Genomic DNA, 60,948 nt, shown 5'->3' on the forward strand with positions numbered 1-60,948 from the left:
TTGAGCACGTCAGGTCAAGCTGGAGAAAGGTTTAATGCACTCGGGGAAACTCCTTAGAAGAAGGATGTTGGGCAGTGTGAGGGCTCCTCTGGGTGGAGGTGTGTGCACTGGTGTGTGTGCTCTTTGGGCCACGAGTATACTTCAGTGAATTGTCATCCTAGTATGCCACTTTCATCTTGGCCCTGGCTTATCATGCCTTCTGTGTAAAGCCATGTCTGCCTGTGGTTATTAAATAACTCATTGCCCAGTTAATCTCTCACTTCAGCTCTCCATAATTTCTCCCAGTTTTTGCACGCAAGTCAAATGTTCATCATTCCCCATCTGTGGGATAGTGGTACCAGCCAGGCCACAGCTTGGTCATTTCAGATGTACAGGCTCATCTACGTCTTTGGGATGAAGTGCTCAGGAGATGAGGCTACACTCAGCAGAAGAGGCTAAGAGGAAAATGCAGGAGATGTGCTCCATGGCAAGTGTGTAGGATACCTCCCGTTGGTCTCTCCAGATCTGCTCTCACCATCCTCACCTGCTGCCTTGCCTTCTGCCTTCTGACTGAATTCACCCAACCGGCAGTTAGGCAGGCGATCCCAGCTGAGGATAGGGCTATTTATTCCCCTGGCTGTCTACCTCCTGAGTCACTGTAGGGTGGCTGCCAGAGCCACAGCGCCTACCGGACCACCCTCTCCAAACAGCTGCCCTCTCTGTGGTACAGTAACCACCTCCTCCCATGCCCCTGCAGGCTTCCCCACGGTTCCTAGCCCCGGAGGACTGCACTAGCCCTTCTTGCTTTTCCTAAGTTTTTGGTACATAGTTTTGTAAATAATCTTTTTCCCCTTTTGATGATCAGCTTTTGAGTTTGTTTTTCTCTATTTGTAGCACATCTGATCTTAGTAGAGGGAACATATGAGTTTGAATCATTTTTTCAGATGATGCCTTAGTGCTTCTAGGGCATCTGATCAAATTTGGTGGCAGCCTTTCTGGGGCGGTGCTTCCTTTCATAAGCAGTAAAGTCCTTCTTTAGCTGATCCGATCTTCTGGCACGTGCCCACACACGTGGTCGCCCCTCTCACACTACAGACTCCATTGCCAAGGAGGCAGGTTAGTTGCTGGACAGGATGAGTGGACAAAGGAGAAGAGGAGAGGCGTGAACAAGAAGCTGAACTGCTCAGATTCCGTGAGGACATGTTAAATGAAAAATATTTTCCATATTACACAAACTTTGCTTTCCATTTAGGGGAGGGATATAATTGATCATTTAACTCACATCAGATTTTATATTTTTATCCCAAGCTATTTTCTGTCTCTGTTCTCTATGAATCTTCCTTTAGATGACTCATGTAGTCACTGTCTTTGAACTGATTGATACTCTTATTTTCAATATGAAAAGTTCAATGCCAAGACATGCACCATGTTAAAAATATATGTTACATTTTTTACACTTCCGGGTATGTACTCAAAAGAATCAAAAGCAGAGTCTCAAAGAGATATTTGCATATTCATTTCATAGCAGCATCTTTCACAATAGCCAAAACGTTGAAGCCACCCAAATGTTCACCAACAGAGGAATGGATAAGCAAAACGTGGTATATACACAGTGGAAGTATATGTATATATAAGCATGTATAGCATTTTTTATTGTAGTAAGAACATGTAACGTGAGGTCTACCCTTTTAACAAATTTTTAAGCGTATACTACAGTATTAGTAACTATAGGCATGATGTTGTACCGCAGATCTCTAGAACTTATTCATTTTGCGTAACTGAAATGATATACTTGTTGAATAGCAATCCCCATTTCCCTCTCCCCACAGCCCCTGGAAACCACAGTTCCACTCTCTGCTTCTATGAATTTGGCTATTTTAGATCCCTCGTATAAGTGAAATCATACAGCATTTGTCCTTCCGTGACTGGCTTATTTCACTTAGCATAATATCCTTCTAGTTTATCCATGTTGTCATATTTTATAGGATTTCCTTCTTTTTAATGCTGAATATATTCCATTGTATAGATATACTACATTTTGTTTATCCATTCATCTGTCAATAGACATTTAGGTTGTTTCTACATCTTGGCTGTTGTAAATAATGCTGTAATGGACAAGGGGGTGCAGATATCTTTCGAGATAGTGATTTCATTTCCTTTATAAATACCAAGAAGTAGAATTGTTGGATCAGATGGGAGTTCTAGTTTTAATTTTTTGAGGAACCATCATATTATTTTCCATAATGCCTGGACCATTTTACATTCTCACCAACAGTGTACAAGGGTTCCAATTTCTCCACATCTTCTCCAACACTTGTTGTCACTTGTTTTTTTGATAACGGCCATCCTAGCAGGTGTAAAATGATATCTCTTTGTGGTCTTGATTTGCATTTCCCTAATGATTTTAGTATACCTATTGGCCATTTGTATGTTTTCTTTGGAGAAATGTCTGTTTAAGTCCTTTGCCCATTTTTTAAATTAAGACTTTTTTTAGAGTAGTTTAAGCTTCACAGCAAAATTGAGGGGAAAGTGCAGAGATTTCTCATCTGCCTTCTGCACCCACACATGCATAGCCTCCCCCGTTATCAACATCCCCCACCAGAATGGTACATTTGTTACAATTGATGAACCTACATGGACACACCATTACCATCCAAAGTCTTTATTTACATTATAGTTCACTCTTGGTGTTGTACATTCTATGGCTTTGAACAAATATATAATGATATATATCCATCATTGCAGTATCCTACAGAGTATTTGCACCGCCCTAAAAATCCTCTGTGCTTCTCCTATTCATCCCTCCACTGTTACCACCCCTTGGCAACCACTGATCTTTTTCCTGTCTCCGTAGTTTCGCCTTTTCCAGAATGTCATATAGTTGGAATTATACAGCTGTAGCATTTTGAATTGGCTTTTTTCATTTAGTAATGTGCATTTAAGAGTCCTTCATCTCTTTTCATGGCTTGATAGAGCATTTCTTTTTAGTGCTGAATAACATTCCATTGTCTGGAGGTACCACAGTTTGTTTATCCATTCAACTACTGAAAGACATCTTGGTTGCTTCCAAATTTTGGCAGTTGTGAATAAAACTGTTATAAACATCCATGTGCAGGTTTTTGTGTACTTAAGTTTTCAACTTCTTGGGGTATATACCAAGGACTGTGCTTACTGGATCATATGGTGAGAGTATGTTTAGTTTTATAAGAAACTGTCAAACTGTCTTGCAAAGTGGCTGTACCCTTTTGCGTTCCCAACAGCAATGGAAGTTCCTGTTGTTCTACATCCTCACCAGCATTTAGTGTTGTCAGTGTTTCAGATATTGGCCATTCTAATAGGTGTGTAGTCGTATCTCATTGCTGTTTTAATTTGTACTTCCCTGATGACATATGGTGTGGACCTCTTTCCATATGCTTGTTTGCTATCTGTGTATCTTCTGTGGTGAGGTTTCTGTTAAGGCCTTTGGCCCTTTTGTTAAAATCAGGTTGTTTATTATTGTTGAGTTTCAAGATATCTTGGATAACAGTCATTTATCAGATGTGTCTCTTACAAATATTTTCTCCCAGTCTGTGGTTTGTCTGCTCATTCTCTTGACATTGTCTTTCACAGAGCAGAAGTTTTTAATTTTAGAAGTCCAGCTTACCAATTATTTCTTTCGTGGGTTGTGCATTTGGTGTTGTATCTAAAAAGTCATCACTGTACCCAGGGTCATCTAGGTTTGCTCCTATGTTATCTGCTAGCAGTTTTATGGTTTTTCATTTTACATTTAGGTCTATGATCCATTTTCAGTTAATTTTTGTGAAAGACGAAGGCTCTATTTCTGCCTTCATTTTTGTTCAGACGTGGGTGTCTAGTTGTTCCAGCACCATTGGTTGCTCTGTTGTATTGCCTTTACTCATTTGTCAAAGATCAGTTGATTATATTTCTATGAGTCTATTTCTGGGCTCTCTGTTCTGTTGCATTGGTCTATTCGTCTATTCTTTTGCTAATACCAAACTGTCTTGATTACTACAGCTTTAAAGTAAATCTTGAAGTTGGGTAGTGTCAGTGCTCCAAATTTGTTCTTCTTCAATATTATGTTGGCTATTCTGGGTCTTTTGCCCCTCCATATAAATTTTAGAATCAATTCGTCAATATCCCCAAAATAACTCACTTGTGTTTTGATTGGGGTTGCCTTGAATCTATAGACCAAGTTGGGAAGAACTGACATTTTGACAGTGAGTCTTCCATCCATGAATATGAAATTCTCTCCGTTTATTTCATTCATCAGAGTTTTGTAGTTTTCCTCATATAGATTTTGTACATATTTTGTTAGATTTACAGCTAAGTATGCAATTTTTTAGAGTGCTAATATAAATGGTATTATGTTTTTAATTTCAAATTCCACTTCTTCACTGCTTTTATATAAGAAAGCAATTGACTTTTGCATATTAACTTTATATTCTGCAACCTTGCCATAATTGCTTATTAGTCCCAGGTGTTTTTTTGTTGATTTTTTCAGATTTTCTATATTGATGATCATCTCATCTGTGAACAAAGATAGTTTTATTTCTTCCTTCCCCCTCCATATACCTTTTATTTCTTTTTTTGCCTTATAGCACTAGGAAGAACTTGCACTATGATGCTGAAAAGGAATTGTGAGAGGGAATATCCTTGCCCGGGACTTGATTTTAGGGAAAAGCTTCAAGTTTCTCACCATTAAGTATGATGTTAGCTGTAGGTTTTTTGTAGATAGTCTCTATCACGTCCTCTATTCCTAGTTTACTGAGATATTTGATTATGAATGGATGTTGGATTTTGTCAAATGCTTTTTCTGCATCTATTGATATGATTATACAATTTTTCTTTTTTAGCTTATTGATGTGATGGATTACATTAATTGATTTTTGGATGTTGAACCAGACTTGCATACCTGGAATAAAGCTCACTTAGTTGTGATATATAATTCTTTTTATCTTTGCCCATTTTTTAATCACATTATTTGGTTTTTTTTTGCTGTTGGGTTGTAGAAGTTCCTTATATATTTTGATTATTAACCCCTTATTAGTTATATGGTTTGCAAATATTTTCTCCAACTCCATAGGTTGTCTTTCACACTAGGAATAAGCTTAACTAAGGAGGTAAAAGACTTGTACGCTGAAAACTATGAAACGTTGATGAAAGAAATTAAAGAAGACACAAATAAATGGAAATATAGCCTGTATTCATGGATTGGAAGAATTAATATTATTAAAATGTCCATACAACCCAGAGAGATTTACAGATTCAGTGCAATTCCTATCAAATCTCAGTGGAATTTTTTGCAGAAATAGAAAAAACAATCCTAAAATTTATATGGAACCACAAAAGACCCTGAATAGCCAAAGCTATCTTGAGAAAGAAGATGAAAGCTGGAGCATCATACTTCCTGATTTCAAAATGTATTGCAAAGCTACAGTAATCAAAACAATATGGTACTGGCATAAAGACAAATACATATACCAATGGAACAGAACAGAGAGCCCAGAAATAAACCCTCTATTATAAAGTCAACTGATCTCCAACAAGGGTGCCAAGAATACACAAAGATGGTCCCTTTAACAAATGGTACTGGGAAGACTGAATATCCACATACAAAAGAATGAAATTGTATCCTTAGGCCATACACAAAAGTCAAGTCAAAATGGATTAAAGACTTAGACATAAGACCTGAAACTGTAAAACTTCTAAGAAGAAAACACAGGGGACAACTTAATGACATTGGTCCTGGCAGTGATTTCTTGGATATGATTCTAAAAGCATAGGCAACAAAAGCAAAAATAAACAAGTGGGACTACATAAACCTAAAAACCTTCTGCACAACAAAGGGAATCATCAACAGAGTGAAAAAGCAACCTATGGAATGGGAGAAAATATTGCAAACCATATATCTGATACAGGGTTAATATCCAAAATATAGAAGGAATTCCTACAACTCAATAGCAAAAAAAAAAGCAAAAACTCAATTTAAAAAATTGGAAAAGAACTTGAATAGATATTTATCCCCCCCAAAAATGTATTACATTTTATATTGTCCCTTCCTTGACTATTACTTTTTTGCCATGGAAACAACTGAATGATGTCACAGATGGGTTACATAAACATGGGAGTTCAGACTTCACAAAAGAGTTGGTCAAAGATGAGAAACAGCTCTGGTTTCCAAACACAAATCATTTCAATAGCCAAGAAAATAAAGTCCCTGGTAGGATGAAATACATTCTCTAAAGAACCTTCTTTGAGTGTGTTCCAGCACAAATGTCTATCTACAGTATTCATAGCAAACTCTAGCCAACCTCTGCATTTCCTTATTAGCTTGAAACTAAATGGCAGGAAACACCCAGGAGCACCAAGAACACTTCAGAATCTTGTGCCAATTTCAAATTGGGTAGACGGTACCATGGAACTAGTTTCTTAATACTTTGAAAAATTCCATTGAAGTGAGAGATAACAAACTTGAAAGGCAAGTCCTTTTTTGCATTAATAAATAAAACATTAAAGTGATTATTGGACCAAGGATCCAAAGAAGTCATGTGCAATTTTAAGCATAATAAAGCAGTGAATATGAATTCAAATGAGCAGCCTGACTGAAAAACAACAGTACTTCCTGTCTCTGAAGCAGCCTTTCTCCCGGGAACGATGTGGACGTTAACATCGCTGTATTGTGCCCAAGTGTTCACTCCTGCCTTGTTTCTGATCATTTTTCCAGACAACAGAGAGCCAATAAGTTCAGTTTCAATTCACTTGAAGAGCACCAGGATAAAAATAATTAAAAACTAATAGGAACTCTGGAAGCCCAAAGTTCTTATGACGATACATAAATTTAAGGAATTTACCTTTAGCTGACCCTTCTAATTTGTAAGAAGGCTTCAAAGTCACAGATCTTGCCCTGGAAACTGCTTTCTCCTTTTGCTGTTTCCTCTGAGCAGGCGGGGCAGAATTGCCATCGTTTTCTACAGCCCTGATGTGCCTGTGGTGCCTTATGCTCTCTGCTCTAGCGTTCCTTGACATGCAGTGGAAAGAGTATGGTTGTTGGAGCCAAAGAGATGTGCATTTGAGTTCCTACCCACCCACTGCCCACCTGCCCGCTTTGGGTAAGTCATTCAGCTTCTCTGTGCTCAGCTCCCTCACTTACATAATGAGAATCATAACCCAGTAAAACTGAAGCTTTCATAATAGACCTGTATTTCCATGTCCCGGACTAACGAACTGTCTCATTCTCTCAGGAAAATGTACTGGCTGATGCTCATGGGCTGCCTTAGTGCCCTGCTCCTCAGAGTTTGGACAGTGGACCAGCAGCTCTGCATCACCTGGGAGTTTGTTAGAAGTGCACAATCCCAGGCCCCATTCCAGACCTGCTGAGTCAGAATCTGCATTTCACTAAGACCTCTCTCTACGTGATTCGTGTGCACATTAAAGTTTGAGAGGCGTGGCTTTAGTTTACTCTCTAGTACACCCAGCATTTCTGCTGCTACCAGCTCAGTCGTATGCCCAGGAATAGTAAGTTGTTTCAATTCCCAAACTTAGTTATGCTGGCTGTTCTTTTGGTTGTAATTATATAAATAATTTCAAAGCAAAAAGAAAAATTAATAAAGTAATTGTTAAAATATTTTAAAAGAGAATTGTTGTCTCCGTGAAATACAAGTTGAATGTGTTAGACAATATGAAAAGTGAAGAAAATATTGCTTCTGAGTAAGGTTTAAGTAAGACAACTGTAAATTACTGGTTGGGGTGGACTCCTAAAGATGTAGGAGTCTGAACTCCAGTGATTTCAGTGTTTCTAAGTTTTCCCTTTTCATTAAGGAAAGCAAAACTGGAAACTGTGGGCCATGCATCAGATGTATGCAAGAAATCAGTGGGCAATGAGCAAAGAATGTCTCCGGTTCCTTATGAAAGGATTGATGAGTATGTCTATATGTTTTTAATTAAAATGAAATATTCAAGGTACATTTGGATCATCCTTTATGATATTCTCGCTTTAACTCTCTCTTGGTGTTAGCTGACCAGCTGTCGCTCCCTTGGCATGCTGGTGTATTGAACTTGCAGAATCGTTGTGAAAATTACAAATGACGAGTGTGCCTGGTTTGGGGCAGGAGCTCAAAAATGGAAGTTGTTAGAGGTACTCATGCTGCGTGTCATTGTGCATCTTGGGGCTTTGACTCCTCTCTCCTCCCTGTGAGGCATTTTACTTTAAGAACTCTTATGTGTAAGACACTGAAAGCCGCCCTGGGGGAAATACACAGAGATTAATACACTGCCTCCAGCTTCCAAGAGTTTGCAGCTGAATATTAATAAGGTAACAGAAATAATGATCATTTAAGGCAAAGTGTTATTTGTGCATTTTGATAGTGAGTACACTTCCAGAAAAATCTGACACACAGTGAGGTGTAGATGAAGACAATGTCTATAAATAGCCATTTAAATAATAATGATTTTTATCGTGTTTAAAGTCATATAACATAAATTCACCATTTTAACCACCTTAAAGCATATAGTTCAGTGGCATTTAGTGCATTCACGTTATGCAACCATCACCACCTTTCAGTTCCAGAACATTTTCATCACCCCAAAAGGAGACTGGTACTCTTTAAGCAGTCGCTCCCGTTGCCCCTTCCCCCAGCCCCGGGCAATCAGTAATCTGCTTTTCATCTCTATTGATTTACCTATACTGGAAATCTCATTCGAATGGAATCATATAATATGTCGCTTTTTCTGTTTGGCTTCTTCACTTAGCATGTTTTCTGGGTTCATCCATATTGTCCCATGTATCAGTACTTCATTACTTTTTATGACTGAGTAATATTCCATTATATACCACAATTTGTTTATTCATTCATCAGTCATTGGACGTTTGGGTTGTTTCCATCTTTTATCTATTGCAAGTAGTGCTGCCATAAACATTCATGTACAAGTTTTTGTTTAAACACCTATTTTCGATTCTTTGGGGTAAATACCTAGGAGTGGAGTTGCTAGATCATAGGGTAATTGTATGTTTAACTTACAGAGGAACAGCTGCACCATTTTACACTCCCACCAGCAGTGTATGAGGGTTTTAATTTTTCTACATCCTCGCCAACACTTGTTATTTTCCATTTTTTTAATTGTAGCCATCCTAGTGTGTATGAATTGACATCTCATTGTAGTTTTGATTTGCATTCCCCTAATGACTGTTAATGTTGAGCATCTTTTCATGTACTTAGTATCCACCTGCATGTCTTCTTTGGAGAAATGTCTATTCAAGTCCTTTTTCCATTTTGAATTGGGTTGTTTATCCCTTAGTTGTTGAGTTATGAGTTCTTTTTATATTCTGGATCCTAGACCCTTATCAAATTTATGATTTGCAAATGTTTTCTCTGATTCTTTGGGTTTTCTTTTCCTTTTCCTGATTGTGTCCTTTGATGCCCAAAAGTTTTTTCATTTTGATAAATTGATGACGTCCAATTTATCTGTTTTTTCTTTTGTTGTTTGTACTTTTGATATTATATGTAAGAAACCATTGCCAAATCCAAGGTCATAAAGATTTACCCCTATCTTTTCTTCTAAGAGTTTTATAGCTTTAGCTCTTACGTTTAGGTCTTTGAACCATTTTGAGTTAATTTTTGTATGTAGTGAGAGATAAAGGTCCAACTTCCTTCTTTTACATGTGGACATCCAGTGGTCCCAGCACAATTTATTGAAGAGACTATACTTTCCCTATTGAATGGTCTTGGTACCCTTGTTGAAATCAAGTGACAATAGGTGTATAGTTTCATTTATAAATTCTCAATTGTATTCCATGATCAGTATGTATATGATCTCAGGTATACCTTTCGTTAACATATGTCCTTATGCCAGTACCACCTTATTTTGATTACTGTAGCTTTGTAGTAAATTTTGAAATTGGAAAGTATAAGTCTTGCAACTTTGCTCTTTTTTTTCACTATTGTTTTGGCTATTTAGGGTGCCCTGCAATTCTATGTGAACTTCAGGATTGGCTTTTCCATTTCTGCAAATAAGACTATAGGAATTTTGATAGGGATTGCATTTAATCTGTAAACTGTTTGGGGAGTATTGCCAACTTAACAATATTAAGTCTGCCAATCCATGAACACTGGATGTCTTTCCAGTTATTTAGATCTTACTTAGCTTCTTTCAACAAGGTCTTTTAGTTTTCAGTGTACAAATTGTACACTTTTGGTTAAGTTTGTTTTGAACTTTTTAATTCTTTTTGATGCTGTTGAAAATGGAATTTTCTTAATTCCTTTTTCAGATTTTTCATTGCTAATGTATAGAGTGTGTGTGTATTGATATTGTGTCCTGCAAGTTACTGATTCGTTACTCTAATAGTTTTCATGAGGATTATTTAGAATTTTCTATGTATAATATGATATCATCTGTGAAGATAGTTTCATTTCTTTCTTTATAATTTAGATGTTTTTATTTATTTTTCTTGCTCAATTACTCTGGATAGAACATCCAGTAAAATCTTGAGTATAAGTGGTAAAAGCAGGCATCCATGTCACGTTCCTGATATTAAGGGAAAAGCTTTCAGTTTTTCACCGTTGAGTATGGTTTTGCATAAATGCCTTTATCATTTTGAGAAAGTTCCCTTCTATTCCTAGTTTGCTGGGTGTTTTTATGATGAAGGGGTATTGGATTTTGTCAAATGCTTTTTCCCCACCAATTGAGATGATCATATGGGGTTTTCCCCCCTTCTTTACTCTATTAATGTAGTGTATTGCATTGGTTGATTTTCTCATGTCAAACCACCCTTCCATTTCTGGGATAAATCCCACTTGTTCATGGTGGATGATGTGTTTAATATGCTGCTGGGTTCATTTTCCTAGTATTTTGTTGAGGATTTTTGCATCTATGTTCATAAAGGAAGTTGGTGTGTAGTTTTCTTTTCTTGTAATGTGTTTATCTGGTTTTGGTATCAGGATAATACTGGCCTCGTAGAATGAATTAAGAAGTGTTCCTTCCTCTTCCATGTTTTTCGAGGAGTTTGAGAAGGCCTTGTTTTAACTCTTCTTTAAATGTTTGGTAGAATTCACCAGGGAATCCACCTGGTCCTGGGCTTTTGTTTGTTGGCAGACATTTGATTACTGACTCAATCTCTTTACTTATTATAGGTCATTGAGATTTTCTATTTCTTCTTCAGTCAGCTTTGGTAGTATGTTTTTTCTAGGAATCTGGTCATTTCATCCAGGTTATCTAATTTGTGATGTACAATTTTCATAATGTTGCCTTATAATCCTTTGTATTTCTGTGAGGTTGGTACTTTGATTTCTGATTTTAGTAATTTGAGTCTTCTGTCTTTTTTTCTTTGTCAGTTTGTCAATTTTGTCGATCTTTTAAAAGAACTAACTTTCACGCTATTTGTTTTTCTATTGTCTATTTTATGGATCTTTGTATTAATATTTATTATTTCCCTCCTTCTGATAGCCTTGGCTTTAGTTTGGTTTTCTTTTTCTAGTTCCTAAAAGTGCACAGTTAGGTTATTAACTTGAGGTCTTCCTTCTTTTCGAATGCAGCTTTCAGTTATGAGTTTCCCCTGAGCACTGCTTTCACTGCCCCCCACGAATGTCGCTACGCTGTGTTTTTGTTTTCCTTTGTCTGAAAGTATTTTCTTATTTTCACTTGCAATTTCTTCTTTGATCCATTGATTAAGAGTGTTTTGTTTAATTTTTACATATTTGTGCATTTTACACTTTTCCTTCTCTTATTGATTTCTAGTTTTATTCACTGTGATCAGAAAAGATATTTTGTATGATTTCGATCTTTTAAACATTTTTGACAGTTTTTTGTGGCCTAACATACGGTCTATCCTGGAGAATGTTCCGTGTGCCCTTGAGAAGAGTGTGGATTCTGCTGTTGGGTGGAGTGTGCTATAGGTGTCTGTTAGTTCTGGTTGGTTGATAGCTTCCTGTATTGCTTCCGGGTACTGTCAGTGTCCTTTCATTTCAGCCCGAAGGAGCTGAGTTAGCATTTCTTGTAGGGAGGTATGCTGGTGATGACCTCCCTCAGCTTTATCTGGGAATGTTTTAATTTCTCCTTCCTTTTGAAGGATGGTTTTGCTGGATATGGAATTTCTGGCTGCATGGAGCAGCCCTCCCTCTGCGGCTCAGTGTGTGTACCCACGTCTCTTCTCTCATCTTCCCTAACCTGTTCTCCGGCAGCAAGACGGGTGGTCACACCTCCCCCACCTCTCGTCCTCCTTCCTGTAGAGTAGGGTGGCAAGGGGATCTGTTAGATTTGAATCCTGGTTTCACAACATATTATCTGTGGAACCCTCTGCAAATCATTGAAACTCACTGAACTTCATTTTCCTCATCTGAAAAATAGGTAAGTCATGATAATCATTGTTCTCCATACCTTATGAGATAGCTGTCTAGGTCTAATAAAATAATAGATTTAGAAAGCTCTTTATGAATTATAACATTTGGACACTTGTGAATTGTTATTACTATTATTATATGAGATTTATAGGAGACCCTAGTGCTTAGGACTAGTAAAATGCTAAATGAAGAACTAGGATTCAGTCTATACCCATGTCACTATCCATTCATCTGTCTGGCTATCATTTCTATTTATCTACCATCTGCATGTCTACTCGTTGTTTTTGAATTATTGATCCTTTTAAAATCATGATGTGTTTCAAATATGTAGAAATATTTTAAATACAGAAAAATATAAAAATAAAAATGCTCGGTTATACAACATCCAGAATTAATAAATCTTAGCATTTTGTAAAAAAGAAAAATTGTTTTGGTTTGGGTGGGTGGAGTGTGGGGTTTCCCCGAAAGGCAAACAGAGGAGAGCTGGAGCCTGCAGTGTGGGCCGTGTGTCTTTCGTTGTGTGAGGGGTTAAGTGCGGGTCCTGATGGAAGGGCAGGGAGAGGACAGGCTGGGATGCACTAAGCATCAGAGGCGGCTCAGAGAATGAGCAAATCAGGTCCAAGGAGCTGCAGTTGCCACCACTCTGCCCAGAGGAAATGTGAACTCGTAGGATCTTGAGAGTTCTACCAGGTCGGCAGAGAGTCCTGCATGAGAAACACCTGGATACCCCGGGTGCCAGAAGTCCCTCATCCCAGACTCGTCCATAAGGAGTCTGGCTCACACCACCTATCAGGAAAACCCTAATTTTTTCTGTCAGCACTTTAAGTATGTCATCCAACTGCACTTCGGCCTTCGTGGTTTCTGGTGGGAAATAAGCTGTTAGTTTTAGTAAGGATCCCTTGAAGGTGATGAGTCTCTTCTCTCTTGCTGCTTTCAAGGTTGTTCCTTTGTCTCTGACTTTCGACGATTTGATTATAATGTATCTCAGTATTGGATCTCTGACTTTATTCTACTTGGAGTTCTTTGAACTTGCTGGATGTATAGATTGATGTCTTTCATCATTATTAGGGAATTTGGGGCCATTATTTTTCAAATATTCTTTCTGCCTCTTTGTCCTCTCTCCCTCTAGGGCTCCTATTATGCGTATGTTGGTGTGCCCTATGGTGTCCCACATGTCCCCTCAGCTCTGTTCACTTTTATTCATTCTTTTTTCTTTCTACTCCTCAGACTGGGTAATTTCAACTGACATGTTCAAATTTGCTGATTCTTTCTTCTGCCTCTTCAAATCTGCTGTTGAACTGCTCTAGTGAATTTTTCATTTTAGTTGTTATATTTTTAAGATCCAGAATATTTGTTTGGTTCCTTTGTATAATTTCTACATCTTTAGTTATAGTTTCTATTTGGTGGGACATAATTCTCCTGATTTCCTTCAGTTCTGTGTCCATGGTTTCCTTTAGTTCTTTGAGCCCATTTAAGACAGTTGATTCAAAGTCTTTGTCTAGTGAGCCCAATATCTGGGTGTTATGAGGGACAGTTTCTATTAATTTCTTTTCTTTCTTATGAATGGACCCTATTTTCCTGTTTCTTTACAAGCCTCATAATTTTTGGTGGCAAATTGGGTATTTTGAATTATATAATGTGACAACTCTGGAAAACAGATTCACTCCTCCGCCAGGGTTTGTTGCTGCTGTTAGTTGCGGGTTGGAGTTGCTTGCCCAGTGACTTTTCTAATTTATTTTTGTAAAGACTGTATTCTTTGTCACACATGCTCACTGATGCTCTGTTCTATTAGCTTTGCCACTAGACAGAGATTTCCTCACATGCCTGGAGCTAAAGAAAAAATTCCTTTCCTGGGTTTGCAGATCGGCTTTTGTTGGTACACTCCTTCTGTGTCTAACCAGGCTGTTTGCAAGTCTGTCTTAATCTTCACTTCCTGCCTTTATAGAGCCTAAAGGTCAGCTAGAGGTGAAAGCTTGGTCTTCTCAGGTCTCTTCTGAACATATACCTAGCCCTGGACATGAGCATGGCCTTCCAGATTCCCTGATATACATGGGAGATTTTTAAAGCCCTTGTTTACCCATGTATCTCCTTCCCCAGCATTTTCCTTCTCAGGCTTTTTCGTCCATCTGCTGCTTGCCTCTTGATGGCTGCTGCTAGTATATTTGCCTTTAAATATATTTGACAAATGCTGCCCAGAAGGCCATCCAGCCCTGAGAAAGCTCCCAGGTGGGAAAACAAAGGTTAGCCTCCTGGGGCAATCCCTTGGGGAGCCATCAGACAGGTCAATGTCCACAAACACAATTCTCCAAGAACAGGGTCCACACTGCTCCTGCTGGCTCCGGTAAGCTGCACCATGGACCCACGTCCCCATTTTCATGGCTGCTGCCATGGAGGAGTGGGAGGTCATGGGCAGGCAGGTCAAAACGCCACCATCCTCTTTTACTGAATTTCAGCAGCTTCTTTCTTCTCGCTGTAGTTTTTAAAATTAGATTCCAGAGGTCCAAACAAGTTAACTCTGACAGGTTTTGCTAGCTTACTCATTGCTTTCGTGGATGGGGGTATTTTTGGAGTTCTCTACCATCTTCAGTCATGTAATAACATCTTAACCTAAATTTTTCTAGAAATGTTATTCATGTTTTGTATTTAATAGCACACTTTATTCTGATCCCAGAAAAGATCTCTGTGCTGAAAGTCCAAAACCTTGCTAAACCTCTGAATCAGATTTTCTTTATGTATTTTCTTAAGGGGCACTGAAGTAGGGTTCACTCCATATATTTTTTTAAAATCCTTGATTGCCTCAAAATAAAATCTATCCATTTATTGACCATGTCTTAAAAACTCAAGCCTTCCTTGCTTCTAGTAAATTTTAGGACCTGGTTCTTTAAAATGATATTGTTTACAAACAACAAGCTGGAGACTAATACTGTTTTGCCACATTCTGTCTCTCAGAAAAGACTCAAGAATAACTGTGGGGAATGGGGACTTGGCTCCTTATTGCTGCCAGATTATTTCTGGCACGTTTGAGTGGTCTGTTACTCCACAATCTCGCCCACAACCTGTGATTCTGCAATCCTATCGCTAGGCACTGTGGTAAAATGAAAGTAGCTCTCATGCAAAATTCTGCCACACATACGAACATCGATCAACAAACAAATATGAAAACAGTTATTCAATCTGTTCTTGTAAGGTCTGTGAAGTCCCAGCATCTTCCTTCATGCCAATTACACAGCCTAACTGTTTCACTAGGAGTCATGCTCCAACACAGTGGTGCATACAGGCTAGCTAATTCTAGATGATGTGATGTAAATCAATTATTCTAAAGTTCAAATTTTATTTTGATAGCTGTTCACTTATTTTTACATGACAGACATTAAGTAAACCAATCATTAGGCTATGCCTTCCTCCATTTAGGAATAGCAAATATGTTGCAACAAACGTGATTTTACACTCGAAGAACTTTTGAATCTATCTGGTCCTGCCCCATCCCCAGTGCAGTGATCCCCTCAATGCTGTAACTGACGAGGACGTCCAGTGTCAGCTTGAACACTTCCAGAGACATTGCTCAAATCGCCAAGGCAGTCATTCTATTTCTGTACACTTGTAATTCTTCAAAAATTTTTTCTAATATTTGGCTGAAATTGATGTGCATCCACCCATGGCCCTAGTGTCAGAATAAATTAGACTCTTCCTTCACTGGATAGGCTTCCAAATAACTGTTCTTCCCAACTCTGTTCTTTAGTATGATTTCTCCACACTTTGCTAATATGACTTGGACACAGTGCTTCAAATCACTGCTCCAGTCTTTCTTTTTCAGTTAGCTTCAGTTTGACAAGTTAACATTTGTCTTATAACACTGAATAAAATATCACAGATATAGATGGGCCCATGCAAATAATATTAGTATAACTACCTCCCTTATTCTAGACCAATTCTGGTCTAGTTTTACATTCATTTTTTGCTTCGGTGTCCTTAAAGATTCATAAGCTGGGGTTGTCTCTTTATGTTGCATGGTATAGAAATGTAATGGCTCAACAAACCATTGCTGTAAGAACTTGAGAAGATGAAAAGTTTTTTGTAAAGAAATAATTTGTGTGTGTATTTGTTGTGTCTATCCAGAAGCTATCCAAATGCAACGTCAACTTTACCTCCCTCATGTCTGGCATCTAAGTCATGCATCATATATAACCCACAAAATAGATACCGCATGAAGATTCTTGTGAACATCTTTTACCTTTGACAGGTTCAGAGTTTGTCAAGGCTCACAGAAGACACTTGATTGCAATGGGAGAACCAGTCAGTCTGCAGGGCACAACCTTAGGGCATGTCTGAGAATCACTGGACGGGACCACTGGGTCTCATTTCCAAGAAGGGCGAAAAAGCTCCAAGAGTTGGATATCTTTTCAGAGGCAGATAAAATAGGGAATATCACCTTGGTTTGATAGCAGGTGGTTGTACTTAGAGCAGAGGAGTGGCTAGAAACTTGTGTTTTGCTTATTTTAGTGCTTTATTGTTTGTGCTTTTGAATGGTTGATCTGTAGTCTTGGCTTCCATCTTCCTGCGTTAGTTTACATCTTACTGCATTAATTTAGTATGGTTAAATTGTTTGAGTTCTTTAATTTGCACTCAATGTTTCTTTATTTACTTATTTTTGTCCCACTTTATTCCAAAAATGATTCAAGGCAGCTAACGGAAATACCTACAATTCAACAAGACCAAATAGAATATAAAAATAGCTGAGTGCATCTGGGCAAACAGAGTGTAGCGCTGCTGCAAAAATAAGAACAATCCAGACCTGACCTAGGGATTCTCAGGAGGTGCCAGAAAAGCTTAGCTCCTCACGAGGGGGAGCCGTGTTTAATGCCAGGCTTTATAGAAGCCAAAGTGGTACCATGGCTTTAAATTTCATGTCACTTGAACAAATTAATTGCTTAGGAAAAAGAACAACTGTTTCTGAAAGCAGAGAGATTTTCCTTTGGGAGACTTACTCAGTAAAGAAGAATCCACCTATTTATTCCTCAGTCTAGCACACTCATTTCCATTCCGGAATGTAGAAGCTACGTCATCTTTGCACACTACCTACTGGGCAGGATGCCATTTTGTGTACCTTTTAGAAGAAGCAATAAGGATGCATGTGTTGCACACCCCAGGTCTGCCCTACCTTTAGTTCAAGTATGGAACTTTTCACTTAAATTTAAAACCCTGGGTCCGTCTGAAATTAGCCTTCACTGGCCCAGGGATCTTTAGAAAACATAATTCTCTTATTTGTGTGTACCTTTGATGTATGTGGCTTTCATATTCAATTACGTGTAAAACACAGGGGTCTTCCTTTCCAGGGCTTTGTGTAGCAGAATTTGACTTTCATCCTTTAGTTAAATCTAATTAAGGAAATCAACTGAAGGAACTTTCCATAAAAGTGAGATGTTATTATGTGCTAATGAAAGGCAGATTGTCTCCTAGTTACACAAGTCATAAACACAGAGGTTGCATTCCCATCAAAGGGTCTTAATTATCTGTCCCCTGAGTGTTCCCATAATTATGGTATCCTATTATTGGGTGTCAATAAATGCCCAAACATGCAGTCTGCATGCAGAGTACATTCTGTTGAATATTTGACGTGGTGATTTTTGTTAATCCTATCCAGGTTTAAAACCCTAAATTGCTCTGCTTCTTTATAGCAAAATCGTTTATTGTATAACCGCTATGTGGAAGGCTCCCTGCTTTTCTTTATATCTCCAAGGATGTGCTTGGATAAACTGTTGTGGAGGAGGAGTGGGAGTGGGGTGGTGATCAGGCAATTCATCTCACTATCCCCACTATTGGAGAGTCTTGATGTGGCCAGCCTCATGGACTTCCTTCTCTCTCCATTGAAGTTAATCCATGTCAGCATCGCCCTCCTTCAGCCCAGTTCTCTCACAAAATGGTTGGCAGGGGAGAATCTTTTTTTTTCCCAGGAACCCTCCCACCCAGACAGTCTACTCCTGATCGATTATGTCAGACCTTGATAGATTTCCTTACTGAAGAGTCAGCTGGATCTCAGAGCCGTGGCGTGATATCAGCAACCCTAAGATAGAATTTTTATTTGACTCGGCCACGAATCATTCCCTTGTACCCACCCGGAAGCGACAGGCCTTCCGGAGCTGAGTTCTCCAGAGGCGTGCAGTCTCTCCTAACTTTTCTCTTTTTCTTCAATTTCTTTTATTTTCTTGCAGAGGGTTTTTTCTTAAGTCCTCAATCCAGGCCAACTTCTTCTCTGGGAAATCTCTGCTTTCTCTAAGAGAGGTGTGCGTGTGTCTCGTGTGTGTGTGTTTGTGTTTTGAGTCACAAAGCTTTTGCTTTGTCTTACAAACTAGTGTCCTGGGCTTTAATGGGAGGTTCCTTCTTGGCTGGGTCGCAGCCTGCTTCCAAACAGGAGGAGAAGTGGCCCCTAAATGAGTTAAAAGCAGAGTCCTACACATCCTCTCTGCCCTCTGCTCCAGCAGGAATCCAGCTGAGCTGGAGAAGATTTCTTCACGAGATGAAAGCCTGGCACTGCAAGATGAACACTTTTTTTTTCACTGTAGGGTTAAGAAGCATACAGTGCAAGCATCAACACGAATTAGACTCTTTTTCCATTTGCAGTCATCTCCCGTCCTTCCTTCTCTTCTCTCAATAAAAGTGTTTCCTCGATTCCTCTTAATATAATTACAATGGTCACATACGAATCACTGATCATTCAAAAACCAATCATTCTAAAGAACAGTCTTCAAGTGTGAAAAATACCAGAGTTACCCAAATGTTTCTTTCCCCCTAATTCTTATATCATTATTCCTCCACATTTTCTGCCAAGTTTTCAGGATTTGAGGTATAACCTGTGAAATGCTGAGGAAGCATCATTTATTTAGCGGGTAAGTACTGAGTGCCTGGTTGCTCACAGGTCCACATCCACACCTATGGTGTAGGTGGAGGCCCTGGCCACCAGGGGCCCAGTCTCAGGAACTTGCTTGTCACCCGATGTGTCTTCTTCCTTAGAATCTCATCTCACTAACTTTTTCTGAGCTGTTTGAGATTACACCCATGCCCATCCCTCCCTAACGCACCCCACACCCACTGCCTGGCAGGTTTCATCCCCTTGGCAGCAATTTCCACATTGTAATCTTAAAAAACGTTATTTAATATCTGTCGCTTTTGCTACAGAGTGAGCTCCTCAAGGGAAGGGACTGTCCCAGGCTGTGTCCACATCATATTTAAGTCCTCAATTTAAGTCCTCAGGATTTTGCCGGTCTGTTCTGGGTGAATAAACACTGAATGTGCTGCCTGGTTTCCCCCACAATTGTAAGGCCTGGCTTCATTAAAAACTGCCCCAGACAGAGTTGAAAGTTACAGAGCATTACAAAATTTGAACCTAGCGTAGACGGAGTTCATCATAGCTCTGGCAATAAAGTCAGCAGAACTCTAGCTTCAAAAAACTAGCTTTTGATTCAGTTCAGAATGTTTGGTTCTGTATAAAACATACAGACTTTTTTTTCCTAGGATGAATGTTAATCTAATTCTCTACCTAAAACTATTGTCAGGAGCAAATTGTAAGCGCTCCTCTGTGCAAAGACATCCAATGCTTGCCTAAGAAACAGAAAGGGAATCCTTTACTCAGGAGGCAGAGCAAAGAATCTTGCCTGGGAAAATTACACAGAGATCATCCCCACGACAATTGTGAAGATCTATGTCTTCTCTGTTCCATTCCTGAAGAGCAGGCGGCCAAAGCCGTTCTCTGGGAGCTGAGAGCAGCGACTCAGCCAGAGCCGACATGGAGCAGTGCAAGGTGGAGGGCACATTCTAGGAAGAGCTTCTGACAACAACCGAACAGTCTTGATAAATTGACAAGGAAAAGTGAAAGTCGCTAAGTTTTTTCATTTTTCTAAACTTGTATTTTTAATAAATATAAGATATAGAAGATTATAACTCACTAAGAGAGTTGATTTGAAAGTCTGACTATCAAAGACATACCCTGGAGTGTAAACTAGAAGTCGCCTGCTGGTCGGTGCTTACCTAAATTGTAGGTCCAGTCTTGACTTAGAAGTCAAAACCGTAAGATTCAAGTTTTACAATGGTAGATGCCACCGCTCTAAAGAGTGACTCTACAACCCTAGCTCCAGCAGTGCCTCGAGGAGGCACATTTGCTCAGGCGGAGAGCGCTTCTCTTCACACTGCACCGTGGGATGCGGCCTCTCTCTGTTCTTCTCTAGGATCAGCACTAATCCCAGGACGCGCAGAGTTACAGTGAATTCTTGCTAACATAGAAACTCCTAGAACCCTCCACAAGCACACTCCATCCTCACAGTGGTCCCCTCTGACTGCGTAGGCTCTCAGGGTTACATGCGTAGCCCACCAGATGGAAACTGCCAGCTCTCCTGTCGTTCTGTCCCCAGAACAATACTTGGTGGGTGGCAGAAAGCCAACCAGGGGCAACAAGAAGCCGTGGGGAGTGTCCTTCAAAAGTAATGAGGCCAGTGGGGAGGACAGAAGTGCACTGGGACCTGTGTGCCAGTCAACAGAAGAAGCCATGGTCAGGCCTGTGGGAATATTGGGATGTGTGCTGTGAGTAGAAGGAGGAACTGAAAACATTAGCTCGAGTGACAGGGAAACCTGAACCATGGAAAACGAGAAAATGACATGGAGCAGAGCAGGGAAATAGAAGCCTGGTTTCTCGGTGGGGATCGAGAAGGTCACAGTGGCTACACGAGAGCCGAGGCAGAGCTGTGCTCCCGGGGAATGGCGATGGAGGCAGCATTGGCATAAGAACTGAATGCCAGGTCCCAGCTTTGCTGGGGAACATGAGTCTGGGCTGGAAGTCTCCCCTCCCAGTTTTCACTTTTTTATTTTTTGCTTTTAGCTACTCCTCCTTTTGTCCAAGTGGTTCCAAAGAGCCAATGGGGAAAGCACATCATCCAAAGTTGTTTGTTCCAGTTCTGATAACTGTAATTGATTTTGAGAGTCTGAGGTTAGGATCCACAGGTGGATTGTGAAAAATGGGAAGAAGGCCTTAAGCAAAAGATCCCCCCGTCACCTCCAAGCTGTTCACGTGCTTCCGTCACCTTCGGGTTGTGTCATCCTCTCCTTCATCCCACACTCCTCCTGACTGCCTCTCCTCTCTGGGGATGGGCAAAGCATCACCAGAGCCATCAGAGCAGGTGTGGCAGACACAGAGGCTGGACCAGCAAGGTTGGGTACCTACCCCCTGGAGTTGCGACATTTTCTTCTGTCAGTGGGGAATTACTGAAGCCATTGAAACAGGGAGCGGTGTGATCACATGGCAACGTTTGTGCTGTAAGAAGGCTGTGCTGCAGAGTGGATGATGGATTCTGGAGAGGGCAGTGGTGGCCGGATGAGTAATCAGATAGAGCAGGTTGACCAGTAGTCCAGGCAAGAGGTGTCAATGGCAGCAGGGATGGAGAGCAACTGGCCTACACAGGAGACATTGAGGAATCAGCATGCACTTTCTTGGGATTCTGCGTTCTACAGGTTCACTACATTAAGAATATTTTATTTCCTAACATTACCAGGGCCTCAACGGTCCCAGGAGGTCTAGTGTCATCATTGGAAGTGTCCCCTAAATACCTGTGACTGAAAGATAAGGTCACTTGGGGGACATAGGGACCCTGAGTGCTTGAGAGGCTTGTAGCCCGGCTGGCGAGCTCGCAGCTCCTCTGTGGAGCCCGGGCGCCAACAGCTGCAGTTACAGATCTCTTAGGCCACCAGGCCGCCTTTAAACCCAGTTGTGTTTAGTTGCCTAGTGAGTTTAGGTAGTCAGGGAGATTTACAGGAGAAAAATCAAAGACAGGCATGGAGCTGCGCTGTAGGCGCTCTGATGTCCCTGGAAGGCAGGGCCAGCACGTCTTGCTCACTGAGAAAGCACGTGCTTAACGGAGGTGCCAGCAATGGCTGGACTTAGTGGCTCTCCTTGCACCTGACTTACTTAGGCCAGGGAGGATTTGCAATCCAAAAGCCCATGGACTCCCATGCGATTCAGCTGCCAGGGATTTCAATGTCCTCTGTGAGCTCAGAGAAGGTTCTCCGCCCGCATTTCTAAAAATCTGCTCTATGGAAAGAAAATACAAATGACAATAATCATGATGGCTACTATTTACTGAGCACTCACTATGTGTCGGTTCTGGGCTACCAATAATCCAGTGAGGATTATTTGTCAAATTGCTGATAGATCCACAAAATAGGCACTTAGTGCCCTTATCTGCCACTGCTTAACAAACTCTCCCAAAGCTCAGTGGCTTAAAACAACAATTTGTTATTATTGTATCTCATGACGGTGTGGACAGGAATTGGGATAGGGCACAGTCAGGGGAGCTCATCTCTGCTTCATGATGTCTCGGACCTCGGCTGGGACCTCGGCTGGGACGGCTCTCATGGCAGGTGGCTGCCTGGGCATCTCTCCCTCCACACACACGCCCCCTCTCCTGGTGAGCTTAGCCTGCCTCACATCATGGCGGCCTCACAGGGGTCAGACTGTTCAAGGCTCCAAGAGTGAGAGGAAGTGGGAGCTGCCTTGCCCAAAGGCTGGGCCAGGGAACATCACTTCCTCCACGTTCTATTGGTCAGAATGGTCACAGAACCCACTCAGGTTCAAGGGAGGAACATAGACTCCACCTCCCAGTAGGAGGGGTGTCTGAGATTTGACTACCATTTTTAGTCCACCCCCTTATCATTATTCCTATACAGGAGGAAACTGAAGCTCAAAGAAGCCACATCCCTTCTGTCTTAGGAGACACACAGCTGACGCTGGAGAGCATGACTAAGGCTAGGGCCATACTCCTCCCAGTGCACAGCCCTGCTCCAAACACGGGAATGTCGGCTGTGAGACAGAACTCGGTGAGAGGCTAAGTACTTTTCAGACAGGATTTAGGATAAAGCACAGTAAATCATCTTGCCACCATCTTTCTATACTCTACATCACCAACTGAAGAGGCCCAGTCCAATACATAGCTGTAGAATTTACAACTTCTCTTCAGTTTGGGAGGCTGTTCAAGGTAAAAGAGGAGGAAAAAACACAAATGAATAAAATCATCAATTTAAATGAGAACTACCTGGCTCAGGATAGGTTTCTTTCCCCAAAGGATAGAAATGTATTTACATTATGAAATAAGCTGGAATCCAATGGGAGCCCCTTGTTATTATTAGATTTCCTCTTGAGAAGGATTTATAAATGAAAACATAACTTGCTATTTTAGAATTTTATTTTTCAGGGAAGAAAAACCCTTTGCAAAAACAAATTTAAAAGGAAAAACATCCATTTCAAGCACTTGTTTATTTTCTTATTTGCCAGGCTAAAATCGTCTTCTTTCATCTCTGATTTTGTTGGGGGCTGAGGGAAGAGGTTGTTTGTTTGGTTTTTTTTTCCCCCTTTTTCCAAATCTGGAAGGTCTCTGTTTAAATGTGAGCCATACAAAGGCTGCATTTCTGAGTCCCGCCCTCCTCCAGCGAGCTGTGGGCCAAGAGCTCCCCACAGTGGGGGCACACGACAGCAGACAGAAGGGAGACCGGTGCCCCTGCAGTGTTTTATCTGGGTTTATTTCAGGGGCCCTATTGGATCACTGGAATTATGGGTCTTCTCTGGATTTTTTGTATCTTTTTTCTAGCATGCGTCCTACTATAGAGTTTTTATTCTATCTCCTCAGCTGCATGAGAAACTCGAGGAAAAGTGTCCTATAGCTGTTTTTGCAATCCAAGTGCAATTGTGGGCTTGCAATTGTCATGTTGGAGTAAGCTCTATGTCACAGACTGTGATTACTTCCTCCGCTTCTTTATTAACTTGTATTAATTTCTAATCACACAAGTAGAAGGAAGTTGTATTTAAGCAAGATATGTGTTCCTAAAGAATTTCAAGCACAATTCAAACTTTGCTTGGTTTTAGATGGATCTTGACAAAAGACAGCATGGGTGGGCTCATGCACCAGGTGGCTGCTGGTTTTGGTCGCCCTACTGCCGCCTCGCTGCCCCTTTGCACTCCCTAGAATACGCCAGGCACACCCTGCCTCAGCCCCCTGCTGCTGTGCTTTGTGGCTTTCTCAGCAATGCTCCTTGTCCAGATAGCCCTTGGCTCAGGCCATCACTCCCGCAGGTCTTCATTCAGTTGTCACCTGCCCAGTGAGGTAACTGCCCGCCCCCCACCCCCACACACACAGATGCACTGTCTCAGCCCCTTTTCCTGCTTTATTTTCCTGCTAGCCAGGATCCCACTTAGCATTCCGTCTCAGCTGACTGATTTCCTGCTTATGCCCCACTTCCCTACCCACCCTTCCCTCCTCTAGCATGTAAGATCCAGGGGCCAGGCAGGATTTCTGTGTGTCGTGTTCGCAGCTGTGTCCCCAGAGCCTGGAACAGTGCGTGAGAGTGGAGAACACTCTGTAAATATTTGTTGCCTGAAGAGTGAATAGTATAAACCTGGTTCACAACTGTTTATTCCCCACAGCTTCAAACTATGCAATTCTTGAGGAACTTTTAATTTGGAATAAGTGTGTTATTTTAAAAATTTCAGTGAAACAGTCAGACATTATTATTTTGTTTTGTTATTTAAAATTAGAGTAATTTATATTTGCACAAAATGTAACCACATGAATATATTCTCCTTTCAAGAAAATTAAATTATTGCAATTTTCAGCTAAAGTTCTCTTCACTAGCATATCTATGGGATATAGTTTTAAAAGAGAGCAGGTACAGGCTGGAGGTGGGTTATCTTCAAGGAGACCAATAAAATGTGCAGCAGGACGCCCCTGAGCCAGCTCAGCGAACTGCTTTCAGCGTTTATTCAAAAATAACTAAGGGAGTAAGTTCTACATCTTCTCTCTTTCTTCTTAAGAGAAATGCTCATCAGAACAATTGTGTTGGTTACAGTGGATGTAAGAGATCTGTTATTACACGTACTAATGCTGCAGATCTTTCTAGCTCTCCTGTGCTCTGAACTCTAGGGCAACACGGCTTCCCTCTGTGTACAAAACAGTGAGAGGAATCACTTTGATGTGGCAAGTTCGGTTACGAATGCAAGACGCTCCAGCGTCTGGCTCCTCTGCAGGGCCGGCGCTTGTTTGACGCGCAGCGTGCGCGTGGAGCTGGTGCCACCGTGTGTTTGCTCGGGGACCACAGGGCCACAGGCGGAGACCCAGGGACGCAGGAGGAGCTCATTACATTACGTCTGTGAGGGACATTTCTTCTCGCCCTTTGGCAACTTATTTCAGTCATACCCAATAAATTCCCAGATCTGATTTTTCTGTTCTTAGTGACATTCCGAAAGAGTAACAGATATGTAGTAAAGTGCACTGTGATCTTTTTTCTTTCAAAACATCTGAAAACCTATCATTGATCCATGCAACTCAGTGAGGTATTGTGAGAGTCGTTAGTTAACTACTACAAATCAGAGACGCACTTTTCAGTCCATGATAGTGGCACGAGTATAGATTTTAGAGCGGAAGAAATGGTTCTTCCCATTTACTGACTGTGTGACCTTAGGCAGTGAATTAGCCTCTCTGAGCCCAGTCTCCTGATGTGTGAAAACGGGGATAATAGCAGTACTTCTGGGGTGGCGCACACAGCCGCGTTTCGGACCAGTCAGCCCCTCCAGCCCGTCGTCCAGTCTGTCGGGCCCCCGGCCGCGCCGCCCCTCGGCGCCCTGCAGCCCCGCCGCCGGCCATGCGCCGGAGAGGACCCGATCCTGCGCGGGGCGCGCCGCCGGCCTGGCTCCGCTGCACACACGGCTCTCCTGCTCTCTTTCTGAAATTCTTTTGAGAATATGAAGAAATTAAAAATGACGATTGTGTGGAAGGTTACAATAGGAGAGGCCGCGGGAAGCGCGGAGAAAGCCCAGCCAAGAGAAGCAGACGACAAGCCGAAGAAGTCCCCGCGCAGGAGAGCCAGCCCCCAGCCCAGGCTCCCAGGAAGCAGCCTCGCTCCTCTTTCTCGTCTGCCGTAATAACCCGAGATTTCAGGGAAGCGGGGACGGAGCGCGACCCCGTGCAGCAACAGCTGGACTCTGAGAACTCAGAGCCCTGTCCTCCAAGCTCTCACGTTAGTAGGGGCAGGCTCGTCAAACCGTCAACCACCGTCAGAACGGTGTCAAAAGGCGCTGCAGCCGCAGGTACAAGGGAGCAGGTCATCAATGAACCCACGTGCGTGCCCTGGGAGCAGGTCATCCGTGAACCCATGTGTGTGCACTGTGTGCCTAAGTGTGGGGCATTGTTCTAAACACCAGCAAAGAAAATATACAAAGATACCTGGTCTCGTGGAGCTTAAATTCCATGACAAGAGATGAACGATAAATAAAACAAGGAAACAAGTAAATGCTATCACGTTAGAAGATGACAGATACTGTGGGGGAAAGTGGGGCAGTGTTGGGGGTTTGAAAGTGCCCGGAGGAAAGGGAGCAAGCCACAGGGTCAGCGGGCAGGCTTCGAGAGCAGGTGAGGTCTGAGCAGACTTGAAGAAGCAGAGGCATCCACTCTGAAGCTCTCTGGGCATAGAGCTCAAGGGAGGGAACCCTGGAACAGAGGCCCTGAGCAGGTGTGCCTGTGTGTGTGAGAACTGTAGGGCCCGGGGGCCTGGAGTGAAAGAGGAGAAGTCTGAGACAACGGCAGGGCCTGTGCAACCAGGGCCTGTGCGACGTGTCAAGTCCTGCGGGCCGTTGCCAGCCTTTGGCTTTTACTCTGAGAAAACGGGAGTCATTGGAGGGTTTGGAGCCAGGAGTGATGTGATCTGACATGTTTGATCTGATACGTGTTGAGAAAAAGTACCTGTGCGGACAAGGCAGCAACATGGATCCAAAGGTTACTGCAGTAACAGGATGGTGACTGAACATTGTGGCGGTAGAGAGGGAGAAGTGGTTGGGTTCTGGATACCTTTTGGAGTGGAGTCAGCAGACTTCCCTGACAGACTGCATGTGGTGGGTGAGCGAGAGAGGAGAGGCCAGGATGACTCCACATATTTGGGCGACAAGCAGGATGAAGTTGCTATCAACCAACATGGGTGAGATGAAGGAAGAGCAGGTTTGGGGAGCATCAGGGGTTCTGATTCGGGCAGGTTATGTTTGAGGCTTTAGACTTCTGAGTGGAGCTGTTGAGCACGCATTGGAAGTAAGAATCTGGAGAAACAGTTCTCCATATTAATTTCATAAAGATTTGGGGGTGAATTTTTAATCAATAGATTCATTAATGCTTAAAAACATACAGATCATAATGGTGTCTATCAGTTTTATCCCAACAAATGCCAAGAATAATTTTCTAAAATCGTATTCCAAGTAGAGGAACTCATTAAATTATGATAGGATTTGTTCTAAAAGTTTATTTGTAGGTTTGTGTTTTTTTGTAACTCATTATATATTTTCGCAGAGAAATAATTTTATGACTCACAGTTAAAGTCTTGGGCCAAGTCTCAAAAGTGTATCTAATCTGTACAGGTAACAGTGTATTTGCAACAAACAAAGAAACAAACAATAGCAGCACTGCTGAGGTGCTAGTAATTAAACACACGAAAGTTAAAGATATAGGAGCTCTGGTGCTTCCCCGTGTGCAATTTGTGTGTTGAAATTGAATTTATCAACCAAACCATCTCCCCCGACAATGACAAATGCCTGGACATTTGGCTGAGGAAGGGGGGTCCAAGAATCTTGCTTCCTGGAAGCAGAGCAGACAAGGGGAAGAGGCAGGTTTGTAGGCAAAGACCCTGGGGACTCACCTGCAAAGAGCGCCCACAGACTGCAGCCCACCGTTAGAGCACTGGGGAATGTACATTTTTATTGAGGCAGGATAAAGAAAAGGAATTTTTAGAATAAGAGGAGAGGATGGGCTCAGAAGGGGTCACTTGGGCCAGCCCAGGGGTGGGGGGCACAAAGTGTCGGAAGGGGCCCAGGAGAGGAGGAGAGAGGCGGCTTGGAAGGCGGAGAGGAAGCAGGAGATGGGTTGAAGGCGTGAAGACAGCCTTTGCTTAGGTGCTGGTAGCAGCTGCTGTGGTATCAAGAATATTTTCATGGCTTGGGTTATGCTCTCAGGTCTAGTTTGAAAAACTACACTTTTCAGTCTTTCCTCATTTGGTCCAAGCTCTCCATTCTTGGCTCATCCAAGCGGGCTTCCCCACGTAAATTCCCCTCGCTCAATCCCTACCTCAATCTTACGGTAGGAAGGGAAGGGGGTGGGAGAAAGTGGGGTATTTGTGTCACCCTTTTATTGTCTCCATTCTCCCTCCTCTTCCCCATTTCCTGTGAGGGTGGTCACCATGCACTTACACAAGTCCCCAGTCAAAGGTCTTTGGGAACATTGAACCCTTGAATGCCGTGGGACTGTCACGGCTATCTTTCTCTTTCTCATTCTTTCTGTATTGGTGCTTAAATAAAATTAGGTTTAATATTTGTGTCCTCTCGTAGATCACTGATTCCATGAGGGCAGGCATTATCCTGACCGGGTCCAGAACACACTACCCCAACATATGGCGTGTTGGTATATTGAATATTTTAAGCTGAAGGAGTTTGAGAAATAGCAGGTACAGTCACTCTCTGACTTCTCCCTACTCTCCTGAAGCAGGTCTTAAGACCCTGTGGTGGAGGAAAACATTTTCCTCAACCTTCTTAGTGTCCCCGGCTGGGTCTGAAAATTAAACTGACAAAGACAGATTAACAGGAGAAAAGCACACGGATTTATTTAATGTAAGTTTTAGGTGACACAGGAGTCTTCATAAGAAAATGAAGACCCCACAGAAGCAGACCTGTGTCCTTTTCTGCTGGGTTTGGTGAAGAGTGGACTGCTGTGGAGGAGTGGGATGGGTTAAGGAGGGTGAGGGAAGTGTCACACACTGGGGGAGACCGAGCAAGGCCTGTTTCTTCAGAGTCCTCCCGCCTCCCTCCTTTCCCCTGGTTCAGCGAGGCCACCTCTCCCATGGGGGTTTATGATCTGTTTCAGGGCAGAAGGACCAGAGAGAGAGGAGGCCGGAGTGACCTTCCTGCTCCTGCCATTTTCAGCTTAAAATAGTCACATACCAAGGTGCCATATTTGGGGTAGCACGTCCTGAACCCGATCACCCTCACGTGAGAGGTGTCCTCCCTATACCAGGAGGAAAGGGCATCCTTATCTCTGGAGAGGAGGGATGCCTGCCGAGGGGAATCTGAACGAAGGCCTTGCTAAGTTTTCTGCAGCTTACTACGCTCAACTCATACCCTTTGTGCCACCATGTTTTCCCACAACTTTCTACCCTTCATCAAACCCAGTGTAAAAACACTCAGGTTTAGCCACTTTTGTGGGTCTTCATTTCCTCAGGAAGGCTCTTATGTCGTGTAAAACGTACGTGAAATAAATGTGTATGCTTTCCTCCTGTTGCTCTGTCTTTGCTGGTCTGATTTACAACGCCCCAGGTGGAGAAGCTAAGATGGGGCAGGGAGAGACTTTTTCTCCCCTACATTCCCTGGCTCACGGTTGTGTCCTGGGTGTGTAGGCACAGTGCCTTGTGCAGAGTAGCTGCCCAGGAAATAATAAATGAGTGTGTGAACAAGGGAGAATGAGGAGGAGGCTATAGACTTTTTGTCTAGATCCCTTCGAAAAACTTCTGGGCACTTTCAATGGTTTTAGAGGTTGATGGCACTGGGTGGATATTAAGTGTAAATTCACTTAAAAATGTAAGGCTTTCCTGATTCCTCATAAAGGCCCCGGTAACGGTCCTCAAACTTAACCCGTCATCCCAGAGCTGTGGTGGACTGGAAGTCATGGTCACGATATTCTACAACTCCTCTATTTCCCCACCTCTCGAATCTGGTCTTGCTTCAACCAATGACCAATAAACTGTGGCAGAAGTGATGCTGAGTTGGTCCTGGGAACCTAGGCCTTATGAGGCCGGTAGCTTCTACTTTTACTCTCTTGGAAGGCTGCAGCCTGAGTAGAAGGAAGCTCAGGCTAGACAATGAGACGATGCTTGGCCTCCTGCCTGGGTGGCACTTAGACCCAAGAGACTAAATAAGGATTGAGGATAGACATGGGTAGAGGGCGAAGGCCAGTTCACCCACTGACAACAGAGAAAATGCAAGATATTTGGGAACAGATGCAGGTAGACTGGTGGATGGGGTAGTGGGGTGAAATGAAAGATCTCTTCCAATTGCTATTTTTTATTAAGCAAGCAGTAAGAGTTGGCAGGGGCCAGGCAGGGAGATCCTGTTGGACTTTGGAGGAGAAGGAAGGTGTGAAGAGACGTCCAAGTGAGGGGTGAGTGATTTGACCAGGAAAATGTAGTACAGTCGCTCAGCAGCACCGAAGCTCTCCATGATGTGTATGATCATTAGAATGAGTAATGTTTGCATGCCAGCTTGTTTTTCTCCAGCTATAGTCACTTGCACAAGAGCAGTTCCAGAACAGGTAGAGAATTGGGGTTTTTCCAGACAAGGAGGAAGGAAGGAGGGGGTGCCAAAGAAGTTGAGGGTATGCAAAAGAGTAGCTAAAATGATGGAACACGGAATCTACACTGACTAGGGAGAGAAGTGTGAGTAAGAGCAGAAGGAGAGGAAAAAGGTGAGAGTTCTGTTGAAGGTGAAGAATGATTGGCACTACGATGGTTGAGCTGGGATGACAGGAGGAGGTAAAGTGGGCTGCTTGAAATTGACACCCTAGAAGCCCCGGTTACTAATGATTGATTGGCAAGGCCTAGGTGTTAACCTGGGATAGGTGGCTGCCTGGTTGGGTTAGAAACTGGGCGGCTGCATGGCACTGCAGGAAGCATCGATGTGGACACTGAAATCACATGGATTACGCATTAGTCCACTGTATTGCTGGCTATTGATCCTAACGCCTTAACTTTTCGTTCAGAGCACTCACCACAGTTTGTGTTGGTCGAGTGATTATTTGACAGCAATCAGGACTGACAGTCTGTTTGCTGACTGACATACAGTTGGCGCTCAAAAGTCAGAATGAATGAATGAATGCTATTCCAGCTAAGGAACAAATGCAATAAATTACGGCGCCAACGCGTTTTCACATGAACGGGAAAGCAAGGCTCCACAAGGGCGGCATTTTTGTCTGTTGTACTCCCTGCCGATTCTCCGCTGCTTACAACAGCGTCTGGTACAATCAACACTTGTTGCGTGAACTAGACGACCGACCGACCTGCGGTACCCCACTGCGCCTGCGCTAGATGTCCAAGGGTCAGGCGAGCCCTGGCGCTCTGCGCCTGCGTGGCGTCTCCGGCGCGGCGTCTCGCCCAGCTCCCGAGCCGGGTTTGCCGCGTTAGGTTTGAGCCCTGCAGGGCCCTGTAGTCGCTGGGCTGTGGCGCGGTCCCGGCGTCCCCCGCGGCGTCCTCGCCTCTTCCCAGCGCCCTCTCCACCGTGGCTGGACCTGGGATGGCGGCCCAGAAGATCAATGAGGGGCTGGAGCACCTCGCCAAAGCCGAGAAGTAGTGAGTGAGACCCTGGCGCGGCCTCCGTACGGCGCGGGCCGTGGCCTGGCCCGGTCTCCGTCGGCGGCGGGGCTGGGGGGCGGGCGCTGCGCCTCCGGAGCCAGGCTGTCCGCGCCCGCGGGCGGCTCCGCTGCTTTCGCGCTAAAGGTGTCGCAGCCTCGGCCTTCTGGGCTGCATGTGGCGCCGTCTTGGGCAGTGTGGCCTGAGTAGCAGCGTCCCCGGCCTCTGCCCCCGGATGCCGGTAGCACCTCTCCTTCCTATGCGACAAACAGAACTGTCCCTGGGGGGGTAAGAGCGCCCTGTCGAGAGCCTCTGCTCTGAAAGACTCCCTTGTCTTGGAGAGGGGCTACAGATTTACGCTGAACGCTCCTCGGGGACCCCTTGTCGTGTCGCATTATGCGGTTCCTGGGGGCAGAACTGCGCCTCTTTTTATGCGTTTGTTCTGCCAGCTTCTGGTTCGGTACGTAGTAGGCGCCCAACAAATACTTAGGGAACTGACTGATTCTGCCTCATCAATCCCTTGGATCCTCTCCTCCTCGGCTTCATTACCCCAACGAATTTTTCTCTGTCACTTACAGGGAATGGAAAGTGTACGTTGTGCTGTGTGTTAGATGCTTCACATACCTCATTGGAGGTCTTGGCAACTTTCCCCATAGAGATCCTCATTTTACAGAAGGTGAAATGAGGCTTGGGGAAGCCTTGTAATAACTTGCCCCAGGCTGACGGCAGAGCTAGTTTTCGAACAGTGCAAAAACTCAAGCTCTTTCTGTCGTGCCACACTGCTTCCAGGCAGCGTGTGAGGGGCTGGGGCTCTTTAGGTGCAGAAGGTGCCCACAACAATCTTAGTACTGTTGGGAGCAGACACAAATTAGAATAGTGTGTGCAGTAAGGACCGTAATCAAGCTGTGTTACCTGTGCTTTGGTAACACAGAGGGAGGAGTTTATTCTGCCCGGTGAAATTTGGGAAGATTTCACAGAGGTGATTTCCGAGCAGGGCCTGGAAAATAATACATGCTTTAGATAGAGGGAAAATCCTGTGAGAGAGAATCTCTTCTCTGGCTGTGGTATGTGCACAGGCCTCAAAGTGTGTTGGGGGGCCGGGAATGTAGAGAAGATGCAGTCCCAGGGCATGAGCTAGAGCAGAGGAGTTGGGCCAGGCTGTGAAGGGGCTGCCCCTCCGGTGGCCCTGAGCCTCAGCTGTGTTAAGGATCAGATAACCACTGCGACCTGGTGAGACTGATTTTTGACTGAAGAAATGTGGTGACAACGTGGAGAATAGACTGGTGCGGAGAGGAGAGTGGGAACTTGGGCGTATTTAGGTAGCAAACATTTACAGCGTTGTCACCGTGTATCTGTATCAGTCACTGGGGTTACTGAGGTAACCAAAAGTGGTCCTTTCTGTGAACAGAATTCACAGGAGGGCCCACAAGTAAACAGATGAGGAAAAAGAAGGTATTAAATGCTAGAACAGAAGTATACAGTGGCTTCAGTGGAGGTACAAATTAAGGAAAAATCAATATCCCAGGATGGAGAGATGGAAAGGGAGGGGAGAACAGGAAAGGAGACTTTCCCGTGACAGATTAGTAGGCTGTCATGATGAGGGCCCGAGTTAAAGTGACAGTTCAAGGGGCAGGATTGGGCAACTTTTCTCAGATAGAATTGAAAAGCCTCCATGACTTGACTGGGTGTGGAGGGAAAGCATTGACTCCCGGCTTTCTAACTTGGGAGACGGAGTGGAGGAGGACCTTTGGCTGAGAGAGGAGATGTAGATGAATAAACGTGATGGCTGGGTAGCTGGCACAGGGAGGTGTTGGGTTCAGGTTTGAATGTGTTGTTTGAAGTGCCTCTAGACAGTTGTCAGGAGGTGACAGGAAAAGTGGGACAGGAGCTTAGGACAGAAGATGTGATTTTTCTCTATTTTCTAATGCTAATATGGCTCAATATTGCCAAGTAGTTTTGCAATTGTAATTAATCCCCTCAAACAGATGGTGGTTTTGTGGTTTTTGGTCCTATGGAAATTGATCAAACTGTTGGCTTCAACAGAATTTCCTTTTTGACTGTTTAACAAAAAGAGTTAAAAGCACTAACAGGTAGAGCCTTTAAACCTAGATTAACCAGAGTGCCTTCTCTCTTTCTAATTTGAGCTGTTTAGTTGATTGGGGATAATTTACTATATTTTAAAATTTCTAGCTCTTTGCATGTGTAGCGCGTCAGGCAATTGAATGATTGTATCTTGGTTTTGGTGGGATTTAAAAAATTATGTTACTATACAGAATATAGTGAGCACTTTGGCGTAGGGTGGAGGATTAGAATTTTGCTTTATTCCTTACTTCAATTTTGTGGATTAGAGTAGACAGGCTGCAATTTAAGGGTTTTATTTTTCTGAGCAATAATATTGGTAAGCTTGAAAAATTGCTTACAAATTTGAATCTAATAACAGTATATACACAGACACAATTGTTAAATAAATTTAATTGGCAAAAAAAAGTTTCTTAGAAGTTAGGGCCTCTGGGCAGTTCACACAGCTGTCACAAAATGAAGGGCGTACTTCTGAGGGCTCCTGGGGATTCCCCATCTCCCAGTTAAGGTGCTCCCCTGAATCGTTTGAAGCTATCATGATATGTAAGCAGGCTTTCTCTGATTTGAAATTTAGAGTTTAATACAGTGTTTAGCAATTCTTATGCATGCCCTAGTTTGACAGTCACTGAGTTAAACTATGAGTCTGAAATTATTTTAAAATTAAAAAAAGAAAGAAAATATCGCAGAAAGGGCAAGTAAGATAAGGACTCAAAATTGGTTGTCCTTTGGTTTGGCATCTGAGAAGCCAGTGGTGATCCTGGAAAGCAGCTTCTCTTGTTTTCATAATGTCCTTGTCTTTCTGGTTATCCTTCCTGTTCACTGGTGGCTGATTCGCAGCCTTTTTTGTTCTTCTGGATGTTTGTATTTAGTTTTTCTGGCCTGTCGTTACAGTCTCCCTAGGGGATCTTAACTGGGCCCTTGGTGTGGCATGATGCTGAGGACTCCTCACTTAATATCTCTAGCCTCTCCTGAGCGTCAGTCCCACAAATCCAGCTGCTCACTTGATGCTCTGCTTCACTGGGTCTCAAGAGTTAATGCCCCTCAGGGCTTGGATTGCTGCTGCCCCCCTAGAGTTTCTGGTTGTGTAGGTCTGGGGTGGAGCTCAACAGTTTACATTTAGAGCACACTTCCAGGTCATACTGATCCTGCTAGTCTGGGGACCACATTGAGAACCTCTACTCTAAGTGGATATTATACAGACATTTCAAAAGGAGAAAAACCGCGTCTATGACAGTGGGAGAGAAAGCAGTGAGGTTCTGTGTATTTATAAGTAAGTTTGGTTGGAGGTGGGTGAGATGGGGACTTTGTACCTGGTGTAATGTGCTACAGGGTCATTACAAGCAGGGTTCTGACTTATAAATGTGGTTGGTAACTTCTGTTAAATGTGTCTTCCTTTCATTTTAGCCTGAAAACTGGTTTTTTAAAATGGAAGCCAGATTATGACAGTGCTGCCTCTGAATATGGAAAAGCAGGTACGTGTGACCTGACCATAGCCCCGTCATTCTAATGTGTAATCTTAAAGTAGGTGATAACTTCATCTCAGCATGCTGCTTACTCTTAATGCTTCCTGTCAGATTTTAATTGTTTAAACAAAAAACCCTGCCCAAACCTTTGCATTTTTTCCCCACTTATTTTCACAGGTGTTGAGTGCTCAGGTGCAGATCCAGCTGTCTCTGCCTCTCTCGTGACAGCAGAGATTGGTAGGGGTGGTGCTGTGCGGCTGCAGGTTTTAGCGTTATTCATACATTCTTGAACTTGAGTCAGTTGCATACTACTTCCAGGGGTTTTGTCATATTTTTCTATTAAACTTACTATTATTGAATAAAGATTTTTCTTTGTTAACTTGTTTTAAAACTCAGCCTTATTCTAAGCAGATCTGCAAATCATGTGTTTGACAGGTTTATGAGCCTCACTTTGAGATAGGCTAATAAACATTCATTAAGCCTTAAGCTATATACGTATTTTAATAAATTTATCTGCATGTAAGATAAAAACGATTTGAAATATGCAAGAAACATGGATTTTACTAAAAATTTAACATTTTAAATTATAGAATGATAACTTTCAGCATATCCATGATTATCTTGGGTAGAAAGCATAACACAATTTTGACGTAGCCTGAACAGATTTTGCTGTTGTGTTTCAGCCATAGCCCCAATCACATTTGTTGGTCTAGTATAGAGATTTTCTAGGTAGTGTGCTTTTGGCAAACTTTACTCTGATTTTTTTTTTTTTTTTTTTTTGAGGAAGATTGGCCCTGTGCTAACTACTGCCAATCCTCCTCTTTTTGCTGAGGAAGACTAGCCGTGAACTAACATCCGTGCCCATCTTCCTCTACTTTTATATGTGGGACGCCTACCACAGCCTGGCTTTTGCCAAGTGGTGCCATGTCCGCACCCAGGATCCAAACTGGTGAACCCTGGGCTGCTGAGAAGCGAAATGTGCGACCTCAACCGCTGCGTCACCCGGCTGGCCCCGCAAACTTTAGTTTTACTGTATCACCAAAGAAAAAAGAAATTGGGTGAATTGACACTAATCAGTATAATATAGGATTTATTTTCTGGATGAGTAAAGAAATGACAAGTCTTTAGCACTTTTCCAAAAATCCTGAGTAAATTCTCTCTGTTGTACAATGCAAATTATTTGTATCTCATATTTAGAAGGAATATTATTAAAAGTTCAAACTTTAGATGGATTTTTTGGGCACCTTGTTCAAGAACACTTTTTAACTGAGGGTTCAACATTTTGCAAGTCTCCTCTGAGGGAAATTTAACACAGATTTGTTTTATGTACATCTGAGACCATGAGCTGCTTTCGAAAATGAATATTTCAGGTCACTTTTTCTCATTAAAGCATTCTTTGCTTATTTTCTTTAAGGAGTTAGGTAAAATACATTTAATCAGTAGAATAAACTTTTTACAAAATGTGGAAATTCAGAGATGAGAAGAGTTTCAGTAGTTTATTTTCATCATTCTATTAAAGAGAATTTTAAGAGTTTGCTTTCAACAGATAACATTTCCTAAAGCAGTATCCTCTTTACTTGCTTGTAAACAACCTTGGTAAGTTTTCCAGAATCTGTAAGATCACCTTTTAGCGCCGCTGCTACTTGTCCTGCTCTGGTTAGGACGCTTTACACATGAGCGGTGCATTTTAGCTCCTTGGACTGTGCGGTGTCTTTTCACAGAGCCCTAAACAGTGTAAAAGCTTTATTTAAAAAAGTGCGTTGTTAATTTCTTAGACATTTGTTTAAAGATTGTGCCAAAAAGGAGGAGAGTTTATTATAAAAATAATTATTGTGTTTATTGGTCTTCAGTTTGTAAATAATTTAAAAGGTGGAGCAAGCTATAATTAAAGCACTGTTTTTATTGTTAAGTGCAGACCTCGTGATGTAGGATACTGTCTCTTGTGACAGTACCTGTTCTCTGGGAGTATTGCTTTGACTGATGCAGTCTTAGCTTCTCGAAGCTTAGACTTTAGTGTTAGAAAGACTTGGTTTTGAGTGGAAATAGTGCTGATTTATTGCCAATGTCTACAATTAAGAAAAAATATTTGAAAATACTTCTGAATCATTGATAATCAAAAAAGTTTAAAGAAAATTGCTTAGAAAAAATAGTATTTTATAGTTTTATGAAACTTCCTAAATATTTGATTAAAATAAGTATATTTTCTAATACTTCAAGCGTGATGCAGATTTTGGTAATGATTCATTTGCCGTTTTTTAATGATGGAAATAGAAAGTCTATTTTTTTTGTTCTATTTCAGCTGTTGCTTTTAAAAATGCCAAACAGTTTGAGCAAGCAAAGGATGCCTGCCTGAGAGAAGCTGTTGCCCATGAGAATAACAGGGCGTATCTTTTTCATCCTTTACAAAGGAATTCAGCAATTTGATGATTTTGACAGAAACTCATGATTTCCTCTTGTTGTAAATTTGCTACATGTGGAGTACAATGCTATTAAATTAGAAAATGATTAGACAAATTCTGGGTTTTTAAACTCTGAAGGAGCATTGAGAGACTTGTAATCGTCAGGGCCACACTGTTTTGCAGGGTGCATTTGAGAGTCTGTTTCTGGATAATCTTGAGCATGGTTTTACTTGGGATGAAGTGAGGGAAATCTGTCGACAGGTGCCGAAGGATGGAGAAGTAGCCCAGGTGTTAGAAATGTAGAAACAGCTATGGAAATATTGTTTAAATAGAGTCCTGTAGCTGTTTGAAACAAAATTTTTAAGTAGTTTAAAACAATGCATTTTTGTGAGGTATTTTAAAACTGATTGACTAAGAAAGTGTTTATCTCACTTGCAAATTACAGTTATAATAACCTTGCATTTTTAATAAAAGTCTTCAGATAGTGCATAATGGAAATAGGTTGAAAATTATGTTTCATCAGTTTTGTGAATTATGTAGTTTTTAAGAGATTTCAACAAGCATTAAATTATTTCTTTTTTACCTGTTTGTAGGATTTGTCTTTTGGAACCAACTCGGGCAGTTATTTAATTAACATTGTTTTTTAAATGAGACTGTTGATTGGCTTTTTTTCCTTAATTTTGACTTTGTTACATCCATTCAGTCTTTTTCATGCTGCCAAGTAAGTAAATATTCTCCACGTTTTCATGTGTTTACAGGTTATTATGTTTTAAATGTGGCTGTTTTTCCATAGGTCAGTTTTTCTTAGGTTTATAAATTCATAAATGGTGAATTATTTTGTATTGATTTAAATAAAATTGTCATTTCCATTTGTTTCAGTCTTCCGCTTTGAACCTTAAAAACTAAGTCACTCCTAACTAAGATATACAGTGTTTAAGTTAAATTCACCATAATATTTTTGGGACCATTTTGTTCAATAATCTATGAGAAAGCAAGTAAGTTAGAATCTTATTTTCCCTCTCTCCATAGTTAATGGCGCCCGTGGAGAGAAGTGGAAGCTTTCTCCTGCTTTTGTGGGGTGCACTTATTTGTTTCAAAACCTGGATTTAGGTTTGTCAAATGGAAAGTCACCTACCTCTCTGAGCTTTACTTAAGTTTGTATCTGCAAAATAAAATCCCTTTAACTTAGAGGTCTGTTGTTTAAACGGCATTATTGCCCATGAAAATAAAAAGAAGAAAAAATGGTGTCGTGTGGTAATGAAAGCCTTAAGTATTACATATGCCTGGGCCAGTTTTAATTGACGTGACTTCTCATATCTGTGGTAGGAAGTTTCTCCTTCCCCTTATTTCATTAAGATCTCATCCAATAAATTATATTCTCTCTACAGAGCTTATGAGCAAGCTGGCATGATGTTGAAGGTCAGTAATGTTGTCTCAACTGTTCTGTAGGTAAAATGAATTAACTACAAAGTGTTAAGTAAATTTGTGTTGAAGTTGAAAAGTCTCCTTGCTGTAAGGCCAGAGATAGTAATGTTTCTTGTCCAAAGTAATCCTAATTGGCCCCATGTGGTCGTGCTGTGTGTCTTAAGATAGAGAGTCTAAAAGTGCGGTTTAAGAGAGACTGTATTTGAGGGAACTGGGAACACCAAGGCTGTGAACTCTGTAACCAGGAGAGAGTGGACGGCTAAACAAAGAGCTGTGTGGGAGGCTCCCTAATTTTAAGAACTTCAGGTCATCTTAATGTAGTAAAAATTTACAAGTGTATATTTTTTCCTACCCTTAGGTTATAAAAAGGAGTGATTTTTACTTGTTTTAAAAATACCAGTTGGCATTGAAAAGAACCTCAGACTTAAGCTATTGCTATTTAACTCTCGTTGGTTTTGAATGGAATATTTTGGCTAAAGTGCCTAAGCTGCTTTTCATATTTCTGCTTCTTTAAAATCAGGTTGGGAGTTAATATCCTGTTGTAGTAAGACAGAACATGTTATTTTATGACACTGACTCTCAAAGTACACCAAGTGACATTGAAATAGAACATTTTCCTTTCCGTTTTTGGTAAAAGCTATTTTGAATTATTTATTATAAAGTTTTAAGAACTTTTACTTTAATAAAGCTTTCTTAAAAAATTTATGACTGATACTCTTACTGATTTTTTTTTAAGTGAGTGCATGCTCATGGTAGAACATTTCAAGACAGTGGAAAGATTAAAGAATGTTAGTAATAAATGTTAACATGTTTAATTTTTTTCCTTCTGGTTATTTTTCTATATACATGTTTTCATATGTATACACATGCACACAACACTGAGATAATGCTCTACACAGAGTTTTGTATCTTACTGTTTATATTCAGCTTATTTTTGCAGATTGTCTAACATCATTTAAAAAATGCTTTCATGGTGTATATCAAACTTTAGGAGTGTTCATAGCCTTTGACCCAGGAATTCCAGTTCTGTGACAATATAAAGAAACAGAGATAGCAAAGATTTATACATAAGGATGTTTATTGCCACATTGTTAAGGAAAAAATGACAATTATCTAAATTTTTCATAGTGGGAAAATGTTAAAATAAATTATGAGCCTTCCTTATGATGAAGTGTTACATACCCTTTGTAATAAAGCTTTTCTGGCTGAAACATGCAACCAAATTGATAGTTGGTGATGCAAGTCAGGTTGTTGACAGCAATTCCTTGGCAACTAGAATTTCTTTTATAGCCAAAAGAGACAGTGTCTGCCCTGACCACTTCGTGTCTCAGTGTCCCTTGAGAACTAGGAAGCTCCTGGGTGGCTCTTGTAGTCTTGGTTTACTTTATTAGGATTATTAGGATACACTCTCTTAGTACAGAAATGCCAGAATACTCGATATGTAATCCTCAGTGTCAGTTTCTATTCTGACAGCTGTGCTAAGACTTGAGTCTTCATCAAAAGTCATTCAGACATCATTTCCATTGCTGTAGTATCTGTTTAATCTGAGGATTTGAAAGGCAGTGCTTTGAATGAAGGGAAAATAAACCTAATGGATGGGGAAAAAGACAAAAGAAAATGCTTTCTGGCGTGCTCTTGTGTTTAAATTAAATGCCTTTGGACAGTCCTCAGCAGCATTAGGAATCCTGAGCTACATGGTCCCCAGTTAATTCTGGGGGCTAAAGTTTCCACCAATTTGTCACACAGACCTTCATATCCATCCCCCAACGAGGCTCAGGAAGTGACGGTTTGTAGATGGAGGCACAAGAGAAGATGCAGGGACTTTTGGGTCAACCTCTGGTTCTGTCATTTTACGTCGTTATAATTTTACATCCTTTTTGTTCCACAGAAGAGATAAGGTGACTAAGGCACACAAGCCGCTGAAAATAGGCATATTTTAATTTTCTTCTTCATGATTTTGCTGTACTAGAAGAACATGGTGAAGAGTATAAGATAGTGTGACTTTTAAGTAGGTAGCCCGTCACTTCTTATGGAGGTATCAGTATTGTGGTTGGGCCTCTGCCAGTCACAGTCACACTTGATTTCATGCAAAAGTAGGGAGATGTGCTTACTAGGTTTTGAGTGTGTGGCATAGATGGTACTTATTTCATACTGCCCTCTCCTGCAGTTACTGCTCTGTGTGTCTAATCTATGAGGATCAAACTCAGGAAGGATAGTACCTCTGTTAGATTTCTTTTTATCCCCGCAAATGTCTTGCATGTTGGAGATGCTCACTGTGTATTTCTTTAATTAATGGATAAGTCAGTTGGGAGAAGAACTGCTCTGTAAAAGCCCAAGTGACCCTCAGGACTAAAGTGGGTGAAGTGGATTTTGTTAAGACTTACCTCCTCTTCAGATAGCCTTCAGCATACCCTAGACACTTTATTCTTTCATTGACCTTTGGTTTCTACAACAAAAAAAGAATTTTTCACTGAGCTTTGAGGATATAGTAACTGATATCATTCCACTTTAGTATGATAGCATCTTTATTTTATATGGTGTCTTCCAGTCTGTTTTATTGTTGTTTAGCTCCATAGCTAAATAATAAAAAAGTTATATTTTGAAGTCGGTAAGAATGAGAACGTCAGTCTGGTGTTGTAAAGAGTTTTCCAACTTAGCGAGGGACTCAATAGGCAGATCTGAAAACAAGCCTGAGATGTCATTGTGGAGCCTAATTTAAGATACAACACGTCAACCCCACCTAGATAATGCTGATAAACTTTATGTCTAGCTTCCAAAGTGATTTTTCTCAGTTTTTTAAAAAATGTTTTTATCTGAAGATCTTAGTTATAACAACCAAAGGATGCCCAGACTGTGGTTTAATGGTAAGATAGTTACTCTGTTGATGGCAGTGGGCATGGAAGAGGGTGGAAAGCTCAGATGAACTCAGGATGTGGGGGAATTACTGCACTGAGGGAGGCAGGCTGGGTAGAGGGCAGCAGGGGGTGGGGAGAAATGCTGCCACGTTCAGGAGGCGACAGGCCTCGTCTGACGGGGACAGCTGCTGCTCAGCCCAGCCCACTGTTGCTGTGTGGAATACAAGCCTGCTGATGTCATAGCTTTTCATATTTTTTAAAATAGGAAGCCATAAAACAACTTTAGTGAAAGTATGATTTAAAAATATTGAATGGTATTAAGCAAGACACACTTGGAAATGAGATACAGCCCTGGGGCTATCAGTTTGCAACCTTTGACATAGGCCTCTTATATAGTGGAGACTCAGTAAATGTTCAAAGAATAGTATGCTTAGAAAGAATGCTTAGAAAACGGTAAAGAGCAAGTGTTTTGGTTTCTCCTATTTGTATAGTTTCCGTGAAACTCAGTGAAGTGGTGGTGGATTTTGTGTGGAAATTAACTGATACATTTTTGGTTTAGCTAAATGAAACTTGATGAGGAGAGTAACCATGTGAAGGCATTTTATCTTAAATATGTTTATTGCTGTATAAGGTTTTGAGTCATTTACTTTCATGAATTAGGAATAAGATAATCGAATTTTAGATTAACTCTGTTTCTTAAGTGGATGTCTTTACCGATCCATGCTATATCCTTTGCCTAAAGGAGATGCAGAAACTACCAGAGGCTGTTCAGCTGATTGAGAAAGCCAGCATGATGTACCTAGAGAACGGAACCCCTGACACAGCAGCCATGGCCTTGGAGCGAGCTGGAAAGTGAGTGTGCAGAGCAGAAGTCTGCCGAGAACTCATGGCTTTTTGTTTTAATAAAGTCCTTTGAAAAAAAGGTTACCTCTTTCTCATATGAGCCAAATTTTCTTGTCTAATTTAGGCTTATAGAAAATGTAGATCCAGAAAAGGCTGTACAGTTGTATCAACAGACGGCTAATGTGTTTGAAGTAAGTTTGAATTTTATTTCTTTTCAGTATCCTTAGAATGTTTAGATTCATCATATATAGGAAAACAGCAATGTAGTGGCTACTTTTTAAAACTTCTCGGTGCTCACAACTGAACTATCTCTTTTCTGTTAGAGTTGCGCCCCCCCCCCCAAGTGCTGTTACTTTTTTATCAAATAGTTGTTGTTGTTGTGAGATGGAGAGTCCTGCGCTGAAGTGGCCCACACTGTCTTTTCTCTCATTCCCTCAGAATGAGGAGCGGCTCCGACAGGCGGTTGAGTTACTGGGAAAAGCCTCCAGGCTGCTGGTGCGAGGCCGCCGGTGAGTGGCACAGAGCCCTGTTCGCGGGCGTCCACGTGGACCATCTGGAGCTGTTAAGTGATTTTGGGAATGGCTTGTGAATCTTTTTGGTGTAAGCTGTAGGCACGCCAGGTTACCAAGTAGAAAAGTTGATGTCTATAAGACAGCAGATTAAATTAAATATTAAAAGATCTGCTGTTTTTCTAAAGTGTAAGAATGCTGAAACGTATCACGTGTTGTGCTTTATTGGTTGAGACCTGGGTTAGCAGCGTGAGAGAGAGCAGTTTTCTTGGTCTGTTGCTTGGTTAGGTTGTCATGCCTCTCTTGAGGAGAAATATCTATGTAGGCATGAATAATGGGATGCCCTGAAGGCTCACCCATGAAAAGTGACAGGCTCTTGACAGTGAAACAGTGTCATTAAATAGGGTATTTACTGTTTTGTCCTTTACACACATGACCTAAGGCACAAATAGCTGGACCTCAGAAACCTAGAATCCTATTGGGTTTTCTTTTTGTTTTTCACTTTACCACAATTTAAGCTTAGTAAACAATTTCTGTCATTAGTTAATAAAATTCTCTTGCCAAGACCTCATTTGGTAATATTTAAGATAACACCCTTAGAAGACTGTAAGTTTGAAGATAGATTTTTTTTTAAAGATTGGCACCTGAGCTAACAACTGCTGCCAATCTTCTTTTTTTTCCCCTGCTTTTTTTTTTCTCCCCAAATCCCCCCAGTACATAGTTGTATATTTTCGTTGTGGGTCCTTCTGGTTGTGGCTTGTGGGACGCCACCTCAACATGGCCTAATGAGCGGTGCCACGTCTGCGTCCAGGATCCGAACCCTGGGCCGCCGGAGCGGAGTGCGTGAACTTAACCACTCACCCACGGGGCCGGCCCTGAAGATAGATATCTTAACTGAAATTTGTCCCTAACATTTGCCCCTAACTCTCCAGTGACAGAAAAGACCCAAGATAGATTTTGTCAAGGAATCAAAAAAACAAATGACTGAAGAATCTGTTGACCCGTTCTGAGACTGAATTAAGCTTTTTGTTCATGAAGACTGCAGATTCTAAAATACAGTTCAATCAGGTTTAGAGTAGCATCAAAATAAATACAGAATTAATAACTATTTAGTGTTCTCATTTAGATATACTACTTTATAGGACCTTCTTTCATTGATTAGATTTTTTTGTTAGTTTAAATGGAATGCCATTTTTACTTTGTTTTTAAATTAGGGCTTATGTATTAAACCATGAGGCGAAATTTAATTTATAAATCAGCTTTGGGCCATTACCTTTATTCATCTTAATAATCTTGGCTTCCCAGGAATCAGAACAACTGAATGCTCACTATGGCAATTCCTGGTTTGTAAATGGTGGTCTAATTAAAGTTCCGTTTAGTCTGAAGGGGTTTCCCAGAGAAGCAGAGCTGTCGGTGCTGGTGGTCCCAGCTGTTGCCGACGAGCTTAACTGTGAGGGAGCACCCAGCTTCTGACCCTGGTGGGCAGGCCCCATGCTGTGGACATAGGAGTGGTGTCCGTGACTCTTCTCGTTACAGGGCACATAGTAGGCACCTTCTAGCATGCTTTACCTCCTTTTCTCATCCATTCCCACCTCTAATGATCCTCCCCTGAGGCTCCCAGTGCCTTCATGGAGCCCTAGGCCCCTTGCTTAGGGCCCCACTGAAGGCCTAAGAGGTGAAGTTGGAGTGGGGCAGAAGGTAAGGACAGCTCTGGGTGGGAGTGTGCTCTGCTCCAGCTTCCCCACAGTATTTCTGCTTTTCATAACCTTTTCCAGTTTGTTTCCCAAACCGTGGATCATCTAGAGCTGTGTTTTAGGGAATAGCAAAGGGGAGGAGAAGGGCCAGGATCTCCCTTGGGGGTCAGCTGAGGAATGTTTGAGGGCTCCATTAGGGGTGGTAGCCACCATCCTTTGAAAAAGTTACCTGTTGGTTGTGACGTGTGCAATTAGAACCATTATTCTGAAGCAAGTACTGGGTTTTCTTCGCAGTGTCAGTGGAGGGGAAAAAGTGCAAATTGAATGAGCAGCAGGATTGGGCGTGTTGTGTGGATATGTTTGAAAGGGGACATTTATAAATCTGGTGCAACCAATAAGTCTTTTATTTACTTTGTGAGTTTGTTCTATTGGTTTTTATTCTTTTCAGTAAAAATGCATTTAAAAATGATGGTATTGGGCTGGCTTGGTGGCGCAGCGGTTAAGTGCACACGTTCCACTTCAGCAGCCCGGGGTTTGCTGGTTCAGATCGCAGGTGTGGACATGGCACTGCTTGGCAAGCCATGCTGTGGTAGGCGTCCCACATATAAAGTAGAGGAAGGTGGGCATGGATGTTAGCTCAGGGCCAGTCTTCCTCAGCAAAAAGAGGAGGATTGGCAGCAGTTAGCTCAGGGCTAATCTTCCTCAAAAAAAAAAAAAAAAAAAGATGGTATTGGGGTCAGCCCTGTGGCCGAGTGGTTAAGTTGGCATGCTCCACTTCAGTGGCCCAGGGTTTTGTGGATTTGGATTCTGGGTGTGGACATGACATTGCTCATCAAGCCGTGCTGAGGTGGCATCCCACGTAGCTGAGCCAGAAGGACCTACAAGTAGAATATACAACGATGTACTGGGGGAACTCTGGGGAGAAGAAGGAGGAAAAAAAGGAAGGTTGGCAACAGATGTTAGCTCAGGTGCCAATCTTTAAAAAAAGAGAACTTTAAAAAATGATAGTATTTATGCAACGTTTGAACAAAAATTAATTTTATGGAAATATTTTTAAAAATTATATAACAATGTAAAAATTGGTTTAAATTTATTTAGGATTATTAAGGAATTTAGTATTTTGAAAAGTATCATGGGTATGTGTGGTGTGAAAGAAGTAGAAGTCAGCTGGCACACTACTTCTATCAGGAATTTATGTAGTGCAGGGTAAGAAAAACATGGAAAGATAACTGAGATAATATATGTGATATTTGAGTATCTTGATTATGTACTTTGCTTATAATCTGATTTGAGGCTATGAATGCCTAAGAGAACTAAAACAGGTGGTAATTTTATACTTCATACAAATAACATCTACCAATAGAATGTGGCATGAAATTTTAAATTTTATGCTTGTTATATTTAGTTAATATGCTTATATTTTACATTAATGTGAGACTGTAAGATTTAATCCTAGTTTAGTCTACATCTTAGTATAGCAAAATCAAATAACCTATTTAATCCATATAGATACTAGCCTACTGCTCTTCCCTCATTTCTGGAGGGCCCTAATTCAGAAGTGAGTCATCTTTTATTTAGGCAGGCTTTGGGAGACCTGAAATCAGTCCTCGTCCACGCCCTTGTCCCTTCCTTGGAAAGGTCTTTCCAACAAGTTCACCTGACTTACCAGTGGGACTTACATTCCTGTGCCTTCTGGAGAATTATGAGGCACCTCAGCACATTGGCGGACTGGGTGGTTGGCTCTCAGTGAACCAGATCCAGAGCGCCTTCTCCAGGGTTTGCTGCGGGTCCCAGTAAGGGGAGTCGACTTCCGTGTCAGTGAACCGTCCTCGCCCTGCCCTGCTCCCCACTTGTAAGACTCTCTTACACAGCAGAGCACTCCTGCTCACCAGTTGGCCGAGGCAGTTCTAGATTGTGAGCGCAGGGAGTGCTGGGTGTGTGTATGCGGGGAGGTACTAGTTGAGGACCACCACTGGGTTTCTTCTTGTGTAACTGTGTGCTGTCCGTTGTGGTGCCAGGTTTATCAGCATGGTGGTAAGCTTAGGTGGCGATATGACGAATGGGCTGAAAAGTTCTGTAGGTAATTAAAATATATTCTGAAGCTCAGGAGGTGGATGGGGCCCAAGGAGGAGTTTTGAGTCATTGTGAGGAGGTGCCCATTGAAAGCTGGGGTGAGTGAGGTCCTGTGACAATTTCCTGTCATACACACATAATTTTTGTGGGGCTTACATTTTGTTTTATTTTTGAATTACAAGAAGGTAACAATTCTCTTTTCAGTAAAACCTGTTTTGTTAGGAGTATTAAGAGTTACCTTTTTGTTTCATTATAATAAGTAAGGAATAATTTCCTGGATAGATTTGAAGAGAGGATGCTTTATATGTCACTTTCATGGACTTTTAACAAAGTTGATTCATTTTTTTGATTACAAACCCATGTAAATGTGCAGTATTTCTCTTGGATGGCTGTCTTGCTAGGTAGCTGTTAGCACATAGAAATGCGATTTCTATGCCAAGGAAATAAATAATTCATGCGTGAAGAATGTAGTCTTTATAAAATATATGAAAAGCTTAAAATACTGAGATTCCTCCTAGAATGGAATATAGTCTGGACATTATGTTCACAGAATGTTGTGATGTAATTTATTTGTAAAACAGAACCTGTCCTAAGCCCATTGTCACAAGTAGAAAGGATAACAGATAGAGGTAATCCTCCCGTATTAATTTTCTGTTTCTGCATAATGAAGAACCACCACCTCAGCAGCTGAAAGCCACGCTGACTTAGCGGCTCCCGCTTCTGTCGGTCAGAAGTCCAGCATGGTGTAGCTGGTCCCTGCTCAGGGTCTTTCCAGGCTGGAATCAAGGTGTCGGGTAGGGCTGCCGTCTCCTTCCAGGCTCACTGGTGGTGGGCAGCATTCCTTTCTTTATAGCTGTAGGACAGACTTGTGTGTGTTTGTTGGCTCTTGGCCGGAGGCTCTCTCAGCTCTAGAAGTGCCTGCAGTTCCTTGGCATGTGCCCTCTGGGTGGTTTACGACATGGTAGTTACTGCTGCTTCACGGTCAGCAGGAGCATGTGCCTCTCGACTTGCTTCCAGTCTCTAACCTTTCAAGGGCTCACCTGATTAGGCGGGCCCACCCAGACAATTTCTTTTTGGCTCTAAGTCAGTTGCTTAGTATCCTACTCACAGGAGTGAGTCTCATCATATCCAGAGGTCCTGCCAGCATTCAAGGGGATGTTATGCAGGGAGAGTATTTGAGGATAAGAATCTTGGGGGACGATCTTAGAATGCTGCTGTCATGCCCAACTCATAAAGTGACTTTGTTACCAAAATTTAGTGAGTTGAGCTTTGGAAATTCAGAATGTATTTCTCCAGTGAGGCTTATTTTATGAGGTAGTAAGTTGCCAAGATGCAGCCCATGAAAATTCAGTTTAGTTCATATGTAAGTTAAACCAAGTCACTGTGTGTGTGTATATATATGTATGCACGTTTTTAAAAGATAATTGTTAACGTACAGAAAAATACAGTATAATGTTTTTATGTTTTTGATTCGGGTCACAGAAACACCTCTTTCTCTCCGTATCCTAACATTGTAGACTGTTTGCCCTTTTTGGCTGTTGGGATGGGAGAGACGGGTGAAGACTGCTCAGTTGACCCAGTCACAAGCTAGACTTGGGAAGGGAGTCCTGGAATTAGGAGTATAATGCTGCTTTGCTGGGAGACGAGGATCTGAGGAGTTTGATGGGGTCAGGGCTAGGAAGGGAGCAGGGGCATGGCCTTGAGGATTTGGGCACAGTTTTGATGATCCCTTTTGTCTTTATTCTGCCACCTGAGGGGAATGGAAAAGGAAAATGTGTGAGAGTAGATGAAAAAGGTTGAGAGTTGAGGATCACAGGTGGCAGGAAGGACTTTTTCTAGCCCTCTACCTGTCTGCCCTCCTCAACGGCCCTTGTCAGCACCAGGAGCTGTTGGCCTCACTGAGGCAGCAGTGGGCTGTGCGATGGCTGGGACAGGAGGGAGCAGTAATTCCTCAGCGGGGAGGCAGGCTCTCAGGGTGTCTGGATGGCCTTTCAGTGGAAGGCAAGAAATCTAGGATGAGTAAGTCGGGATTGTCTAATTCTTTTCACAAATGTTCACAAAGCAATTGGTTGAATTTGATGCTCATTAATGGATGAGCCTTACAAGACTTAAAACTCTCCATCTGAAGTAATGAACCCTTAAGTTCTTCTGCTTTGTCTGTCTGCTTGAGGCCTAAAAGGGTGAGTTGAACATTAACAAGACAAGCCAGATGAGCAGAGCTCATGGAAGCCTGGGTTACGGAACAGTTGCTGGAATATCTGATGTCTTTATTTCTCTAAAATTTGTCATATCAAATAGATGACAAGACTGACCTCTGCTCCAAATCCCTTAGACCTGCCTTGTTTCACATTGCTTTGTTTTGTCTTTAGGTTTGATGAAGCAGCACTCTCGATTCAGAAAGAAAAAAATATTTATAAGGAAATTGAAAATTATCCAACTTGTTATAAGGTATGGTTTGAAAGTGCTTATTTTTGGCTTTACATTAGATAATTTTTCACATTGGTATAACTATGTACCTAAGACTGGATTCCAAGGATATTTGTATATTTTTTAAATAATAGTTCGTGGGCCTCTATTTTTGGCCAAGGTGGAGTAAGCCCACTATAGCATATCTTTCCTGCTGATTATAGCCACAACTTCTGGACAAAATATAAAGGCCATTACCCGCAGACTCAGAAAAGTCAGTGAGAGCAGGAGGACTGGGGAGGCGTAACATGTGCAGAAGCAGCCAGCATGGGAGTGGGTTTCCAGGGTTTTTCCCTGTTTGCTCTTGCAGCCTTGCCTTGAGCGAGGCCCCCGGTCATGGAGTTGGGCATCAGAGGCTCCAGTAGCTAAAACTCTCAAAGAACCCATCTACCCCTCTTTCTAACCAGAGGAACTGGGGCAACAGGCCCCTAGTTTTCCTCTCTTTTTTTCTCCCTTGACTTTGCTGTGAGAGTGAGCCCTAGTTGTGGAGCTACAGCTGTGACGGTGGCACAGACAGGTAAAACACCCAAAGAAACCCAGTCTCTTTGGCCAGGGGAACTGGGAAGAAGAGCTGAGAGATCTCCTTTTCTCCAGAAAGGAGAGCTGGAAAAGGAAATACCCTGAGTGTGTGTGAGGGGGATGTGCACAAGTCTTGGGTTTTCTCTCCAGCTATGTGCGTGGGGGACAGACCCAGAACAGGAAAGCACAGGCTTTGAGAACTGAACTAAGATTAAACCCCTATCCAGGGCACGTACGTAGGGCAGAGCAGAGGGATTGAACTAAGACTAGAGCCACTGCCCACCGTAGAGCAGATGGAACATGCTGTCACAGCCCGACTGGGCGAGCCACACTCTCCTGAGAATTAAGAGGGGGCCCTCTGTGGCATCACCTTCACAACATCCCTGCTACGATCCAAGTTAGTCAGCCTAGAAAGGACCAGGGAAACAGGAGCAGTTTTCAAGAGACAACTGCGCCAACCCAGAGATGACCCAGATGTTGGCGTTCCCAGATCAGGACTTGGGAGCAGCTGTTAGAACCGCTCCCTGATGTAAAGGTAAACATAGTGAAATGAGTGGACAAAAGGACTGCTTTTTTTATAGAAACTATTAAAGTGAACTAAATGAGAATTTTAGAACTGAAAAAGCAACGTCTGAAATAAAGTACTGGATGGTCTTATTAATCTGATGATGGAGATAATGAAAGATCCAGTGAACTTGAAGATAGGTCAATAAAAGTTATCTGAAAAACAGAGATAAAAAATTGAAAAATGCTTTATGAAGAACTGTTTTGCCGATATGATCTTATCAGTTGTATCTTTGATCTTGTTAATGCTTTTGTTGGTCTATAAGTAGTATCATTGTTTCTGTCATCTACAGTTTTCATTCATTCATTTTTTTCCTCATATCTCTTTAAGAATTCCAAAGTACGGTTGTAGTGTTCTGGGTCCCCCCCTCTTTCTTATTCTCTTTTCAATATTAAACCTATAAAGCTATTTAAAAGTACTTTTCTTTAAAATGTGTGGCTGCTTTGTTATTCACTGCCTGGTCCTCAGACTGCGGTGCAGGGCCACCTGGCAGCTTGTGGGGAGCAGCAGCCTCTCAGGCTGCCTCGGACCCTCTCAGTCAGTCTTCATTTTAACAAGAGCCCTAAGTGGTGTGTGTGCACATTAGTATTTGAGACGTGCTCTTCTAGGATATCCTCCCTCAGATGTCCTGTGGGAGTTACTACAGAATTTATACTTCTCTCTATATATAAACCAAGAGTCTGAAAGTGCATTCCGGATGTCAGAAAACTGACTTTATTAGATAGATATAAATTTGGACTATAATCACCTCTTTTGTTTTAGAAAACAATTGCTCAAGTCTTAGTTCATCTCCACAGAAATGACTATGTGGCTGCAGAAAGATGTGTCAGGGAGAGCTACAGGTAAGACCTTGACTTGACTTGCAATTTTAATATTTCTGTTTCTTAATCTAAGATTCCTGCTTAGACAGATATTCTTGGCCGTGATAACTTTTTTTAAAAAATAAATTTCCTCGTAGTAGAAGCCCTTGACTACTATTTCAGCCTTTATAGCAGGATTTTTACAAATTGTGTTTTTTCCTGGGGACTTCCATCGGAGTGAATGACTTGAATGATTTTGTTATATTTGCCTCTTAAAAAATAAAAGTACAGAAAAGTTCTCAGATTGTATGTTACAGAAGATCAGAATAAGGGAGTCTCTTGTTAGAGATGTTTACAATGAGCAGTCTCCATCGGGGCGCTGTTGACGTGGTGGGCTCTGTAATTCTTTGTTGTTGGGCCTGTCCTGTGCATTGTAGGATGTCTAGCCACATCCCTGGGTCCTGCCCATTTGTATCAGTTAAGAATATCTCCAGACGCTGCCAAACATTTGCTGGGGGCCAAAATCATCTCTGGTTGTGAAGTGTTCTGTTAAGGAACAGGTGGAGATGTGTGACTTGTGCTTGCTGTAGCATTCCAGGGTTCAATGGGAGTGAAGATTGTGCTGCACTGGAACAGCTTCTCGAAGGATATGACCAGCAAGACCAAGATCAAGTGTCAGAGGTCTGCAACTCGCCACTTTTCAAGTACATGGACAATGATGTAAGTGGCCTTTGCTTAGCTTTCTTCTTTTCTCTCGAAAGGAAGAGGCTTTTAGTGAGATGATTTTTCTCCCATGGACTTGTGAGATTTTCTTTCTCAATTTTTCACCTCAAGCTACTTGTCAAAAAAGAAACTTGGCGTTTGCACTGAATTTCACCTTAAGATTGTTTGGATGTCAACTATGTGGGTTTACAGCCATTTATTTATCCATCTAACTGTGTTGAGCGTACGTATATTTTTTAATTCACCCCGTTTCTCAGCTCCTCCTTCCATCTGTTGGCCTCTTTAGGTTGCTTAGTTTATTAAGTTCCTTTTAGGCTCGCTGACTGAAAGGCCCAGCATGTAATGGCCTTTGTAGTTCGGTAGACTGGAATCGCACTTCTAGCTTACACTCTTCATTTACCCCGCAGCGCTCTATTTTGCAAGTACGACGGATATTACTTAGCTCAGTATGTCCCGGTTATCTCATTCCTAAGTGTGGAGTATAATTGATACTTTTACTAGTGGCGCACCTGTCACGTCATGGTCATGAGCCAGCTGACGGCAATGTTGAATTTCATTGTGGTTGTTTTTCCAGCTACTGGCCGTATTGGTTTTCATGAGGGAGAGAACTAGGATCTGTCTTTCATAGATAACTATTGTTGAGACACCGCACGTCAAGATTCTCGTTATCCAGCTTTTGAGAACATGCTTTGTCATTGACAGTATGCTAAGCTGGGCCTGAGTTTGGTGGTTCCAGGAGGGGGAATCAAGAAGAAACCTGCAGCAACACCACAGGCCACACCTGAAGGCACCACTGCTGCCCCTGCCGAGGAAGAGGAGGACGAATATGCAGGAGGGCTGTGCTAGGAGCTTGCTCTGCAGAAAGAAAGGGGAATCCTGATACACCGTTCAGGGACTTGGAACTTGTCTAGGGTGTCCAGGCTTCCTTGCAGGCCTGGTTTTGAATGCTAATAAAGACTCATTTTCAGTTACCATTTCCCCAAATCACCCATTGTACCCACTACCTGTGAAGCATTTTCTTTTCCTTTCCGTGATACGAGTTTTTGTAAGACACCAGCAGGAATTAACAGAAAAATGTACTGTGACATTTTAAGACAGTTGATTTTAAAATTTGCAAGCCAAATTCTAGACAAATTACATTCTAAACAAAAGGGACAATAGGCGTAGGTATTCTTTTCTCTTAGGCTCTTACTATTTATTATTCAAGAATTTTCTTTGCATTTTATTTAATTGCTGCTAAAAGTGAAGTTTACTGGTTAAACAAAACAGTATGTTAAATGTTTGTTTTATTTTGAAAAGGAAATTTATCCTCCATGATATTAGATACATTTAAATTAGTAAATCTGTTCAGAGTTAAGATTGGGACAGGAAGCTATTTTGAGCCTTACAATGTTATTTAGCCCAATAAGGTTTGAAATTTTTGAAGGTAGCATGTTAAAGTCCTTCTATAAATGTCTTCTCTTCTCTCTGAAATATGGATATTTTTTCCACCTAAAAAAACACACAGTGGCTGTCTCCACGCCTACTTGGTTCTTGACTAGGTCTTGGGAAGTAATGAGGACCTTTTTTATGCATTCTAACAAAGAGGCAATGTTCCCGTCAATTTGGTGTATATATGCATTTCTTCCCTGCACAGTAATTTTTGATTCATTTAGAATTGTAATGTGATAGTGACTTCACATGGGAAATGCTGTATACCACAGAAATTTAGCTGAAAGGGAAGAATGGTTTTTGAAGTACTTATATTTAAAGTACTGTGCTGTCGATGTTTTAATCCTTTATAGGTATTTCCTAAAAGGGTCTTTTTGAAGCATTCCTTTCTCGTGCTGTGCGACTTAGACCCATCTCCCAATCTGTCATTGGAGAGGCTCTAAAGCCCAGCAGGGGGCATTCTGCAGGCAGGTGCTGCCCAGAGTGGTCTCCTGTTGTCCGCCCTGTCTCTGCAGCCCTGCTTTGTGCATGTACCTTATGCTGGGTCTCGCGGGCTTCTTGGAAACACTAAGGTGGATGAGCACAGTGGTTTTAGGCACGCTTGGCTCCGTGGGAGAGCTTGGACGGAATACCAGCCTCGTTTGGCAGGTGTGCTTGGGTGAGTGGATGTTAGGATAGAAATCTTTATTGAAAGTTTGATTCAAAACACTAGTAAATTTAATATTTTGATTCCTTAAGTTACTTGCATAGTTCTATGGGTAGCAGCTCATTTTCAATAACTGTATGGAGATTAATTTTGAACAGTCTCAATAATGGTGTAGTTAGGCGTTTGTATTTAATGACATGTTAATATTTAAAGATCCCATCATTGCTGCCATACCCTTTAGATCCAGTCAGAGACTTCAGGAGTCTTAAATTAATGCTCATTTGAGTTAATTAACCGTCTGTTTAAACAGACTTGGCAGCACTTAAAAGATATTTTAGACCATATTATAGACCATCCATTATGGACCATATTATCCATGATAGCCTTGGAAAAAATTTTTTACCTTTACTCTTTTCTTACATATTAAACAAAAATGAGGAATGCTTCAATGCGTTCTGTAGCAGTAATGCACCTAGCCTTAAACAACAGAAAAGGCTTTGTACAAGTGCAGCCTCCCCACCCTCCTGCCTGCATGTAAGAATCGACGTGCAGCACTTGGCGATGTTTGTGGTGTCAGCGTTATTCTGCGTGGTGTCTAGTAAAGAACATTTGTTCCACCTTTACATATTTTATTTTTCCGCTTAGTAAGTCTTTATCCTGAGGGTACAGTCAGAAGTGGAAAACTTGCTGTTTACGACAGGAAAAATTATTTTCCAGAACTCACGTGATCACTTTTACCAAAGTGGAAGTCTGCATGAATATGCTCGGAAAATAGTCAATGTTCTATTATATGGTAAGTGAAATCTACAAAATATATTTAATATATTGAATTTATTTGTACATATGCAGAGTATGGTATTTGTGTATGGAATCTGGGCTATATTCCTATTTTTTCCAGCTCTTTGATGAGTAGAATATTAAATGTGTTGTTATGGAAATGTAGATTATTGCTTCTATAGGAAGATAATTATGAAAATAAAATCTGAAAATCTGTATGTATGATTCTTATTATTATTCTTCATTTTGCTTTGCTTTCTTATTTCCTTTTTTCCAAGGACAGAGTCTCAATTATTTGTATGATTCCAGCTATATTATACAAGAACAGCATTTTGTTCTCTGAAGTTGTATATTCAGCTCTTTGGGAGTAAGTTAAGTAACTTTGGGAGTTACTTTAAACTAGTTGAGCTTTTTAAGATACTGGTCATCCAGTTACTCTGATACTGTCCTGTCTGCTAGTTGATGAGACGGAAGACTGTAATGTATCTTCCAGGAGAATAATTCTTCCATTGCATTAAGTGAAGTGAAAATACACGATTAGGAGGCTAAGAAAACACTTGTCAAATGGCATTGTTCTGCATGTGTACATCGTTAGCACCTTAATCACCGGTGGATTTACTTAGAATTAATGAAGCATTTATTGAGTTGGTACTGTGTAATACTGTCCGTGTCTTTCGTGGAATGGGAATTGATAGTATGATTTGATACCTGGACTTGGTGGAAGTTGCAGTAAGTTATAGAAATAATGCAGCGGAAGGAGTGGCTCCTGGATGTAGTGCAGTTTTGCTTTTCTTTCTGGACACCTTGGAGCGTTCTGAGTGTGCTCTGTGGTCACCCTGGTGTTTGTAGCATTAAAATGAGACAGCGAGAAGGATAAACAAAATGCATCTCCCTCTACACACCCCGCCCCCCACACCGTTGTTTTCATTAGGTCAGTACTAATAAAAGGCTGAATGTTGGCTTGAATTTGATGATAAATTTAAGGATATTAAAAATAGCTTGAAAGAAAAGAGGACTGAGTCAAACATCAATTTGAAAAAAGAGAGCAAACCTGTTTCATTTGAGTGTTTTGTAAAATAGCCAAGAGACATTTGTGCATAGAACTTACATGGCTTTTAATTAACGTTCAAGGGCACTGAGTAAAATTCCCCTGAATAATTAGCCCTGATTACAAACTAGGTTAATTAAATCCCCTTAGAGATTAAGGTTTGGACATTTTAAATTACATTTAGAGGTTTTTTATATCTGATTCTCCCAAAGCTTTCAAGGGGCCTAATTGGGGCAGTCTTAAAACTTAACTTTCAAAATCTTTGTAAGCACTCAAATAGCTTGTAAAGCTAATAAATCCAACTTGTACATATAATAAATTGCATTTCCAAGTTTTCAAACACTATTTGTGAACTTAAATTCTCAAATTAATCACAAACATTTAAAACGAACATCGGGCCGGCCCCATGGCTGAGTGGTTACGTTCCCACGCTCTTCTTTGTCAGCCCAGGGTTTCGCCAGTTCACGTCCTGGGCGCAGGCCTAGCACCGCTCATCAAGCCATGCTGAGACGGTGTCCCACATGGCACAGCCAGAGGCACTCATAATTAGACTATACGCCTGTGTACTTGGGGCTTTGGAGAAAAGAGGAAGAAAAAAAGATTGGCAACAGCTGTTAGCTCAGGTGCCAATCTTTAAAAATAAAATGAAACTCAAAAGGTTATGTCAGATTCTTTTAAATGTTTCAAAAACCTTAAATATAAACATATACAGGTTATCACAGTGATTATAAAAACTTATTCCTAACCTAAGAAGAAAGTATTACCACCATGGGATTGGCTTACTTTATCAATATGAAATACTTATTTCTACACCTACCCAACGTAAGTAATTTACCTAATTAAGGGGAACAAATTTGTCATCTTGGGTGAGCCAAAATGCTGTTGGGACCACGATACAGTTGGAGTTCAGAGACTAGGATGTGGGTGTTGGGTGCTCAATACCTGCAGGATGATTCTGCACATACCGCATGTGAGCACATCTTTGGTTCTTGTGTTATATCAATGGAGGACACCAGCTTGTGCCTTTTGGCTAGGGGTTTAGTTTCACAATGCAGTGGACCACACACCCTTTGGGCATTTTTGAAACTTCATCCTTTGCAGGTTTTTTTTTTTTTTTAAATAACTTCTTTCAATGTTTGTAGTCTGATTTGGATAGATAGAATTCTGCACCTATAACTAGTTTGAAGATCATTTCTTTCTCTACTTGATTTGGATTCTAGTGTTATCTTTATTGCCAGTTGGTTTCTGCATCTTTTCATATTTCATGGATTTTAGGCCATGATTCAGAAGTCTTTATGTTGATAAACTCATAATTCAGGAGGCATTATTTTGATAAACTTAATTAAACAACTATCACCCCTGATAATGTGGTCTGGGTCAGAGGGAAGGCATGACTTCCTAAAAAGTGGATCAGTCAGGAAGGGGCAAGTTATGATGCAGTAACAAACAACCCCAAAATCTTGAGTTTAAACCAACAGGGTTCGTTTTCATTTGTTCTCCCTGTGCTTCACAGGTCAGCTGAGAGCTCTGCTCCCTATGTTCCACTCGGAGGGCAGGACAAGGGAACGTTACAGATCGCAGAGGCAGGGGAAAGGGAACTCGAGAGAGGGTCCTGCCAGCAAGAAGTGGTCCATCCCAGAAATGATGCACTTGACTTCCGCTCACTTGATCACAAAAGGGCCTGAACCTTCAGCGTCTTGTGGGCCTAGAAGGAGAGGACAATATGCCTCATTGGGGGCTACCGAATCACTTATGCCTTAAAGCGTTTGCAATCCATTATTAATTATTTTTTGTTAAATTTCCTAACTCTCATGATTTTAAGAGTAAACACCAAGTTCAACCTAAGGCAGTCACTGTCATCTTGTTGCATATACAGAGTGATTTCATAGACATCATCATGTTTATCTCTGACAGACATCCTTTGTTATCCCCATTTGCAGGTGAGTAAGCAAACCCAGAGGAATTAATTTACTCCTTTTGCCAGTAAGACATCTAATGGAGATGTTACTTGATCTGATTTCTGGGTTTTCTATCATTCGTTTGAAAAGAAAAATAATTTTAGCAGCCCGGCTTGGAGTTTGAGCTTTTAATTTAATTTTTAAGTAGGAAAGTGAATGTTTGTCAGTTAGAGACATTCTGACCTGGCTCAGACTGGTTGTCTAGCTTTGACGCTTGTGACTTTCACACAGGTGCTCTCTGAGCTCGGAGATGCTCCGCACCTGCTGGTGCCTGAACGGCAGGGAGAGCTGAGGCCGGGTCTCTGTCGTCTTTAGGATTTCTTCCTCCCTTTGCTTTTTTTTATGTCTCATCTTCCTGATTTTTCTGTCAAATCTCAGCATTTCTCTTAATCCCCATCCAAGTACTATTTGACAGTGCCTTCTTTGTGGTTGGTAAAAGGGTAAAGAGGGTTGATGGAGGATGGAGAACCTGACAGACTCTTCCCTGTGGTGGTTGGGAGGATGAAATGGTTGATGGAAAATGACAGCGCCGCCACATGGAGGTTTGGTGGACAATGAAGATGATGACCAGGATTATGAGCGAGTTCCGGAGAAGACCAGGTCCTGAGCCCAGAGGAGTCCCAGCTGAGCCCCTCCAGGCTGAGGACAGGGCCTCCCGAGGGGAGAGGATAGGGCGTCATCACAAGGACAGGCTGAACAGTGGACTGGGCCGTGAGCTGGGGAGCTTCCACCAGGAAATGCGGGGTTCCTGGAAGCTTTTGCCTTCCAGGCGACATTTTCACAGTACCAGGGGCTGATGTCCCCACACACGGCTGCCCAGGAGGACATAGAAGAGAGCTGGGGTGGAATGTGGTCCCTGCTTGAGTGAGGTGGCGTGGGCTTCATGATGTTTGTGGGTTTTAAGTAACTGTTGAGATGCAGAAGTGTCCTGGGCGGCTGCACCACCACACGAACTGTCTCATCCTCCAGCTGGCCAGTCCCAGCAGGGCCAGTGTCTAATTTGACCCTGAGAGCAGAGCCATGAAGGGACGGGTCCCCACAGCTCTGAGAAGGAGTCGGGAACCACAGGAGGTGACACTGAGCACAGCCTGCCCGTCCCGTCAGCGCTTCTCGCACGTGGTGATTCCTCTGAAACTCAAAGCTGCACTGAGGTGGGCGTCCTCCTGCTGGGAAGGAGGCGGAGCGGGTCTGCACCCGGGTGTTTCTACCGAGACCACTTCTGGCCGAGACCTCCCAGCCGGTTTGTGGCAGACATGGGCTCAGACCCCGATGGGACGGCTCCAAGCTCCAGCCCGGAAGCAGGTGCTTCTCCCCCGCAGGCCCCTGTCTGCTGCGGGCCTTTGATGAGCAGATGTGTGAGGGAAACCAGGGTGGGGAGACGCTGTAAGTGTGGGCTGCAGGCCCTGACCCTGGGGCAGGTGGGTGGGGTGAGGGCAGCAGGGGAGGGACTGGAGATGGGGGCCAGGGTGGGGGGCTGCGTGCTCAGGGCCACGAAGCCCTGCAGGATGGGGGAGAGATCTGGGATTTGCTCTCATGCTCTGGGGGCTGGGGTGGAGGGACAGAGCAGGCGAGCAGGAGACAGGTGGGCACAGGTGCATTGGGAGATGGGAAGGTGTCTGTGGACATGGAAGGAGAGGGCCCCTCCAAGAGGCAGAGCTGAGAATCGTGATGAGTTGGATGCTGGGGGCAGGGAGGGAGGAGGAGGCCAAGGTTCCAGGCTCAGCCCTCCAGGGCGATGGGCCCCTCAGCTCCAGGGACTGTGGCTGGAGCTCAGGTGAGGTGGGGACCCCATGAGTGGGCCACCTGAGGCTCAGGCCGAGGTGGAGGTGGGAGCCTGGGGCTGTGGCCCAGGGTGGTGCTGGAGGCCCACGTGCTCATAGCAGCCCGGCCTAAAGGGAGGAGAGTCATCCAGAAGCTGGGTCTGGGGGCAGGTGAACTTGAGGGGGACTGGGACCCTGTCTGAGCCATTTCCAGGGCTGCTGGTTTCAGGAGCCAGTGGGGAGGGTGGTGGAGTCCAGGTGACTGGGAGCTGAGGGGAAGTGGCTCACGCTGGTGTTAACGGGATAAATGTGGTGTCAGACGGCGAGGACCCGGAGGAGGTGCAGTGTGAGGAGTGACATTTGGTGAAGGCCTGCCCTGGGGTGGGCACTGTGGGACCTGGACCTCTGGGCCGGCCCTCCCACAGGCACAGGCAGCATTTCACAGTTGTTTCCTTGCCTGCTGGGGACCCCAGGTCTCCTACACTGGGCAGGGTCTGAGCGGCAGAGGTCAGAGGGCGCATGTGTGGTCCCAGTGCTGGGAACCTCCGCTGCTCAGCCTACTCATCTGCGCCCCAGGTTCCAAATCACCACAGCCTCCTGGAGGCTGGAGGAGCTTCAAGTTTAGGGGTGTGATCCAGAGCTGCTCACCCCTTTGGATCTCCCAGTTCCTTCACCTGTAAAATGTGGACGACTCAGGTGGGGTTAGGGTGGTGTGAGCAGGAGCCAGCCAGGACCCTGCAGGGGCTCCAGAACCATCAGCATCAGCACCACGGGAATGCGGGCATGCCCAGGACCTGGATGTCCTGCCCTCAGAGGGGTCAGGGGTGGGGCCCGAAGAAATCCAGGACAAAACATTTGGAGATGGAGTGTGGTGACAGCTGCTGACATGTCCACCAGGCAAGATCCTCCACCAGCAAAAAGATTACGACTCATTGAAGGCTCAGATGATGGTGAGCACTTTTTAGCAATAATTTTTTTTTTCTTTTTTAGGGGAAGATTAGCCCTGAGCAAACTATTGCCAATCCTCCTGTTTTTGCTGAGGAAGACTGGCTCTGAGCTAACATCCGTGCCCATGTTTCTCTACTTTATATGTGGGACGCCTACCACAGCATGGCTTTTGCCAAGCAGTGCCATGTCACACCCAGGATCCGAACCTGCGAACCCTGGGCCACCGACAAGTGGAACGTGTGAACTTAACCACTGCGC

At 42.4% G+C, this 60,948-nt stretch overlaps 1 protein-coding gene across 8 annotated transcripts; it reads left to right on the forward strand.

Annotated features, from left to right (window-relative positions):
* The first annotated feature begins 31,528 nt into the window (after positions 1–31,528).
* On the forward strand, positions 31,529–57,869 carry NAPG (NSF attachment protein gamma). Of its 8 annotated transcripts, none has more exons than XM_008522732.2 (13): positions 31,529–31,709; positions 35,193–35,260; positions 37,551–37,635; positions 38,354–38,371; positions 39,039–39,069; positions 42,673–42,782; positions 42,898–42,964; positions 43,212–43,282; positions 49,419–49,497; positions 51,362–51,441; positions 51,990–52,119; positions 54,917–54,992; positions 57,538–57,869. In XM_008522732.2, exons 1-13 carry the CDS (start codon positions 31,654–31,656, stop codon positions 57,783–57,785), a joined length of 1,119 nt encoding a protein of 372 aa, XP_008520954.1. In that variant the 5' UTR covers positions 31,529–31,653; the 3' UTR covers positions 57,786–57,869. The 8 variants fall into 8 exon arrangements, 6 of the variants coding, with proteins under 6 accessions (XP_008520954.1, XP_008520955.1, XP_070483555.1 ...); XR_011541933.1 differs by having other exon boundaries at positions 31,608–31,997; positions 52,697–54,992; XR_011541932.1 differs by having other exon boundaries at positions 31,608–31,997; positions 52,825–54,992.
* The last annotated feature ends 3,079 nt before the right edge of the window (positions 57,870–60,948 follow it).

Source organism: Equus przewalskii, chromosome 7 (assembly GCF_037783145.1).
Source record: "Equus przewalskii isolate Varuska chromosome 7, EquPr2, whole genome shotgun sequence".
Classification (NCBI taxonomy): domain Eukaryota; kingdom Metazoa; phylum Chordata; class Mammalia; order Perissodactyla; family Equidae; genus Equus; species Equus przewalskii.

Excerpts from the sequence above, each read along its gene's own strand:
- NAPG (XM_070627450.1), top strand. The coding sequence starts at position 31,885 with ATGTGGCGCCGTCTTGGGCAGTGTGGCCTGAGTAGCAGCGTCCCCGGC. Across the intron at positions 31,998-35,192 it reads ACAGAACTGTCCCTGGGGGG|CCTGAAAACTGGTTTTTTAA; the intron begins GTAAGAGCGCCC and ends CTTTCATTTTAG. Across the intron at positions 42,965-43,211 it reads AGACGGCTAATGTGTTTGAA|AATGAGGAGCGGCTCCGACA; the intron begins GTAAGTTTGAAT and ends TCATTCCCTCAG.